Raw genomic sequence first — 72089 nt, forward strand, 5'->3', positions numbered from 1 at the left:
GGTTGTCCGCTAGTTTACTGCAGCAATATTTCCTTGTACAATACTACGACACTTATACTAAATGACATCAAATTAAGTCTTCAAACTGAAATACATAACATAGTCCAAATCTAGGTGCAAAAACATAAAGAAACAGTCAGATTAAAAAAAATAGTCCAAAACCGAAATAATGTTGTCGAAAACACTAATAATGCAGTTTTTTAAAGCTCCATTGGAGCTTTTCCCATTTTAATTTCTTGCTGTTTTGTTGCAGAGGATTTGTCCGACGTTTCAGCCGCTGCCACAACACCTTTCTGTGGTGTTAACTCTTCAACTTCCCTTGCAGGTTCATCTTCATTCATCTCCCTCAACTTTTCCTAACACATGAAGAAATTTTAAGTAAAAAGATTAAGTAGTAGAATTAAACGTACTAAACAAAAAGGAATTTAAAAGATCAACCATCATCGAGTCGGATTTGTTGCTATCCTTGCTAGACGATGAAATTGGTGACATTGATATTATTATGATGGTCTAGGGTATCCTAGGGTTTTGTCTAAAAAACTTCGTCTTTCTTCCTCTAACTCGAGGCTTCATCTCACGATTTTCTCTCGTGAGATCTGGCTTGCGTTTGTTTTCTTTCTTTGTTTGTTTTGTTTTGTTTTGTGTAGGTGCTAAGGATGAGCGACACAATTGGACAACACCGGGATGGAAAAGAGCCTATGGGGGATGAGGATGATTCTTTCGAATGGGAAGAGGGTGTTGACGCAGCGGAGAGTAAGACTTCCTTGCTCTTGGTTGGGAAATTATGGGCATCACGCTCAATTAATGTCAAAGCCGCTATCGAAACTATGATTAATTTGTGGAATCCGTCGCAGTCGATCATGGGGAATGTAGTTGATGCGAAGGAGAAGACTTTCATATTTCGATTCGACTCAGAACGTGACAAAGCTAGGGTTTTCGAAGGACAGCCGTGGCATTTTGATAAATTCTTGTGGTGCTTTGTGGAACCGAATCGTACTAGTAAGCTTACTGACGTCCCGCTTTTTAACTTTCTGATTTGGGCGAGGATCTATGACTTGCCAATTATGAGGAGAGCCTGTGAAGCAAATGCTAGGCGACTGGGAGATTCTTTAGGATCTTTCATCAGTGTTGAATACGGACCCAATGTTGAGCTTGATAGGGCTATAAGGGTTAGGGTTCTTTATGATGTTAGAATGCCCCTGAAAGCGACAATCCCAATTCGCATGAAGGGAGGTCGAACAGTCATCTTTAATGTCAAATACGAGCGCCTCCCAACGTACTATTATGGGTGCGGATTTATAAGGTATGGGGAAAAAGATTGCGAAGACGGTCCATATGAGGAGGATGATCTCAAGTTTGGGGATTGGTTGCGAGCATCACCTTGGAAAGTAGTCAAAACTGCAGAGGGACCGGGTAAGGCAGCAAGGAACCTTAAAGTTAGCTTTGAACGGAGTTAAATCACAATAATCTGAGGAGGTCATCTAGAACATGATTGAAAAATTGCAAGCTATAGCCATTAACCTCCGTACCAAGAAAAGTGTTTGTGCTGAGGAGGGACGATCGTGTGATAGGGATAGGCGGACTGATGGGGAAGGTGGGGATGCAACACCGTCATTTCAAGGGAGTGGATGCCAGGTGCAGCTTTCGCACTCTGTTGTTGATCATGATCAGGCGAACGAAGTGGGGTTGGGGGTGACAAAGAAGCAGGTGGGGGGAGTGAAGCAGGGTTTTAACAGCATGGGGGAATCTTTTTTAAAGGCTTAGAATATGGAGGTGGAGCGAATTGAGGAGAGGGTGGTGGAGGATGAGGTGCAGCTAACTGTGTTGGGAAGGGAGCACGGAGTTCATACAGGGGGTCAGGGAGGTAAGTGGACAAGAATGACACGGCAAATTATTGAGAATGCAGGGCCACGACAGCCTTTTAACCCGAAAATGAATGTAAATTATTCGGGTAAAAGGGGGAGAGATGAGAACACTTATGTGGGCGGGCAGAAGAAGTTGAAACGAGTTTCAGATGGGGGCGTCTTAATACCTGAGGTGGAGGTTGACGGAGTTCAACCCTGCCGGGCCCAATGAATATCCTAAGTATTAACTGTCGGGGCTTGGGCAACCTCGACACGGTTAGTGCCCTTCATGCCCTGGTACGGAGGGAAGCCCCGGCCATAGTGTTTTTATGCGAAACCAAACTCTGTGATCGTGATATGAGGAGGGTGAAGGAGAGGTTGGAGGGATACTTTGGGATGGAGGTGGATAGTATGGGGAGGTCTGGTGGTCTTGCTATGTTATGGAATAAAGACATTGATTGTGTTTTTATGTCCGCTCTGTTCACAATATAGACTTTACGGTCCGTCATGATGGGAGGGAGTGGAGGCTTACTGGGTTTTATGGGCGGCCGGAGGTCTCTGACCGTCATCTATCTTGGTGTTGGAGCTTGTGTCCTCCACAAATTAGTGTGATAACATTTGTAAATCTCTTACAGGTTCACAAGGGTATACTTCGTATATTTAATCAGTTGATTAACGTTTACCTAATAACGGTTGGCTTGCTAGAAAGTTTGACGTTATTATCATACAGATGGCTGTGATCAACTGGTCCCTAAAGGTCACACCTATAGGATGTGTTTGAGAAATGTGGTTATAGAAATATAATCACATTGATGCCCAAAATGACTAAAAAGTTAGTCAATGTGTTGATGAGATAATTATTTAATAAAATTAAATAATATTAAGTTGAGACGAATTAACTGTCAATTCGTAAATTAAATATAATAAGTTATATTTAGTTAAATATATTTAATGTTAGCTTGGACGAATTAATCTGTTAATTCGTAATTAAATATAATCAGTTATGTTTAATATCAACAAGATGAATGTGTCATAGTGGTAATAGTGAGGGTACATAAACCAAGAGGTCATGGGTTCGATCCTCACTAGATGACAATTCAACATATTTTATATATTTTTGGAGAGATTTATTCTTTCCTAATTTCTGTCAGTTAGGCCGAAAATTAGGAGAGATTTATTCTTTCCTAATTGACTCCTAATTTCGGCTACTATAAGAAAGAAAGGGTAAGAATTATTCTACCCTAATTCTTTCAGAAAAACACAAAAACAACTAAGGTGGTGTTTGGCCAAGCTTTAAAAGTGTTTTTGTAAATGAAAAAGCTAAAGTTTGGCCAAACACTATAAATTAGGGATATCAAAAACTACTTTTAAGAAGTCAAAAACTGTTTATTGACCCCAAAAAGTAGAAGTAGATATTTTCTACTTCTCATTCTACTTTTCACAAAAGTGCCAAATAATCCAATTGTTTTCACCTTGCGCCAAAAAATCCAATTATTTGCGCCTTTTTTATTTTTCCTCCAGAAACCCCTACCCCTTATATACTGAATAATGGTATGTTCCATCTTCTCTCTACTACTCAATTAATTGCCTCCCTGACATACACCGACATATACCATCGAAGTACCAGGTAATGGTGTGTAAAATTATAATTTTGAACGATAATTATATAGTTTTATGTAGTTGTCCAGTGATTACATCAATTTTTTAAATATTACTTTGTATTCAATTTTACAAATAACATGGTTAATAAGAAAAAAACAAAAAAGTTGGATGTAAGTAGTTAGGTCAAACAACCAAAATTTATAAAAAGTAGTTTTTACAAAAGTTATGGCCAAACAATCAAATTTTTTCCAAAAAGTAGTTTATGAATAAACTCTTTTTTAAAAGGAAAAGCTATTTTATAAAAGCAAGGCATATCTCATATCGTCTTGGGTGCAACTAATAGGCGAATATCAATTTTGATATTGTTCTTAGGCTAATTTTGCTAGGACCGAAGGTTAATTCTAAATCCTTTATACTTTGTTTATGTATTTTGTTTATGACCATTGATCATCATTGTTAAACTCGTTATAATCCTTCTAGTTTAAGGGAAGTATACAGATTATTTCCCACAAGTGGAATCAGAGCATTAGGCCACAATTTTATTTTTGATGATTTTCATAACATATGTATGTAAACAATGGGGATTTTGAAAAAAAAAATTTAGGGTTTTCGGCTGAAATTTTTTTTGTGCCGAGAGAATTTTTTTTTTTTGGCCTGTTTTTCCTTTGTTGATGATTTATTTCCATTTGATTCATATGAATTATTGTTTTAATATGTTAGGATGATAATAAAATGAATTTGTAGATACCTTGATTTAATTCGGATTAAATTAAATTGTTAATGGAATAATCATGTCGATGAGACAAGAACTTGTTTTTGCTATATAGTTTTAGCATATAAGATTAATCATGTTCATTAATTCACTTGCTAAATCACGTTCTATATGGCAACTGTAAACATTTTCTTCATCGGTTTTGTTTTACGGCAATTCTTGCCGCAAGTTTTTTTTGTGACGGCTGTTTTATTTTTTTTGCCGTTGTTGTTGTTTTTTTTTTCCTGTTCGGTACTGTGCACCGTGAACAGTGTTCATTAAAAAAAAAAAACTGTTTTTTTGGGTCCTTTTTCTTTTTTGCCGAATCTAAAAGAAAAAGAAAAGGAAAGTTTTTTCTTTCCTTGTTTTTGCCTTATTTCCGAAAAAAAAAAATTTATTGGCTGTGTTTTTTTTTGTCAGCCGTGAGCTAAGTTTACAAATAAAAAAAAAAAAATTGTTTTCCTTTTTGCCGAGACCCAAAAGGAAGAAAAATTAGATTTTGTTTTTTTATTTTATTTTATTTTGGCCAATTAGTTATTGTGAATCGGTTCACAATTTAAAGATACCGAGTTATTTTAAAGCAGTTTAAAATTTTGACGGATAGAATTCATATTACAAGTTTAATATGGATTAAGAATGAAATTAATGTGATTAAATTGCGGAAATGTCACTTAATTTAATTTAAATAGGTGGTTTGGATAAATTAATCAACATAATTAAAGAATTGTGTAATGTATGTTTAATTTATTTTAGTTGATGCTTTTAATTTTGTTGAATGAATCGAATGAATGAATTTTATTTACGTATTTAATTTTGCAATCGGTTGTAATTTGTAATACTTAGTGTGGCCTTAGTCAAATTATGTTTTCGTAATGAAGGAAACATGATTTTTATGTAATTATGAGATCTCGAATCTCCTTTATTTTAGTTTTGGGTTTTGAAATTAAAATGTAATAAATAGGTCAATTATGTAATATTATTTATTGTAATTTCAAAGAAGACTAAAGATGAAGATTCAAGCTCACTCCCTGACACGGCTATCGCAACCCTATCAAAGATAAAACCTAACGGTCTCAACTAAAATGTAGTAGAGGCAGTCGAGTATCGAATCCACAGGGAGGTAATGTAATTATCAGCTATCTAGTTCTAGTCCTAAGGTAACAATTGGGGGGGTTTTGTTTGAATTGGTTTCTAAACTACGATATTTAAGGGAAAGAGAAATAAAGTAGAGAGCAGTAAACGCAAGGAAATAAGATTAAACTATCAAGAGAGAAGGGACATGTCGGGATTTCGGTTCACTACGGTAGTCTAGTGACTCAGCTGTAAATGATTCAGACGAACTAATGTGAGACGGATGTTGAAAGGTCCTTTCGGTCCACTTCCTATCCTAAATTATCACTAACTTAACTTTCATCCTCATTAGGGTAGTCTACTGTTCATAGCAGGCCTATTTAGTCCAATCTTTCGATATATGATTAATTTTAGCCAGATTAAAGGGTGATAAAGAAGCGTGCACTCAACTAAGTCGAATAAATACAATTAAATTGCTATGGTGACAGGGTCTCACAACTACTTCATCTAATTCATTTACTACATCGTCACATTTCTACCGCAGATCCCCTAATCCCAACATGAAAGGGGTTTAGCTACTCATATTGCTAATTAAACTAACAACAATTAAGTTCCCAGCAGTAAACATTATGAAATAAACGAAAAATTGCATAAAAGAAAATTAGGGCAGAAAGATAATCGAAGTAAACAAACAAATAAAAGCAAACAATTAATTAATTATTATTAAGAAAGAGAAAGGAATTACAATCCAAGCGAATCCGGCGTAAAGAACACAAAATCCGAGTGAAAATAATCCCAAAGCAAGGTTACAGTGAATGATGAAAAGTAACGTAACAAAGTTCTCAGTAGCAAAGTTTATCAGATCAAAGATGATCCTAATTAACCTAGTAAAGCGTGCTTAAATAGCAAAATAAATAAGTTTAGCAAAATAAACACTCACGCGGGCTGATTAAAGCCCATAACCATCAAAACCACTCGATCGACCAGATCCTCAGCCAAATCTACTCGATCGACCAGAAAGTCACTCGATCGAGTAGATGGCCTTTCTGCAAGCTAAGGGTCGAGTACAAAAGTGCTCGATCGACCATCTTGGGGTGTAGAAACCACTCGATCGAGTGGAAAAACTGCTCGATCGAGTGCTTCATCTTCATTTCAGCTCAAGTCTGCCACCGAATGCCTCGTAATGCGTGCCACGACGCTTCCAAATGCAGTATCTCACTCTGGAACAATCTCGTCTCCTCTAAATGCATGCAAAAAGGACGAAAAAGGGTACGATTCCACTACTTTCGCATTCATTTCTACAAAATGGACAAAACGAACCAAAGTAGCCAATTCGGGGCAAAATAACATAAAAACAGTATGAAAATGCATAGAAATACGTCTTTGAAATAGGCTAAAAAGACTATATATTATGCACGTATCAAATCTCCCAAACCGAACCTTTACTCGTCCTCGAGTAAACTCAAAACTAAACTAATGGAACGGAAATGATAACTCAGAGCTAGCTTAACTTGTCTACTTGAACCGGTTTAATGCAACAAAAACTAACGATTAAAGCTAAGCAGTCAATATACAAACGAGTTATAAGCTGTTCAGAAATATAGCTGACCTATCGACCTTGCAAGACCAACAAAATCGGACTCTCTCGTGGTCACTCTTCTCTCATGAAGCAAAGGGTGAATGTTATATGTAAAAGAGAAGAGAAGAGACAGTCACTCACCTAACTGCGACCTACATAGCATACATGCAACAAAAATGAAAGACAATTCAAGTACTAATGCACACACTTCAACCAATAATGTCCATCACAGCCGAGGGCTTACAAATAGTTTGGGAATAGTGAGGTTCAGGTGAGAAAAGGCAAAACGTGTTATGGAAATGTGGAGATAAAAGCGTCAAGCTAGTTCCTAACAGGACCATAATGAAACCATCCAAATCTCAACTGACTGAAAAATCAACCACAAGTGCCCTTCATTTGGCACACAACTCACTAAACTCAAACACACTCTCCTCAAAAATATGGAATAAAGCGGAGGAGTCAGACGGTCACAAACTTCCCTTTTTTAAACACCGTCTGAAATAGCTAACTGAAACAAACAACCTTTTTTTCAAACTTCTTTCTTTTTTTTTTCATTTCATAAGGAAAGGGAAAATTGCAAGGCCCTCCCTGCATGTGACACCAACCACAAACCCGAATATGTGCATTTGACGAGAAATTGAATGTCATAAATGTGCAAAAAAGACGAACATGCTATGCAAGGAGTACTACTCAAAATTCCTAATGAACTGGTCATGAATGTCACCAGTTATGGGCTCTAATATCTCAGAATTTTTAAGTAGGTTGCCAATTTATCAGGTCAAGTCTAAACAGTCAGCTATATTTGAACAGAAACTCGTAGACTATGCATATGACAAAGCTAATAACTATCAACAAAAGTGCAAGGCTCAAGCAAAATGACAAGTTATAGTGCAATTTCATCACGGAAATCGACCGTTCCGACTCAACCTATATGCAAAAATAAACGTGAAATTTTTGAATTTTTGAATTTTTGAAATTTTCTAATTTTTTTGGATTTTTGATGGAAAATAAAGAACAATGCAAGCTGAAAAGTAAACGTGAATGCAAAAACAGATGCAGATGCAGACTCAAAAGGATGCAATACCCTCCCCAAACCAAAACGGACAACGCCCTCGTTGTCCTCCAGCATACACCAACAGATATATACAGGGGAACGGGAATATACAGCCAACAAAATAAAAACAATAAAATAAAGGAGACAAAATAAAAGAGTAAGAGATACATACAAAATACGAACCTCCCCAAACCAGCCAGAAAACTTGGGAAGTGAGTAGACCAGTAGCTACTCGTCGTCGTCGTCACTGCTCTCACGACCAACCTCTGCCCTGTACTCCGGGTCTCTCTCCTCCTCCGCTTCTGAGCGCGAGCTCTCTCCACTGCCACCTCTGGGTCCTCCTCCTCCTCCTCGTCAGAAACCGGGTACCCCTCAGGTGGGTACCGGAAGAAGGAAGGGTGTGGCCAACCCTCCGGGATCGGTCGGTGTCACCGCAAGTGGTACTCGTACAGAGGGTTTAAGGCAAGAGCCATGTCCCTCTGCATACGAGTCTGACGCTCTGCGGATAATCTGGGTGACGGTCGAGGGAGGTGTCCCCTCGAACCATAACAATGCCAGAAGTAGAAGCAGAAGCAGAAGCAGCAGCTGTAGAAGTGCTAGGAACGGAAGTAGAGGTAACAGGAGCTGGCGTAGCTCGAGACTGTCTACGACCCCGGCCTTTGGAACTCAAGGCAGAAGCTCGTGAAGCGATGGTGTGAGGAACCAGGGCTGCTCTGAAGGTAGCTGCGACTGCTGGCGTATCCGCCACAGGTGTAAAAACAGGGGGTGGTGCAGAGGTAGTGACTACTGTGGTCACCGCTGAAGAGGAACTAGCAGCAGTGCTAGCTGTGGTGGTGACCATAGAGGAAGAGGTAGCCTGAACTGTGCTAGCAGCTGAGCTAGCTGGAGTAAAAACCGTCCCTCCAGTTGAAACTAGGAACACATGGGCTGCAGTGGTCACTAAAGTGGAGACAGTGGCAACAACAGGGGCCACTGTCTCACTCGAGGACGGGCTAGAAGTGGTACTAGTAGAAGGTAAAGTACTAGACTCCATCCTGTAATCAAGGCAAGGGGTATGATAAGAAAAACGATCATTAACCGAGGCTAAAACAAAGATGTAAAACCAAAGCATGTGGCAAAGATATAAATCCCCTAAAAGTCGAAAAATTCGACTCTACAGCATAGAATTCCCAACAATCCTCAAACAAATTCGAATTACAGCATGTAATGGCGATAGGGGACGGGAGTGGCAGTTAACAACAGCATCAAGTGAGAACAACTGAGGTTAATTAAAGCAATGCAGCATATAAACCGTCTGACAGTCGAAAATTTTGACTTAAAAAACCCTAATCGCAGTTTCTGTGCAAAGGTTCAGTGAAAACATATCTAAGCATCGACGGGAGTGCGATTTTAGTTAACAATCAGCAGCAAAATCGCAACAAAGATGCTAACTAGGCAAGTTACAGCAGCAAAACCGAAGTGACAGTCGAAAAATTCGACTGTCCTGAATTCAATCACAGAAATTTTGGAGAATTCGAATTAACATGTAACAAATAGCGAGGAATTGGGATTATGATCATCAAGCAAGCTAAACAAGGGCATAAACACAAATTAAGTCAAAAAAAAAAATCGACTAGCCATGGATATTCAAACCCTAAATTCGATTTTTACCTCATAAAATTCAAAGTAATCGAAATCAAAATACAAAGAAGGTAAAAGAATTGCTTACTTGATGAGAATGATCCTACAATTGCAATTAATCTTCAAATAAACAAGCAACAATAGCGATTTTTCAGTCGAAAAACCGCAAACCCGAAAACCCTTTTAAAACCGAGATAATCAACACAAATTAAAGGAAAAATAAGGGGCTTTTGAAGATTAATATGTAAACAATGAAATGTAGGAAACGGACTTGGTGATTTGGGCAAGAAAATGGGGATTTGGGGGAATTTGAATCGCAATTAGGGTTTGTTAGACGAAAATTTAGGGGAAAATGAAAATTAGAACAAAACCATAGAGTATAAGGCGAAAAACTCCCTGTATACTGTTCATTTCATTCGATCGAGTGGTTTTAAACCACTCGATCGAGCACTTTTATGCTCCAGTTGCTCGATCGAGTAGAATTCTACGCGATCGAGAAGTTCCCCTTTTTGTTCCACTCGATCGACTTAAAAAGAGTGCTCGATCGACCAATTTTCACTCGATCGAGTACAAAAAAGTACTCGATCGAGGACTTTTCTCGCGTAAGCTCTTGAATTTTCTTCTTTTCTTCCTTGCAATGCGTAAAAACTTCCCCAAACCTGCATAAAAACACACGCAAAAATTTCCCAATATACCAAATACGCATAAGAACAGTCTATAGTCTTACGTCTATGCTAAAAACTGTCTAAACTAATCGTCCTAATTAAAACGTAATAAAACAAAATCAAAAGAAATTCAAAAATTATTTATTACAAAGTGTTACACGGGGCATTTTCCCGCTTAATTCCCAACAAATTTCAGCAGCCCCTCGGAGGGCTACTGACTGGAGGACGTCATCTCAGCAACATTGACTGTCCTCCTCAACTTCCATGAGCATGAATTATCACTTGAAACGGTAGGAGGGGAGTAGTTCACATCCACGTAAGCGCGAACTTTCCTCGTCCTTGCTCCTTTATCACCAGCTTTAGCGTCATCATCTTCAATTTGATTGATAATAATTACACCATGTCCTTTGACAGCTCCTTCATTGCTCTTATCTGTACCTGCAGCAAGGAAAACAGACGAACTTTCCTCCTTTTTGCTCTCAGTCTGAGGCGGAGGGTTAACAATAGCAGCACAATTCTCCAAATTTTCATCTCGAGTGTCAATAATAGGATCAATAGAAGAGAGAGCATTGCAAGGCTGGGCTTGTATGGGAGATCTCCGGAACTTAGATTGATGAAAAATCAGCTCCTCATCCCCTACCTGGAAAGTAAAAGTCTTCCCCCCAATGTCTATAATTGCACGGGCAGTAGACAAAAATGGTCTCCCTAAAATGATAGGGGTGTGTGCATCTTCGGGGATGTCTAAGACAACAAAATCAACGGGAATAAAGAACTTCCCGATCTGAACAGGTACGTCTTCTACTACACCTAGTGGCCGTGATAAACTACGGTCGGCCATCTGGACAGTCATGTTGGTGCAACTCAGCTTTGTTAAACCAAATCTCTTAGCTAGAGACAACGGTAAGACACTCACGCTAGCGCCTAAATCGCATAGCGCGTTATCAATCAAATGCATACCGATATGACACGGAATTGAAAAACTACCCGGGTCTGATTGCTTAGGGGGTAACTTGTTTTGAAATAGGGCTGACCCCACTTCACTCAAAGCTACTGTCTCACTATCATTAATAGTCCTCTTACGCGCTAAAATTTCTTTCATAAACTTTAAATAAGAGGGTACCTTTGTCAAAGCAATTCATGAAGAAGGGCACAAAGTGACTTCCAAGCTCTTCAGAAGTTCGACAAATTTGCCGAATTGTTGATTAGCTTTAGTATTCTGCAGCCGCCTCGGGAAGGGAACCGTGATAGGTATCTCAAGTCCCTTGTTTCTCGCTTCCAATGTATCTTCCGGTGCAAGTTCTGTATCTTTTGGACGCTTCTTACCTCTCGAACGAGGTCTTTCCGGTGATATCTCGCTTAAACGAGCACTAGCAGGCTCTCGAATAAGCTTCCCATCTTCAATACTACTCGATCGACCAATTTCTTCATTCGATCGAGCAGTTTCTCCTTCAGAATCAGTCGATCGAGTAAAATTCCCACTCGATCGACCAACTCCACTTTCTGCTTCACTCGATCGAGTAGAATAACTACTCGATCGAGCAGTCTGCTCTTCCTGTTCACTCGATCGAGTGGAAAAACCACTCGATCGAACACTTTCGGTCCCTCATAAGAAAGACCGCTTCTCAATTCTATCAGATTTACTGTCTCATGTGGATTCTTCTCGTTTTGAGTCGGTAAATGACCCTGCTTTCTCGAGGATTGATTCGCGGCTAGTTGGGCAACTTGAGTCTCAAGTGTCTTTATGGACGCGTCTTTTTGTTGATCACTTGAGTTTCTTTGTTGATCACTCAGCTGAAACTGCTTTGTAAGGGCTTGCATCATGGACTTAAGCTCACCAATTTCACTCACCGCGCCGGAAGATGATGCACCATGGTTAGGAGGATTGAAAGACGGAGGCTTCTGATAGCCTTGTTGATTCTTATGTGGAGGAATATACGGTTGCTGCTGGTTCGGAGGAGCAGTAGGATTGAGCACATTTTGACTACTCCACCTCAAATTGGGATGGACGTTCGGCTCGTAATAAGTGTTGTTCTGCCTGTAATGTTGAAAGGCAGCACAAGACTCAAAAGGACTAGGACAATTCTCTGAAACATGTCCCTCAGCTCCACATCTTCTACAAACGAAAGGACCGTCTGAAACAACATTTACCTGATACATCCCTCCTTTTGAAGCTCCTCCCAACTCATATTTATCAAATCTTGCAAAGAGAGCTTCAAGTGCAGCTACAGAAGGAGATTCAGCACTCCTCCTTTGATTCCCTCTGGAATTCCCATACTCAGCTTTATGGGTGGCTAAGTCATCAATGATCTTCCACCCCTTAGTCTCTCCCATATTCTCAGCAAATCGGCCACTAGCTGCAGCATCCAAAATAGCCCTCTGATCGTCACACAGCCCGTTATAGAACTGATTGCATAGACTCCACTTTTCGAAACCATGGTGCGGAATGTTTCGCACCAACTTTTTGAAATGGACCCATGCCTCATGAAAGTTCTCGTCAGGCCCCTGTTTAAAGCTCGTGATCTGAGCTCTAATGGCATTATTCTTCGAGGCAGAAAAGTACTTTTTGTAAAATGCCAAAGCCAGTGAATTCCAGTCAGTTATCCCATGAGCAGCTCGGTCCAGATCCCTATACCACTCCCTTGCAGCATCGCGGAGTGAGAAAATGAACATGGTTTCTTTTTTCTGGTCTGGGGTCACGCCAGTTGGTGGGGGTATGGAGCAGCAATAATCGATAATGGTCTCCATGTGCTTAGCTGCATCTTCATTTGCAGCTCCCCCGAAATGGTTCCTCTCAACCAAGTTGATATGAGAAGGCTTCGGTTCGAATTTTCTTGCCTCCCCTGGTAGTACAAATCCCTTATAGAGATTCGCAGCTGTCGGCTCAGAGTGACTGGCAATGGTTGCTTTTTCGGCCATTTATGAAAAGTCCGGAGAAGTGACGGTTTCAACTGATGAAGTAGAAACTGGAGAGGAAGGTGGATCCTCCTCTAAAAGCTCGTTCTCATAAAAGCTAGAATGAGAACTAGGCTCTTCCTCTGACTGTTGGTCTTGAAATAAGCTCCTCTTTGCGCGCAAGGTTCTCTCAATCTCAGGATTGAATGGTAGTAGTTCACCACCTTGTGACCTGTGCATAAGAAGAAACTACAAATAGAATATAAGAATAGTTTAAGGAACGGACGCCCCTTAAACTAAAAGAAAGACTAAAAATAAACAACTAATAATTTAAAAAATTGCCTCCCCGGCAACGGCGCCAAAATTTGACACGGCTATCGCAACCCTATCAAAGATAAAACCTAACGGTCTCAACTAAAATGTAGTAGAGGCAGTCGAGTATCGAATCCACAGGGAGGTAATGTAATTATCAGTTATCTAGTTCTAGTCCTAAGGTAACAATTGGGGGGGTTTTGTTTGAATTGGTTTCTAAACTACGATATTTAAGGGAAAGAGAAATAAAGTAGAGAGCAGTAAAAGCAAGGAAATAAGATTAAACTATCAAGAGAGAAGGGACATGTCGGGATTTCGGTTCACTACGGTAGTCTAGTGACTCAGCTGTAAATGATTCAGACGAACTAATGTGAGACGGATGTTGAAAGGTCCTTTCGGTCCACTTCCTATCCTAAATTACCACTAACTTAACTTTCATCCTCATTAGGGTAGTCTACTGTTCATAGCAGGCCTATTTAGGCCAATCTTTCGATCTAGGATTAATTTTAGCCAGATTAAAGGGTGACAAAGAAGCGTGCACTCAACTAAGTCGAATAAATACAATTAAATTGCTATGGTGACAGGGTCTCACAACTAATTCATCTAATTCATTTACTACATCGTCACATTTCTACCGCAGATCCCCTAATCCCAACATGAAAGGGGTTTAGCTACTCATATTGCTAATTAAACTAACAACAATTAAGTTCTCAGCAGTAAACATTATGAAATAAACGTTAAATTGCATAAAAGAAAATTAGGGCAGAAAGATAATCGAAGTAAACAAACAATTAAAAGCAAACAATTAATTAATTATTATTAAGAAAGAGAAAGGAATTACAATCCAAGCAAATCCGGCGTAAAGAACACAAAATCCGAGTATAAACAATCCCAAAGCAAGGTTACAGTGAATGATGAAAAGTAACGTAACAAAGTTCTCAGTAGCAAAGTTTATCAGATCAAAGATGATCCTAATTAACCTAGTAAAGCGTGCTTAAATAGCAAAATAAATAAGTTTAGCGAAATAAACACTCACGCGGGCTGATTAAAGCCCATAACCATCAAAACCACTCGATCGAGTGGATTAAAACCACTCGATCGACCAAATCCTCAGCCAAATCTACTCGATCGACCAGAAAGTCACTCGATCGAGTAGATGGCCTTTCTGCAAGCTAAGGGTCGAGTACAAAAGTCCTCGATCGACCATCTTGGGGTGTAGAAACCACTCGATCGAGTGGAAAAACTGCTCGATCGAGTGCTTCATCTTCATTTCAGCTCAAGTCCGCCACCGAATGCTTCGTAATGCATGCCACGACGCTTCCAAATGCAGTATCTCACTCTGGAACAATCCCGTCTCCTCTAAATGCATGCAAAAAGGACGAAAAAGGGTACGATTCCACTACTTTCGCGTTCATTTCTACAAAATGGACAAAACAAACCAAAGTAGCCAATTTGGGGCAAAGTACCATAAAAACAGTATGAAAATGCATAGAAATACGTGCTGAAATAGGCTAAAAAGACTATACATTAGGCACGTATCACTCCCGCTACATGGATCAAGATGGAACATCAAGACAAGCTTCTCGGGTCCAAGGATGGATTCCAAACTTGTATTTATTGTTCATTTTGATAGGATAGGCCACACTAGGACTTTTACTGTTTTTTTACGTTTTTCATTATTATTGCGTTTCATTCACATGTTAGTAATTGCATCATTTTCCGCCTAAAACTAAACCACCTACTACTAAAACGCATGAAAATTGACTCATATAGGTTGTATGTTAGTTTTCATGGACATGCAGATGTCACATACTTTAAGCCATCACTTTAGTTTAATCATTCTCGCATACTAGATTATAGTTCACTTAAAATGAATTTAAATAAAGTTGATGGGATCTTCCTCTAAAATGGAAATTGAGATTAGTCTTTATAAGGGCAAACATCTATGAATCCCTTCTTCGTCGGTAGGCCTAATATGACCCCTTCTACGTTGGGTAAGTAGTTGTGTTGACTTAGTTTACCTCAACATCATAGTCCGAAGAGTTTCTCGTGATTATGATGGACTAAAGATAGTATTTACAGAAATTTATCGACCAAGAATTCTAACGGTAGAATTAGCTAAAAGGTTAGCTTATCAATTTACAAAGAATTGAGTCTTGGGGTCATTTATATAATTCTTGAGGGAGGTCAATTGTATAATCGTTTTTGAGTCTTCGCGTTATGACATTAGTTCATTAGACTTAAAATAAAAACGATGCATATGCTTATTATTTTATTCTTCTTTCGCAGTGTAGAACACGTTTATTATCAATAATACTGTTACAACAAATGGCTGGAAATAACGCAATCCCAATGCCTAGTGCCACACTAGATCGTTCGTCCTGGCTTAAAATGTTCATGGACCAAATGAATCACTCCACTCGACTAAAGAATGATGGGTCCAATTTTGCGACGGGAGGCGGCACTACGGAATGCTGCCACTGCTGACGGTAAGCTCAGGTACTTAACTGAGCCAATACCAGTCAACCTAGGTCCCAATGCAGGAGCCAACGAGTCACTCGCTTATAGTGATTTCGTTATCGAAGCGGGTGCGATAAAGAACGTACTCATCTTTGCAATGGAAACCAATTTGCAGAGACGCTTCATTGCCCAAGGTGCAAACAAGATTTTCACCACGCTCACTAACGAGTTCTCAAAGGCACCGAGAATCGTTACATATGAGCATACCTGTCGCTTCTTTGTTGCGAAACTCCAGAAGGGCCAACCGGTTAGCCCACACATTCTTCACATGATTGAGAATGTCGAGAAACTGGAGGCACTGAATTGTAAAATCAGTGAGAGCATTGTCATTGACGGAATGCTTCATTCTCTTCACGATGGTTTTACCCTTTTCAGGGCGAACTACTATATGAAAGGGGTATGGTTGGGCCGGAAGTGGTGCGAGCTGTCCTTGCTATTCTACGGGGGGAGCGGTCTCCGAGGGATATTAACAAAACAAACATTGTTCTTATCCCAAAGAAAAAGGCCCCAGATAAAATCCGGGACTTTAGACCGATTAGTCTTTGTAATGTGGTGTATAAATTGGTCTCGAAAGTTCTTTCGAACCGCCTGAAGCAGTTCCTGGGGGACATTGTCTTGGAAAATCAAGGGGCGTTTACTCCGGGAGAGCCATCTCGGATAACGTTATTATCGCTTTTGAATTTTTTCATTCCATGAAGGGTTCGAGACAAACAGAGAGGCACATGGCTATTAAATTGGACATGGCAAAGGCGTATGACAGAGTTGAGTGGCGTTTCCTTAATAGGGTTCTTCGTGTTATGGGGTTCGATAGAAGATGGATAAACCGTGTAATGGCCTGCGTGACCACGGTTTCATTTTCTGTTCTGATCAACGGGAATCCTTCCCGTGCTTTCTGACTGACTAGGGGTTTGCGTCAAGGTGATCCTCTTTGCCCTTTTTTGTTTATTCTATGTGCGGAAGTATTATCTGACCTGATGCATTGGGCTGTTGAGGATGGAGTTCTTCATGGGGTCCGTGTCTCGGCTGGGGCACCTGAAATTTCTCATTTACTATTCGCGGATGATAGCATTTTCTTTACTAGAGCCACGGAGGAGGAAGCTGATGTTGTGAGCAATATTTTGCGACGATACGAATATGCTTCTGGGCAGCTGGTAAATTTGGATAAGCCTACCATCTCTTTTAGTAAGGGTGTGCCAAGAACGAAGAGGAGTAACCTGGCGACACGATTGGGCATTATTGAGGTCGAGGAGCAGGAGAGATACTTGGGGTTGCCTACGGTGGTGGGGCGGTCTAAGAAAGTGCTCACTAATATTCTGCGTGACAAACTAAGCAAAAGGTTGGAAGGTTGGCGTGGAAAAATCTTGTCTAGGGCTGGTAAGGAGGTTCTTTTAAAGGCAGTGGCAAATTCACTCCCTACCTATGTTATGAGTATTTTTAAAATTCCCGTCAATTTTTTTGAGGAACTTTGTTCTATGATGTCACGTTTCTGGTGGTGGCACGAGGAGGGGAAGAGGGGTATCAATTGGGTGTCGTGGAGAAAGTTGTGCCAGCCTAAGGGTATGAGTGGGATAGGTTTCCGCGACTTCAAGCTGTTTAACCTTGCGTTACTAAGTAAACAATCTTGGAGGCTTACAACGGAGACGGAGAGCTTATGGGCTCGAGTTATACAGGCTCGATATTACCCGAATGGTGACTTTTTGTCGTCCAATATTGGTAACCATCCTAGCTATACTTGGAGGGGTATCCATGAGGCTAGAGGAGTGCTCGACCTTGGTCTTAGACGGTGAATAGGCGATGGACTCTCAACCCGTGTGTGGGGTGATGCCTGGGTCGTGACGAATCAGATGGGGAGGGTCATTACGCCACAACTCCCGGGGCAAGAAGGCTTGTTGGTTGCGGATTTGATGAGTGACGGGGTAGGGCATGGAATGAGCAGCTGATCGACAACATTTTCCTGGATTTTGATGGGAAAAGGATTAAGAATATTAGGCTAGGTGAGAATGCAGTCCATGATGATTGGTTTTGGAGTGCGGCGAAGGATGGGGTGTTTATTGTCCGTTCGGCCTATCGACTCATGGCGAGTGGGTGCGAGTTTCTGAAAGTGGGGGTGCTTCAAATTGGGAGAGGGAGAAATGTTTATGGAGTAGGCTCTAGAAGATCCCGGTTTGTCCTCGAGTGAAACTCTTCTTTTGGCAACTGTGCAGCGAAGCCTTAGCGACAAGAGTGAACATAGCTACTCGAGTTCGAGGTGAGTCTTCTTTTTGTTCTTTTTGTAACTCTTCTTTTGAGTCGAGTCTTCATCTTTTTCGGGTTTGTGGGGTTGCTCAACGGGTTTGGGAAGGGCTTAATTTGGCAGGGGACAAGGAGGAAGCTGTTGGAGGGAGTGTGAGAGATTGGATTGAGACACGATGGAAGGAATTTGGGGGGCTGGAATGTGGGTGGTTCATGGTGGGTTGTTGGGCTTTATGGGAACATCGCAACAAGGTTATTTTTGAGGCACGAGAGGTGGACCCAAGTTGTGTGGTGAAGCGGGTACGAGACGTTATAGAGGAGATAGAGGGAGGGGGATATGTGCGACATCACATGAGGGAGAAGGGTGAAATGGGGAGTAAGGTGAGTGCACTTGAGTGAAACCTTGTGGGAAATAATCTGTATACTTCCCTTTATATTGAAGGATTATAACGAATTTAACAGTGATGATCAATAGTCATAAACAAAATACATAAACAAAGTATAAAGGATTCAGAATTAACCTTCGGTCCTAGCAAAATTGGCCTAAGAACAATATCAAAATTGATATTCGCCTATCAGTTGCACCCAAGACGATATGAGATATGCCCTATTGATTGTGCTAGAATCGATCTAAAATTTTCTGTAAATTTTAGTTGTTTTGTGTTTTTTTTGATGAGAGAGGAGGCTAGGTCAAGAAAAAGAATTAGGGTAGAATGATTCTCTCCCTTTCTTTCTTATACTGACCGGAATTTGGAGTCAATTAGGAAAGAATAAATCTTTCCTAATTTCGGCCCAACTGATCGAAATAAGGAGTATATTCTCCTTATTTTTGGTCTTTCCAAAAATATATAAAATGTGTTAAATTGTCATCTAGTGAGGATCGAACCCATGACCTCTTGGTATGTGTACCCTCACTATTACCACTATGACACATTCATCTTGTTGATATTAAATATAACTGATTATATTTAATTACGAATTAACAGATTAATTCGTCCAAGCTAACATTACATATATTTAATTAAATATAACTTATTATATTTAATTTACGAATTGACAGTTAATTCGTCTAAACTAATATTATTTAATTTTCATTAAATAATTATCTCATCAACACATTGACTAACTATTTTGTCTTATTGGGCATCAATGCGATTATATTTCTATAACCACATTTCTCAAACACATCCTATAGGTGTGACCTTTAGGGACCAGTTGATCACCGCCATCTGTATGATAATAACGTCAAACTTTCTAGCAAGCCAACCGTTATTAGGTAAACGTTAATCAACTGATTAAATATACGAAGTATACCCTTGTGAACCTGTAAGAGATTTACAGATGTTATCAGACTAATTTGTGGAGGACACAAGCTCCAACAAACTCCCACTTGTCCTCACAAGTGTATGTGCGATAACCGATTCTCATATCCTATAAAATTTCTCCCACTCAATGTAAAACAATTTGCAAATCCGAATTCACAAAGGTCGTATTTTACAAGCGATCAATATCAAGAGTGGTTTCCCCGACTAGAGAGTAACTTAACTGATAAACGAATCAACATTCGAGCATGGCCATGCATTTCAGTTACAACTCCTCGAGTGGCCCTGAGAAATAACTATACCTGATAAGGATTGGATATTTTCCTCAACTCGAATCCTGCAGATGTAAGCACAGTATGAAATGACCCAGAAAAAATCTACTTAGCCTCCAGTTACGGCAGACCGTGAGAAAGAAACCAAAGTCACCCAAAAACTGCCTTAATCTCAAGAGACAGTCGATAGTCAAAAGAATCGACTCTAGGAACACAATGGATGTCCTATCCACGACCTGGCACTGAATGTTATTAAACATTTAGGACTCCATTACGTTGTCACAAAAAGTTGTCCTACGAGGTATCGTCATAACCTCGTATCTTTGATCGATCAGTCAACCGTTTGACTTATGGCTCGTTGAACCCACCATCAATCGACTGTACAATATAATATCCGGAGTTATCAGCTCACATTAACGATTACGGACCAAAACAAAATATAATGGAATTCAGTCCACTTTGTGGCGTTCAATGTTGTCAGTACAATCCACATGAAAAACAAAATATTATATATAAAACGATGAAGTTATAAATACTATATGAAAAAGATAATGTATCAAATCCATAATCAAGTACTACAACTCAGGAACATGTTTAATTCCCATGGAATTGACATGCCCTACATGCTTATCATAATTCAACGGTTTGGTGAGAGGATCCGCGATGTTATCATCCGTCGCAATCTTGTCAATCACTATCTCTTCTTGCTCCACGTAATCACGGATCAGGTGAGCTTTCCGAAGTACATGTCTAGATTTGTTGCTAGACTTTGGCTCCTTAGCCTGGAAGATGGCACCTCTATTGTCACAATAGATGGTGATCGGGTCATTCGAACTAGGAACTACCGAAAGCCCTTGTAAGAATTGACGCATCCATATCGCTTCCTTTGCTGCCTCCGAAGCGGATAGTACTCGGATTCAGTAGTAGAATCTTCTACAACACTCTGTTTGGAACTCTTCCAGCTGACCGCAACACCATTAAGAGTGAAGACGAACCCGGACTGAGATTTTGAATCATCTCGATCCGTTTGGAAGCTAGCATCTGCGTAACCGATTGCGCATAGCTTAGTATCGCCTCCATAAGTCAATACCCAATCCTTAGTCCTCCGTAGGTACTTGAGGATATTTTTTACTGCTATCCAGTGTGTTTCACCTGGAGTATTTTGGTACCGACTCGTCATACTCAATGCATATGCCACGTCTGGACGTGTGCATATCATGGCATACATGATCGATCCTATTGCAGATGCATAAGGAACACGACTCATGCGCTCAATCCCTTCAGGCGTCGTGGGTGACTAAGACTTGCTCAACTGCATCCCAGTCGTCATAGGAAGGTTCCCCTTCTTGGAGTTGGTCATGCTGAACGTCTCAAGAACCTTATCCAAATAAGACTCATGACTAAGTGATAACGTCCGTCGTGATCTATCTCGGTAGATACGGATTCCCAAAATGCGCTGTGCCTCACCCAGATCTTTCAGCTGGAAATGGTTCTTCAACCATTCTTTTAACCGAAGATAGGAGAGGAATGTCATTCCCAATCAAGAGTATGTCATCGACATACAATATCAAGAATAGAATCTTGCTCCCACTCGACTTGATATATAAGCATGGTTCCTCGACCAATCGAGTGAAGCCATACTCTTTTATCACTTGGTCGAAACGATGATTCCAACTCCGAGAAGCTTACTTAAGTCCATAAATGGAACGTTTCAGCTTGCATACTTTATTAGGATGCTCAGGATCTATGAAACCTTCGGGTTGCACCATGTACAACTCTTCCTCCAAATAACCATTTAAGAAGGCGGTTTTCACATTCATTTGCCAAATTTCATAATCATGAAATGCGGCAATCGCTAAGATTATCCGAATGGAACGTAGCATGACTACAAGTGCAAAAATCTCATCATAATACAATCCGTGCACTTGAGTGAAACCTTTTGCCACAAGTCGTGCCTTATAGATATCTGGTTGCGCGTCTACAGAACGCTTTATTTTGTAAAGCTATTTGCACTGTAGAGGTTTTACCTTATTAGGTAAATCAACTAGATCCCATACGTTATTCTTATACATGGAGGCCATCTCGGATTGCATGGCTTCAAGCCATAGCTTTGAGTCGGAACAGGCCATAGCACCTTTATATGTTGTGGGTTCATTACTTTCCAGAAGTAAAACGTCATTCTCCTCGACCATACCAATGTATTTGTCCGGAGGATGAGAGTCTCTACCTGACCTCCTAGGTTCCTCAGGAATATTAACCGTATCATCAGTTGAAGGTACAGCTTCCTCCATCTGGTCCTCGGTTGTTGGTTCTGGAATCTCCGACAGCTCGAAGGTTCTATTACTCGACTTGTTCTCGAGAAATTCTTTCTCTAAGAACGTCGCACTAGCCGCAACAAAAACTCGATGTTCGGTAGGCGAATAGAAGTAATGACCAAATGTTCCTTTTGGATAACCTATAAAGTATGTCTTGACCGATCGCGGGCCGAGCTTATCCTCGTGTCTCCACTTGACATAAGCCTCGCAGCCCCAAACCCGAATAAAGGACAAGTTAGGTACCGTTCCCTTCCACATTTCATATGGAGTCTTGTCGACTGACTTTAGACGGACTTCGGTTAAGTATAAGAGCAAAATGACAAAAGAGCATAACTCCATAATGAATCAGGCACTACGGTGTGACTCATCATGGATCGAACCATATCAAGTAAGGTTCGATTTCTCCGTTCGGACACACCATTCAATTGAGGTGTTCCAGGTGGAGTTAACTGAAAAATGATTCCACAGTTTTTCAGGTGTTGATCAAACTCATTTGAAAGATATTCGCCACCCCGATCTGAACGGAGTGCTTTAATCTTTCTACCCAGTTGGTTCTGTACCCTATTCTGGTATTCCTTGAATTTCTCAAAGGACTCACTTTTATGCTTCATTAAGTAGATATATCCGTATCTACTCAAATCGTCCGTGAAAGTGATAAAATATCTATAGCCATCTCTAGCGGTAATTGACATAGGTCCACATACGTCCGTATGTATGAGTCCTAATAGGTCATTAGTGCGCATTCCAACACTTTTGAAGGAAATTCGAGTCATCTTGCCAATGAGACATGATTCACACGTGCCATATGTAGAAAAATCGAATGCGGGAATAGTCCCATTATCGACGAGTTTCTTCACGCGTTTCTCATTTATGTGTCCCATTCGACAATGCCATAGATAGGTTTGATCTTTGTCACCAACCTTTAATTTTTTATTATTCATGTGTAATACTTCCGTGGTTTGATCTAAGATATAAATTCCATTCATGGAAACTGCTTTGCCATAAATCATTTCATTAAAAGAGAAAATACAACTATTATCCTTTATTGAAAATGTAAAACCGTCTTTAGCAAGTACGGAAACAGATATAATGTTCTTAGATAAACTGGGTACATAGTAACAGTTATTTAAAAATAACTCAAAACCACTAGGGAGTTGGATTACATATGTTCCCTTCGAGGCAGCAGCAACTCGTGCTCCATTCCCGACTCGCAGGTCCACATTACCTTTTTCGAGAGGTATTATGTTCTTTAGGCCCTGCAAATGATTACACAGATGAGAACCACACCCAGTATCTAGTACCCGAGTTCCGAAACTTGCATGGTTAATCTCAATCATATGAATATAAGATGACATACCAACAGGAACGACGCGGCCTGCCTTGATGTCCTCACGGTAGACGGGACAGTTCCTCCTCCAATGTCCAGTCTTGTGACAATGGTGGCACTCTATGTCACCACCCTTGCTCTTTGTCTTGCCCTGTGAGCCACTAGTCTCACCAGGTGCACTCTTACCGTTTCCTGGCTTCTTAAACTTTGGCTTACCTACAGCTAGGTCGCCATGAGCCTTGCCCTTACCTTTACCCTTGTTATAAATCGTGAGAACATCCTGCTTCATGCTCCCACTCAATTTCATATCCTACTCGGTCTGTACGAGAAGGGAGTGTAGCTCATGAGGAATCTTTTTCAAGTCATTCATGTAGTAGTTCGCCCTGAAAAGGGCAAAATCATCGTGAAGAGAATGAAGCATTCGGTCAATGACAATGCTCTCACTGATTTTACAATTCAGTGCCTCCAGCTTCTCGACATTCTCAATCATGTGTAGAATGTGTGGGCTAACCGGTTGGCCCTTCTGGAGTTTCGCATCAAAGAAGCGACAGGTATGCTCATATGTAATGATTCTCGGTGCCTTTGAGAACTCATTAGTGAGCGTGGTGAAAATCTTGTTTGCACCTTGGGCAATGAAGCGTCTCTGCAAATTGGTTTTCATTGCAAAGATGAGTACGTTCTTTATTGCACCCGCTTCCATAACGAAATCACTATAAGCGAGTGACTCGTTGGCTCCTGCATTGGGGCCTGGGTTGACCGGTATTGGCTCAGTTAAGTACCTGAGCTTACCGTCAGCAATGGCAGAATTCCGTAGTGCCGCCTCCCAGTCCTCAAAGTTGGACCCATCATTCTTCAGCCGCGTGGACTGATTCATTTGGTCCATGAACACTTTTAGCCAGAAAGAACGATCTAGTATGGCACTAGGCATTGAGATTGCGTTATTTCCAGCCATTTGTTGTAACAGTATTATCGAAAATAATCGTGTTCTACACTGCGAAAGAAGAATAAAATAATAAGCATGTGCATCGTTTTGATTTTAAGTCTAATGAACTAATGTCATAACGCGAAGACTCAAAACATTTATACAATTGACCTCCCTCAAGAATTATATAAATGATCCCAAGACTCAATTCTCTGTAAATTGATAAGCTAACCTTTTAGCTAATTCTACCGTTAGAATTCTTGGTCGATAAATTTCTGTAAATATTATCTTTAGTCCACCATAATCACGAGAAACTCTTCGGATTATGATGTTGAGGTAAACTAAGTCAACACAACTACTTACCCAACGTAGAAGGGGTCATATTAGGCCTACCGACGAAGAAGGGATTCATAGATGTTTGCCCTTATAAAGACTAATCTCAATTTCCGTTTTAGAGGAAGATCCCATCAGCTTTATTTTAATTCATTTTAAGTGAACTATAATCTAGCATGCGAGAATGAATAAACTAAGGTGATGACTTAAAGACCGTGACATCTGCATGTCCATGAAAACTAACATACAACCTATATGAGTCAATTTTCATGCATTTTAGTAGTAGGTGGTTTGGTTTTAGGCGGAATATGATGCATAAAACTAACATGTGAATGAAAAGCAATAAGAATGAAAACGTAAAAACAAAGAAAAGTCCTAGTGTGGCCTATCCTATCAAAATGAACAATAAATACAAGTTTGGAATCCATCCTTGGACCCGAGAAGCTTGTCTTGATGTTCCATCTTGATCCGTGTAGCGGGAGTGAGCTCCAATCTCCATCTTTAGTCTTCTTTGAAATTACAATAAATAAAATTACATAATTGACCTATTTATTACATTCTAATTTCAAAACCCAAAACTAAAATAAAGGAGATTCGAGATCTCATAATTACATAAAAAATCATGTTTCCTTCATTACGAAAACATAATTTGACTAAGGCCACACTAAGTATTACAATTTACAACCGATTGCAAAATTAAATACGTAAATAAAATTCATTCATTCGATTCATTCAACAAAATTAAAAAGCATCAACTAAAATAAATTAAATATACATGACACAATTCCTTAATTATGTTGATTAATTTATCCAAACCACCTATTTAAATTAAATTAAGTGATAATTCCGCAATTAATCACATTAATTTCATTCTTAATCCATATTAAACTGGTCATATGAATTCTATCCGTCAAAATTTTAAACTGCTTTAAAATAACTCGGTATCTTTAAATTGTGAACCGTTTCACAATAACTAATTGGCCAAAAACAAAAAATAAAACTTTTATTTTCTTTGTTTGGTCTCGGCAAAACCAAGCGAACAAGGTAATTTTTTTTTTTTTATTGAAACCCAGCTCACGGCTGGAAAAATAAAAACTGCCCAAAAAAAAAATTATACGACATTTGGGCAAAAAACAAAAAAAAATTTCCCTTTTTTTTTGATTCGGCAATTTTAAAAAAATAACCCAAAACCAGTTTTTTTTTTTTCACGGCAACCCTAAAAAAATTTGAGCCGTCAAAATTATTTTCCTTTTGCGGCATAAAGCCCTAATACAAAGATTGACGAAGAACAAAGTTTACAGTTGCTAATGAAGATGGTTTAGCAAATGAATTAACAAAGATGATTAATCTTATATGCTAAAACTATATAGCAAAAACAAGTTCTTGTATCATCAACATGACGATTATATTTGTATTTTAACTTAAATCTGCATTAAATCAAAATCTACCAATTCTTCATATGATGATTTTAACTGATTAAAACAATGATATGATATAAGGAAATTGGAAATAAATCATCAAGCAAAAGAAAAACGAAAGAAAAAAAACAGGCCGAATTAAGAAAACTCACGGCCAAAAAAAAATTTCAGCCGAAAAAAAAAAACTTTTCTCGGAAATATGTCAATGTTTACATACAAAATTTATGAAAATCATCAAAATCAAAATTTGTGGCCTAGTGCTCTGATACCACTTGTGGGAAATAATCTGTATACTTCCCCCACGGTGTGTATGGGTGATTATAATGAGATTTTGTTTTCCACAGAGATGAAAGGGGGCAGTCGGCCCCAATGGTAGATGAATAATTTTAGAGCAGCGGTCGATGATTGCCAGCTTTGCGACGTTCCTTGGGTAGGGTATAATTTTTCCTTTGATAACGGACTAGCGGGTGAGGCGAATAGACAGAGTATGTTAGATAGAGCTCTTTGCATGGCTACTTGGCTTGATTTGTTCCCTTATGCTCGAATTCATTACCTTGATCATGAATGGTCGGACCATGCCCAGATCAAACTTATTCTGAACACGAAGGAGATGGGGGAGGCTCAAGCGCGTCCTTTTCGATTTGAACAAATTTGGGTTGGTGAGGAGGGGAGTGAGGAAGTCGTGGAGAGGGGTATGGCGAGAGGAAGAGGGGACCTGGTGGCAATTTTAGACAAGTGTGCGCGTGAGCTAAGGGGATGGTAGAAGCTAAACATTAATAAGATAGGTAGGGAGCTGGATAAAAAAAAGGAAGCAGTTGGCACAGCTCAATGAAGGGGATCGATCCGAGGCTAATGTGCAGCGGAGAAGACAGCTTGTTGCGAAAATTTCTACTCTACGTCATCAGGAGGAGTAATATTTGAGACAAAGGTCGAGGGCTCTGTGGCTTAAGGATGGGGATCGTAATACCAAATTCTTTCATACTCGTGCTGGGGAGCGAAAAAGGAAAAATTTCATTACGAGGCTTGTTGATGATAGTGGAGTCTAACGGGTGAGGCTGTGACAGCCGTAGCTCAAGAGTACTTTCAAAGCTTATTCACCTCATCGAATCCTACCAACTTTGACGAGGTCTTGCAGGGGATTAGTGGCCATGTGTCGTAAGTGATGAATGAAGGCTTACGGCGGGAATACAGTGAGGATGAAGTGCTTGATGCTTTGAACCAGATGCAACCATTAAAGGCGCCGGGTCCAGATGGTATGAATGGCTTGTTTTACCAACTTATTGGGGTATGGTTGGGCCGGAAGTGGTGCGAGCTATTCTTGCTATTCTACGGGGGGAGCGGTCACCGAGAGATATTAACAAAACAAACATTGTTCTTATCCCAAAGAAAAAGGCCCCGGATAAAATCCGGGACTTTTGACCGATTAGTCTTTGTAATGTGGTGTATAAATTGGTCTCGAAAGTTCTTTCGAACCGCCTGAAGCAGTTCCTGGGGGACATTGTCTTGGAAAATCAAGGGGCGTTTACTCCGGGGAGAGCCATCTCGGATAACGTTCATCTCGCTTTTGAATTTTTTCATTCCATGAAGGGTTCGAGACAAACAGAGTGGCATATGGCTATTAAATTGGACATGGCAAAGGCGTATGACAGAGTTGAGTGGCGTTTCCTTAATAGGGTTCTTCGTGTTATGGGGTTCGATAGAAGATGGATAAACCGTGTAATGGCCTGCGTGACCACGGTTTCATTTTCTGTTCTGATCAACGGGAATCCTTCCCGTGCTTTCTGACCGACTAGGGGTTTGCGTCAAGGTGATCCTCTTTGCCCTTATTTGTTTATTCTATGTACGGAAGTATTATCTGACCTGATGCGTTAGGCTGTTGAGGATGGAGTTCTTCATGGGGTCCGTGTCTCGGCTGGGGCACCTGAAATTTCTCATTTACTATTCGCGGATGATAGCATTTTCTTTACTAGAGCCACGGAGGAGGAAGTTGATGTTGTGAGCAATATTTTGCGACGATACGAATATGCTTCTGGGCAGCTGGTAAATTTGGATAAGACTACCATGTCTTTTAGTAAGGGTGTGCCAAGAACGAAGAGGAGTAACCTGGCGACACGATTGGGCATTATTGAGGTCGAGGAGCAGGAGAGATACTTGGGGTTGCCTACGGTGGTGGGGCGGTCTAAGAAAGTGCTCACTAATATTCCGCGTGACAAACTAAGCAAAAGGTTGGAAGGTTGGCGTGGAAAAATCTTGTCTAGGGCTGGTAAGGAGGTTCTTTTAAAGGCAGTGGCAAATTCACTCCCTACCTATGTTATGAGTATTTTTAAAATTCCCGTCAATTTTTGTGAGGAACTTTGTTCTATGATGTCACGTTTCTGGTGGTGGCACGAGGAGGGGAAGAGGGGTATCAATTGGGTGTCGTGGAGAAAGTTGTGCCAGCCTAAGTGTATGAGTGGGATGGGTTTCCGCAACTTCAAGCTGTTTAACCTTGAGTTACTAAGTAAACAATCTTGGAGGCTTACAACGGAGACGGAGAGCTTATGGGCCCGAGTTATAAAGGCTCGATATTAACCGAATGGTGACTTTTTGTCGTCCAATATTGGTAACCATCCTAGCTATACTTAGAGGGGTATCCATGAGGCTAGGGGACTGCTCGACCTTGGTCTTAGACGGCGAATAGGTGATGGACTCTCAACCCGTGTGTGGGGTGATGCCTGGGTCGTGACGAATCAGATGGGGAGGGTCATTACGCCAAAACTCCCGGGGCAAGAAGGCTTGTTGGTTGCGGATTTGATGAGTGACGGGGGTAGGGCATGGAATGGGCAGCTGATCGACAACATTTTCCTTGATTTTGATGGGAAAAGGATTAAGAATATTAGGCTAGGTGAGAATGCAGTCCATGATGATTGGTTTTGGAGTGCGGAGAAGGATGAGGTGTTTATTGTCCGTTCAGCCTATCGACTCATGGCGAGTGGGTGCGAGTTTCTGGAAGTGGGGGTGCTTCAAATTGGGAGAGGGAGAAATGTTTATCGAGTAGGCTCTGGAAGATCCCGGTTTGTCCTCGAGTGAAACTCTTCTTTTGGCAACTGTGCAGCGAAGCCTTAGCGACAAGAGCGAACATAGCTACTCGAGTACGAGGTGAGTCTTCTTTTTGTTCTTTTTGTAACTCTTCTTTTGAGTCGAGTCTTCATCTTTTTCGGGTTTGTGGGGTTGCTCAACAGGCTTGGGAAGGGCTTAATTTGGCAGGGGACGAGGAGGAAGCTGTTGGAGGGAGTGTGAGAGATTGGATTGAGACACGATGGAAGGAATTTGGGGGGCGGGAATGTGGGTGGTTCATGGTGGGTTGTTGGGCTTTGTGGGAACATCGCAACAAGGTTATTTTTGAGGCACGAGAGGTGGACCCAAGTTGTGTGGTGAAGCGGGTACGAGACGTTATAGAGGAGATAGAGGGAGGGAGATATGTGCGACATCACATGAGGGAGGAGGGTGAAGTCGGGAGTAAGGTGAGTGCTCGAAAGGGCTGGGTTGCTCCTTCGGGGGGCTACGTGAAGATCAATGTTGACGCGGGTGTGAATGAAGGGGTGGGTGTGGCTCTTGGTGTGGTGTGCAGGGACGAGATGGGACAGGTGTTGTAGGGTGCGACTTTTGTGCTCCAGCAGCTGTGGGAGAGTCATATTGCGGAGGCAGTGGCGGTCTTGGAAGGAGTCAAAGAAGCACGGCGGAGGGGCCATGAGAAAATCATCGTCGAAAGCGATTATCTACAAGTGGTTGAAGCGTTGCGGAAATCCTGTACTGGCAGAAGTATTTTTGCATTAGTTTTGGATGCCATTCTTTCTTTGCGTATTTCTTTTAGTTCTATTGTTTGGTCGCATACTAGTCGCATAAACAATGGTGTGGCTCATGCGTTAGCTCTTCCTTTTCCTAGAGTAGTTGGTAAATTTCTGTGGTCAGAGGCGTTGCCTTTGATTGCGAATGATGCCGTTATTTCTGATTTATCGTTAATGCAGTAGAACTTTCGGGTTTTCCTTTCAAAAAAAAATTGTTGACATTGATTTTTCCTATTTGCATTAAGACATGAATTTTTTTTATGTAAAATATACAACATTATACTGTATAAATAAGAGTATGTAAATGGAAATACTTTTGATGCAGCATGTATGTTTTTCCACTTAGATATTGTTGTAGGATCATCAGATAAGCATATGACACCGTAAGAGGTGGATTTCTGCTCAATGTTAAACTCTTTAGTAACCCTAATTTTGACAATAAATTCCTTCTCAATAAGAGGTCTAAAGTCAGGTGGTGGCACAAGGGTGAAAATCTGAAATGGAAAACGAAAATTATTAGACGAAAATGCCAAAATGTTGTTATTGATGTTCTGAAATTAATACTTCAATTAATTTGAGGAATATCTCATCTTAATCAAGTATTTGTTGTGCTGTTTTTCCAAGCAACTCAGTTATAGCGTCATCCCAAATGATAAATTCACATAAGTTGATGTTTTCATATGTCACGAAGAATTTAACTTGCAACCTGTTTTGAAACGTAATTTGATGTTATTTATTTTAATGTAAATTGCTGTAATTGGTTCTTATTTATTGTAAATTTATGTAATTTATTCGTTGTAATTGTAATATTTGGGGTATCAAATTTAATTACATATTTTCGTGTAAATCAGTAAATAGCATCTTAGAATGATTAATAATATCTTAGGATGATACGTTTCAAAAAAAAAAAAAAATCTTAGGATGATAAATTTTGTACCTTGGAATTGTTGATTTCGTCCCAATTCCCTTCAAAGAGCAAGGTGGTTTGTTTGGTCGTTCTTTATCACAATACCATAAACCATCATCCTTCATTTGAACTTTTAATCTGCATTCAGTGCATGAATTGTAGAACCAACTCACACCAGATGTAGCCAATTCAACAAATGTAGCCATAGTCACATATGAACCTGCTTGAGTCAAAGTCTGAATTTCGTCTAATGACTTAATGTTTGCACTTGCGAGAATGGGAGGATGATGAGCTGCATTTTCTGAAACACCAAAGAGACTTTGCTCCACTTCAGCAGGTAGGAAACTGGTAATGATACAATGAAACTTGATCAATTATTGGACTGTTTATGTTGTTTTCTTTGGCATGTTTTGTTTCTTTTTTTTGGCCTGTTTTGTTTCTTTTTTTTTTGCCTGTTTTTGCACTTCAATGTTGAGTTCATGGACTTATAATTGGACTGTTTGTGTTGTTTTTCTGAATCTTTATGCACTTCAAATTTGAGTTGTAGGATTCGTAACTAAATTTTGACGTGCAAAAAGAACCACTTTGGTGTGAAATAACATAAAATTTAAATAGTGGTTTAATAATTACCTTTGGTTGAATTGAAGAACTTCAAACATATCGGGGTTGACTAAAATTTGACTTGCTCCCCATGTTGTGGAAATGCTCACTTCCCCTAAATCATATTATTCATCATATGCCATTTGATTTAAGTGAAATCTTACATAAAATGTATATTGCATTGTATAAAGTGTAAGAGTTATTGCACAAAATATGGAGTATATATTCTTACCATTATAGACAGATCTCTTGATGTACATCAAAACCAAAGTTGGTTTGTTTTTATTCTTGAATGCTTCTTCAATTTTTGTCATTTGTTCGACGTATTCACCAAAAACTGTACAACACAGTTGCTCATTCCTGAAACAAAATGGTGTTTATAAGATACTTATGCTAGTTGTTATAAAGAAGAAATTTGTTTACACAAACTACTAAATAAATAGGTAGTGTATTACTTATTGTTTACTAAAACGATTGTCATCCTCTTTGTTCTATCACCGTTGAGTTTGAATGGGTGCACATGATCAAGTTTTCCAATAACATCTGTAAGTTAAGACATGAGTTACTTGAAATGAATTTTCTAAGAAATTTAGGTGGAGATTAGGTAAAAGATGCATACCAACATAGAGTTTATCCGGCATTGCGCCCATAGCAAAGTCCTTGAATGTGTAAAAAGTTAGAACAAAATTAGGAATGTCTGGAATTAGTACTGGTATGACCCTGGTACTATACTCGAACCAGATCTTGCATAGATGAAAGGTTGCCATGTCGTAGCCGAGTCTGTTGGATGAAGTATTAAATTTCCTTATCTTGTATGTGTCACCTTCATTGAGCACTTCCAGGAAAATTTTCACCAAACTCTTTTTGATTGTTGCTTGTATGGTATCTCCCTGATGACAACAATGTTATTTTAGTTGATACTTAAATTAAACATAAATGGTGGATTAAAAAGTTGTGAAAATGAAAAAGAGGTGAGCATACATTCTGGTCAGCAAGGATGAGTTCCACCCCTTGAACGACTGTTGGATTCTTGTCCGACTTTCTCAGCCACATACGAATGACACGCTTCTTGATTAACTCAGTCTTTGGCGTAGTCTCCGTGATGCTTGAGATTGGAATACCTTTAGGATTTGCCATGTTTATGAATATTTTTTGATGGTGTAAATGGTATAATAATTTGTTTGGTTGTGTTAATTTTATATATGCTACAGAATTATTGCCCTAATTAGTGGGCATAACTGCTGGTAACTCCTCTTAGGCACTACTCCACTCCTCCACTATGTTTATAACTGATGTATAACCATTATTCTTCTGTAAAGGTCTGTTCATTCTGAAAATCTGAAAGCCCAGCAGAATGTGGAGTGAACAGACGTTGGCCCATGAGTGCAAATTTGAGTTGTTATCGTAAAGCGTAAATTATGATGAAAATTAGGCCATACAAATAAACTTGTTGATGCAAAAATTCCTTGGTAGCCTAACAATGCCACCTTCCGTAAGCGGAATGGAGGCTGTTAGATAGTTGCTGGATATTTTTGCTCCAAGTAAATTCTCGATGATGATGGGCGATCTGACCAGATCTGAGAGAATATTTTAAACTATATTTAAATATCGATTTGAAATTATTTTAATAGTTTCATAGTTTTGATCTTTAATAAAACGTATATTTTCAAATGCTACTGTAAAATTAATTTATTCTTTAAATATTTGGAAAAAGTATTTAATTATTGATATTTTTGATTATGATATTTTGTATTTTATTTACAATGCTATTTTTATGTAGTATTTAACTTTTTTAAAAATTGTAATCATTAAGTATTGACATTTTGTAATCATTTTGGCTATTTTTATCGTTTTGCAAATTATTTTAATCGTTACATATTTTTATTTGAGTATTTATAAAACGTATATGGTAAATGCGCGCGAAAATTAACTTAATTCTTTAAATATTTAAAAAAAGTATTTGATTAGTGATATTTTTGTTAATGATATTATGTATTTTATTTACATTTGCCTTTTTTCTGTAGTAGTTAATTTTCTTGTTGTATATATTTGTAAATTGTATTTGTAATTTGTTATTTATTGTAATGTAAAATGCTGTAGTTGATTTTTTTTTTTGTAAATTTATTTTTGTACTTGTAATTTACATGGTATTCTGCATAAATACATATTTAACCTCGAATAATTAAATCAGTACACTAGAATAATTAAATTAGTACGTTCCGAACAGTTTTGCAAATAACATCAGAACATACTCTATTTTGCAAGTAATTCAGTAGTTTTTTATGTGGGACCCGCAATTTCGAAATTGAAAAAAAAATAATAAAAAAAAGCTTGCTGTGATGACGTGGACGCACAATAATGCGTTAAATGTTATTGTATTTATTAAGATAAGATTCCTGAAAGAATCCTATTACTAACCAACATCATACTAATACTAATACAGAGTACTAATTAGTTGTCATTTGCCAACTAAGTGTACGTACTAAAATCCTATGTCTACCCAAATTCAGGTTAGCCATATTTATTTCTCAAGAGACTAATAAATTCTGTCATCAAATAAAACTTGATCCATAACCATCTACCTCTTTATTGTATGAATTTGTATACAATTCGATGATATACATTCGACAAATGAGAAGAAAGCTAAAACAAATAATAGGGACGGGGGGAGTAACTATAGAAGGAATAATAGGTGTTTGTAAATTACTTTGATCTCATAAAAGGGAACAAATTTAAAAGTACAATTGTTTACCTTCATTTATTATAATTACAAATGCTTTCTAAATTCACATCCCGTTAGATTCGCACCTTGACAACATAGACATGATGATCATGTTCCACTCCTTTGAAAATTCTGATATTCTCTCCTCCCATCTTGATACTCATGTATCCACTGCCTTTCTTTTTTATTAAATGAAATCCTCATTCTTATTATGGTGGTAGAAGTGGATCTTCATATACTCTAATTCAAATTGATTGTTCGACACTTCTATTGCCTCCATTTAAATTTGTTCAGGAGGCGATTCAATTATGTAGTCCTATATTTCATAAAGTAATTATTATGTGAGACGACCTCGCACAATAAGACTATTCATTATTTACATAAAAAATACTCTTTTATTATTAGTAATAAATAAATGAATTTATATAGAAAATGATTGTGTCACACCGAAACAGTTTTATTCTAGATTTTGTATATTTCATATCTTATTTAAAATTAGAATTACCTTTATATATATGTAATCTCAAAACTTACCAACAAACGGTTATCGTTGTTGACGACTTCATCAATTGAGCAATCTTGTGTACTATTCCTGAAAATATTATAAGAAAAATCAATCAATTTGTAGAATGTATAAAGCAAAAGAAAATTAGCGTGACAAATTACATAATTAAGTATAAAGCAAAAGAAAAATAGAGTGACAAATTACATAATTAAGTTGACTATAGAAAAAAAACGTGTATGTATCTATTAACAATATCAATAAGCAAATAAGCATGATTATCAAGATTGGAGGAGAGAAGTAACATGGTAATTAATTAGTTGACGATGAGAGTTTAATGAAGAATAAGAATTAAACACATACTTTTATACATAAGCAATGTGATCTATCTTAATCGAATGCAAACTCTATAATAAAGATCAAAATAGGTTTTCATCATTATCTTTTATCAATAATTTATAGTTGGAAGGACCTATATAACTCTTTATATCCTACGTCGGATGAAATTATGATGGACATTAGAGTGTTAGACTACCTATTATAATTCTTATCATATAAGTCTCAAATATATATATTTTTAATAGTTATAGATATTTAGCATTATTTATTTTACTGAGGTGTTTTACGAAAGTTGAACTCTCTATAAATGCTCGAAAAAAGTTTCCTTTAACAATATCGATAGATAATGATTGATTATGTTGATTTTGGTAATCTTAACGGAGAGAATATAGTTACTATTATTATTATTATTATTATTATTATTATTATTATTATTATTATTATTATTATTATTATTATTATTATTATTATTATTATTATTATTATTATTATTATTATTATTATTATTATTATTATTAATATTATTATTATTATTATTATTATTATTATTATTATTATTATTTTATAGGGATGTGCGCAGCTCTCATAAATAGAAGAATAAAAGTTTACATGAAATTAGTGGGGAGCCGAGAGACAATCTGGGCTCCCACACCCTAAGCAACAACAAAGTTAAGTCTAGTAAAAATATAAGCAGCCACCTGAGCCCCCGCATCCTGAGATACCGAGTATTTTCGGATCCGCTTGAGCAAGGCAACAACATCCGAACCCAGCTCCCAATTGAAGAGAAAGATAAGGGAAGGAAACCATAACCAGCTGTCGCGCATAAATCCCCATACTTAGCACACTTACGCTGAGAAGTATCAGCGACAACCCGGCCGGGCACAAAATCCATCATCCAAGTCTGAGTCAAAGGAGAAGACCTTGTTAAATCGACGCACACATCACGCCCTCTGTCCCAGGAATAAAGCAGCAAATCCGCAGGACGAAGAGAGCCACCATGTCCGTCAACCAAACCGATATCAACCTCCTTACCCGTAGAAATACCAAACCTACAGCAGATGTCGAATAAGGTGTCACAAACGAGGTTGTGCCGATGCTTAACACCCACAGTACCAGTACAAGAAACAGCGTGGTCCCCGTAAATATCATCAGCAAAAACCTGAGAGCAAGCAGGACAAGGCCTAAATACCGTGAATAACGAAACACCCAGTCGATACCCAAGCACACTACGGTAAGTCCTCCCATTCATAGTCTGACCCAACCCAGAGATAGGAACCGCACGCAACCAATCAGATGAGTAGGCACCCTGCTGAGACTTTCACAAAGCAAGCTGACGCGGTGTCAAAGAGAAAACAGACTCTGAAGCAGCTGCAACCGTCGCGAAATATATGTCTGCCAATTTCTTCATAAGTTTGGGGGCGGCAATTTCACTAGGGTTACATAAGATAACAGAACCTGTAGTCTCAGAAAACACCCGTACGGCATCGTCGAAAATAGCGGAATCTATTGCTAGACTTGAGGCACGAGATGAGCATGTTTATAGTTTTGGGGGGTTTGAGGTTAGGTATGACAGTGAGTTTGATGAGCCCTCTCCCCTTAAACCTGTTGCGAGTCATTCCTATAGAGAGTGTGGTGTTGATGATGATGAAAATGGTTTTTGGGATAAAGATGAGAACTATTGTTAGAAATCTATATCTCATTATTTAACATATTCACATATGTTTCAAATTAATTTAGTCATAAAATTAATTACTAATCTTATGCATGCAAACTAAAACAAAAGAGATAAGAAAATCAATTTCTCACCAAATAAATTTCGGTCAAATGGGCACCAACAAGATCTCCTTCTTGTTAGTTCTTGAGCTTTCCAAAATGGATGAACATATATGACTTCAAAATAGAAGTCCTCCAATTAGTAGCACCCAAGACTATCCCTTAATCCCACAAACTAACATGTACTAGATGTTTGTAATGTAGTTTACCTTAAAATCTATTACTAATACTCATATACGATTTCTAGTATTATTAGTGTTTGATTTAAACAAATTTGATTCACAAAAATGAATGTTCATGAAGAACAAGAGAGAGAAGTAGTTGCTTTTCATAAAACATGAGAGAATGATAAAAAATAAGAAAAATCCTCTTACAATGCCCACCAAAACCGGTTGGTGTGGAGTATATGGACCAATTTTTCTTTTTCTTTTTGTCTTCACAAGACAAATTGGTGTAAGGCTTTTGCATGGTCAAGTCACTATCAAGTGTCATAGACAAATGAATAAGACAAATGAACAAGACAAACTTTCTCATAAGCTCACCCATATTTCGGTTTACATAGTGTAATATGGAGTCCATTTTATTTTTGTCAATTGTACAATTGTATGTCATGTGACATGTGACATGTCTTATGTCATGTTTTAATTTAAAATGCATATTTAACAAATTAAATATCATTTACAAATTAAATAAATCATATTTAACAAATTGACTAGTAATATAAAATTACTTTCTCATAAAATGGTCATTTAATTACTAGTTAGTATAATTCACAATATCTTGTAATTATAACTAACTTATCATTCTCATCTCGCGTGTTTCATAAACACCGATTAATATTAGTAATATAACTTCTTAAATTACTAAATAAAATCTCATTTAATCACATTATAATGAGATGTCATTCTCTCTCTTGTGATAATAATTTGTTCAATTTTAAGGAATTAATTAATCTGTATCGGTATACAATTAATTAACCTTTTCAATTAAGGGAATCGTCCTTTAGGTGTGACCTCAAGGGATCAACTGATCACCACCGTCGCACGACATTAATGTCAAACTCTAGCCAGCCAATCATTACTGATATGTGTGGACCAGTTGACTATATATATTATGTATCATCCCTTTCGTATTCTTGGTATGAGATTTAATAATGATATTTAAATCATGTGATCGCACTATTGTTGAGGACACATTTCCCAACAATCTCCCACTTGTCCTCGACAAGTGTGCGTCACCAATTCTCTTGTCCTATTACTATCTTCCACTCAATGCAAGGTGTCTTTCGGGTCGTACTTGCAAGTGATCGTATCGAGAGTGGTTTCCTCGATCTGGAGAATAACTGATTGACCAGAATTTATCCACCATGGATACCTTCCGAGCGTGGCCACGCATTTCCAGTTCATTACTCCTCGAGTGGCCCTGAGATATTGTTTTAACCCTGACAAGGGTGTGGACAATTCCTATCGCACTTATTCCCTTCGACTAGCCACAGCCATCATAACCCAAAATATGCCCATTTGACCCCATTTACGAAGGTCGTAGTAACACAAATCAAAGTTAATCTGAAACTGTGCCATCTTAGGTGAACAGTCTTTAGTCAAAAGAATCGACTCATTAGAATACTATAGTAGCTCTCGCCACGACCAGGCTTTATAAATTTGCCAGAACTCTATAAGTGGTCACTGCCCGACAAAGTGTTCCTAAAAGTCTGCCTATGTGATCGACTAGTCATCTCACATGACTCTATGGCACTTGAACTTGCCATCAATCGCATCACACTTTAGTCACTTCGAGACGTCACCTTATGTAAGTGACTATGGGCGAATACAATGCTAATCCGTTTTCACTTTAACGGGGTTCAATTGTCTCTACAACCCGTTTGGATGTAACAAAGTATAATAAAAGAGTTTTAAAGAAAAACTCGAACGACAATGCGATTATCACATATGAATAGTCAATGCCTGATTACTATTTCATATTCTATAATCTAATTTGATCTTGAATGTAGTTGTTCATCTCAATTTAATTGAAATGACATGACTCATCATGTTAAGTCTATGAGAAGGCTTTGGTTAGTAGGTTTTATCCACTTCTTGTACCTTACTCAACCTTACTACATACTCGTTTTCCTTTGTAATGTATACATTTGCATCACAAAACTTTCTGAGTACGTGTCGAGATCCAATCAAGACATAGGCCCTCTAGCCTAAGAATAGCTCCCACTGTTTTCACAAAGGTGCAGACTCATTCTTCTTGCACATCTCATGATTGCAAGTGTACTCAATTTCCGTTATAAATATCTCTCATTGTTCTTTATTGTCTAGAACGATTCTAGAAAATCTACTTCTTAATTAACATAGCCACAATGGTATCTTAACCATCCTAATGTGTTTTGATTATGGTTTTGTCGAAAACCATGCGCAATCTCAATTGTCAATTGTCACTTGTGTAACACCCTTACACAAAATTGCATCATAAACACTTTGTTTTACTTCCTTAATGCTTCTGCAAGCACTTAAGGGTAATCTTTATGGCTTACTTGGTAAAGATTACTTAAATTCGATTTTGATAACAACTCATCATACTCAAAGTATATGAAGTGTTATACATCATTACTTATTTAATTGATCCGGCAGCGGAAGCAAATGGAAACAATCAAATATGTTCAATTTAATTGAACTAGTCATGAATCTTATAACCATAAGACTTCTTATTGACGCCAATATCATGTGGATTTATCTACATAAATCTAGATATTAAAGATGTATTTTAATACTCCATAAGTCTTAAATCATTCGTAATGATCAATATGTCTTCCACATATAAGACTAATTAAAATTTCCGTAACTCCCACTAAACTCCATGTATAAACACAACTTCTCGACTTATCGAGAAAAGTTTTATAACATGATCAAAACATTGATTCCAACTCACTGATGTCCTACTTAAGACCCTCTCTTAAGTTTCACACTATCTTAGGATTGCAAGAATCTACAAAACTCAAGACATGTATTGAATACATTCCTTCTAATTGAAGCCGTCGGTTTTTAGATTCACTTGCTATGTATTTCATAATAATGAAACACAGTCCCTAAGAAGATCCAAATAGACTTAAGCATTTCAACTGGTGTAAAACCCTTTGCAACCAATCAAACTTTGAAATCTGTCTTTATTAGTGCAAAACCCTTTGTCACTAATCAAGCCTTTTATTTCGGATTTTCATGGCTCTAAGCCTTGTATTGAGTTGTGACTTAAACACTCTTATGTAAGTCATTTGTTGATTACTTTCCAGAAGTAATCAACTTGAATCAAACAATTTCTTTTGCAAGTTATAAGCTCTTTACTTTCTTAAAAGTAGCATGAATTCATCATCTTTAACAAGTGACGAATTTAACCTCCTAGGTTTTAAAGAAACAATGTCTTACACAAAACGTCTCATGTAGCCAAGAAAGACCAGTTTCTTGCGACATAACATTCTTTGTGGCTCTTGAATAAACATTCTTTGTGGCTCTTGAATAATTTTTCCCACTCTGTCTTCTAGAAATAAACTTGTATTTTAGAAAGACAGCTTCACGAGCCGCAAACCCGTCGTACTCGTGAGAATTGAAAGGGAAAAATGAGCATTTGTTTCTTGTGAAAACTTACAAACATGGTACCCTATCATTTCATATCTCATATGATTTGTTTTAGATTTAGTGGAAAAATAACTTAGACAAAATGATAAAATCCCCAAAAGGATCAAGTAACTCAAAGTAACTTGATTGAAGTCCAAACCATATCGAATAGTGTTTGATTTCTTATCCAACCACACATTATTCCATAATGCGTCCTAAGAGAGATTAACTTGTGATACTATATCACATTTCCTTTGGCTTATATCAAAGTCTTCACTTTGATAATCCCATCAGACCTAAATCGTGATTCCTTGAACTCTTTAAACTTCTTCAAAGATTTTTCTACTTACCTTATTAAGTGAACACATTAGCGTCAACTTAAATCGTTGGTAAAAGAAAATGATCAACCTATTTTGGATCTATGATTTACAACCTCGATCTCCTTTTCAACCAAAAAGCACGAGACATCTTGCTTTGAATACAAGATACGCATATACCATAAACAATCTAATGGTTTCAAGAGTACTCGATAACTCTTTGCGTTCATCATTCCAAAATTTAAGGTTTAATCATGGGTTACCAATTTGAGTCTTGCATCATCTTCATGATATATCATTCTAGTTTGGTTTAGAATATTATCACCTTGATAATGGGCTAGCCATACATCAAATTGTGGTGTATAGGGTCACAAAAGTGAAACCTCTTTTGTATCTTAACAAGTAAGGTTTAATCTTGGGTTACCAATTTGAGTCTTGCATCATCTTCATGATATATCATTCTAGTTTGGTTTAGAATATTATCACCTTGATAATGGGCTAGCCATACATCAAATTGTGGTGTATAGGGTCACAAAAGTGAAACCTCTTTTGTATCTTAACAAGTTTGTATTCTTATTTAGAGTTTATGTAATTAATAGTCACAATTAAGTACAACTCCAAACCCAAAAACTAGATTGATTACACAATGACTCTATCTCTTGATATCATTGTTGCTAGTCGTCATATTCTAATCATTCTATGTATCGCATACAATGATGAAAACCTCCACTGGTTTCTAATATTGACGAAGTAGTTCTAGCAAGATTTATGTCATCAAATAAACTTTTAAAGAAGAAGGTCCCATTAGATGTCCCACAACTAACTTGCTGATTCTTCAATAATTTGGGGTAGTTTCCTTTCTAGTGTCAAACATTTAAGACAGTGGAATATTTATCGGTCGGGATTGATAGGTTTAGTATCGCTATTCTCAACAACTTTACTTTTAACATTACCTTGTATCAATTCCATTATAATCTTTACTTCTTGAACCTCGTCCTCATCTTAACGGTTTAAGAGAATGCTCCCACTCATTTCAATGAGTCTTTGCTTTGAGAAGCAAAATTGAATTCATGAAGATTACTCTTCATTTGTTCGTTTTAGTCTTAAAACTTTCATTGAAGTGGTTGCATTATTTTGGTCAATTACGAATTCTGACAAATCTAATTACCAAAACAATTTATCGCTTCAAGGTACTTAATTCTATTAAGTATATGAATAACAATGCATTGTAAGTAGATGTGTTAGTCAAGAATCAAAAACCTGTTTGATAATGAATAACTTTTATCTATACTCTTTACAAGAGATCCTTAGCAATGGTTCATTTGAGGTTTTAGAAGCAAATTCATATTTGTCTTTAGTTACGATGTTTTAATGGAGATTTGAATCAAAAACGAAATGATATTGTATATGAATTGTGGTAAAGAAATAGAACAATATGATAATGGAATAGTGAAAACAAAACATTCATCGTTATAATAATACTTGTAGATAACAAGTAAAGCATTTACATAGTGACCTCTACCCAACTATGATAAATGATTCCGAGATCCAAATTCATATTAACTTGGGCACGGGATAGCCGATGGAACCCTTATCAATATAACTCGATTGACTAACTCTTTAATCGATTCTACTTTTAGAATTCTCGGTCGATAAAATTACTCTAATTTTTATCTATAGCCCAGAACACATGCGACTACGGTCACGAATACTTTCGTTGAGCTCAATCCAAATTTCGAATAAATGTGTCCATGATCCAAATCCACATCAACTTGGGCACGGGATAGCCGATGAAACCCTCATCAACATGAATTTGGTGGATAGACATTTATCACCCACTTCACCAACGTAACAAGGTTTGTCTTACGGTAAAGCCGGCTCAACTCCCTTGCGAAACTGGTACTTCATGGTTTCTACTATTTGGTAAGGCTATGTCTCAATTGTTTATTTTAGCGAGAGGTCATGTCAATTTATTATCTATCACGTTTTAAGTGAATTAAAGCGGTGAACTACGATAATTATAATTGACACGGTCGATCTACTCGATTAAAAAGATAATGCATGTTTTAGTTATGGCGATTTAGCGATGCATGCGACATATAAATAAAATGCAAAGCATAAAAAAAATAAAATCCTAGTATGGCCTTCCTAAAATAGAAAATCTAATTAACTATTACATATTCGGAAACCAACTCCATTGGTCCCTTGAACTTCGGTTATGGCACGCATCTCGAGGTAACACCGTCTTTATGTATCGCCTTCTTGAGTGACACCGTCTTCAAGGAACTCCGGAATAATTAAATTACATAACAAATTACATAATTTCCTATTATACATTTGTAATTAAAATAAAATAAATCTATTAAATTACAAACCGGTGATATGAGATCACAAAAATTACAACCGAATCGATATTCCCATACATTTCGGGTAATATCAATTAAAAATTGTATGGGCTTTTAGAAACCAAGGTTAAGAGTTGGAATTGGAATAAAGTTAGAAATAAAGTGTGTGATGATTGCTCTATATGTACTAACAGCAGTAAACATAAAGGGGGGAGAATATGGCTCATCTGGCAGCCTTCTCAATTTGTGGTGACTGTTAAGTATATCACTGATCAGCTTATACATTCTAGTGTTTATGATAAACTAAGGAATATTAATTTTCATTTCACTATAGTATATGGTCTCAATAAATATAAGGAAAAAGAAAGCTTATGGGAAGATTTAAGCCTCATTATAAATGGTGTGACCTCTGCCTGGATGGTGTGTGGAGACTTCAACAGTCTTATGCACTTGGATGAAAGAGTTGGTGGCACAACTGTCAGTTGGAATGAAGTTATGCCTATGAGGGACATGGTAGCTAAATGTGATTTGGTGGAGCTAAAAACTATGGGGGCCTTCTTCACATGGAATAATAAACATGAACACTCCTCCAAGGTTTATAGCAAAATTGATAGGGTCTTGATTGATGATACCTGGTTGAAGCAATTCCTGGACTGTTTTGCTCATTTCTTACCTGAAGGGCTCTATGACCACTGCCCTTGCCTCATCCAATTTCATAATGAAGGAGGTAGGAAGGGGGTACCATTTAAATACTTCAACATGTGGTCTATGTTCGACAACTTTAAGCAGATGGTGAGTGATCACTGGGATATGGCCATTCAGGGAACTCCTATGTTCCAAATGATCAGAAAATTGAAACTGTTAAAGCCTAAGTTAAAAATGTTGAATAAGGAGAATTTCAGTGACATTGAGAATATTACTCAGGTCACGAAATTGTCTTTACAAGAGTTCTAAAAGAAGCTTAGGACAGACCCTCTGAATGAGGGACTCTGTGCCTCTGAGGCTGCCTGTGCAAAGGAGTTAGTTTTTCTCAAGAAAGCTAGAGCTCAATTGATGTGACCATAATTGGCGCATATTTAGCCCCCGAATTAGCCTTGTTCCCATGCTTTTTAGTGCTTATTTGGGTCATTTCTTATCTTTAGTTCTTTGTTTTGCATATTCTTTGAGATTTTGATCCCTTGGTAGGAAAGGAGTAAGAATCTTGCATTTTCATGGCAAAACGAGACTAAATTGATCGAATTCAATGACCAAGCATCAAGGAGAGACAAGATTAGAAGGCCTTTGTACATATTATGGTAGAAGAGCAAAGTTGAGAAAGGATCCTTGAGTCCCCAAGGAAATCCCCTAGGAATTTATGAAGAAAAGGGAAGAAAAGAAGAAGATTTGTTGCTGACTGACAATCCGAGCGGATTGTCACCAATCCGTACATCCCGCAGCAGCACAATCCGAGCGGCTTTGCCCTATTCCGCTCGGATTCCACCTCCACAATCCGACCGGATTCCCTTAAATCCGCTCGGATTCCAACGCCAGAATCCGCCCGTCCCGACCCTATTCCGCCCGGATTCCAGCACAGCATGGATTGTCTTCCCCAAGCCACGAAGAAAGAAGCCCTTCTCTTGAAAAATACCGGCTCCTCCTTGCTCAATCTAAAAAGTGTAATTACTAGTTTAGCCCTTAGTTAACCCTAATGCATCCTCCCTAATTTCCACTATAAATACCCCATTAGTCTAATTAGAGGGCATGTTCTTCTTATCAATAATTAGTGTAGTTAATATCAATCAAATCTCTCTTTAATATTGTAATCAAGTATTAATCAAGTTTTAATCCAAGTTTTAGTTCTTTAATCTCTCTTTTGTTCATCCTTTATTTTGGGTAATTGAAGATTATTTGGGTTATTGTTGGGAGATTGACAACCTCTCAATCAAGCATTCAAGTACTTCTTTTATCTTTGCTTTATTATTGGAATCATTAGTAGGTATAATCTCTTAATCCCTTTTTAATTATTGTTAATTACTTTCATTTATTTATCATGTCTCATATTGTTGATATGATTGACAACCTTGCTAGCATGATCAACATGATAATGAGTGAGTAGTCTCCTAGCTAGGGTTAATGGGTGATTAGGGGAAACCAACATGGGGAATGATTCATGCTTAATCTAATATGCTTTCATGTTTTATTTGCTTGCTTGTTTTGATCTCAACTCATGCACATGTTATATTTGATGAAATGCTAAGCCTATGAATCCTTGAATTTACTATCATCTTCTATCCTTTCAATGAGACTTGTAAGACATAACCCAACTCGAGTCTCATTAGACCATGCATGTTGTTGAGTAGGGAAGATTAAGTCGACTTGTAGGTGTTGTACAATCTAATCGATTCGGCTCCGGGACCCAAACTTTCCTAGGATTGTAAGATATAACCCAACTCAATCCATCACAATAATAATTGCTTGCTTATAATTTGAGAACATGTTTGTATGATCATATCCCATGATTCCCCTATGATCTCATGACACCCTAGTGCCTTTAATCAATTGTTTACACCCCTTTAATTCATCTTACTTGTTTATTTTCATTGCTATTTTAGTTTAGTGACCTTCTACATCAACTCAATTTGTGACACCCCTTAGACACCACTAGTTGCAATAGAAATCTCATTTCAATACCTGTCCCTTGGGATCCGACCTTTACTGGCCTCTTTACTAATTATAGAGTTGTTTGTGAAGCTATAAATTGTGTTTTGATTCGACCGTGACCCAACGACCACATCTTAATTTGCGAACACTTAGCGGACTTGCATCAAAAATGGCGCCGTTGCCGGGGACGGTGTTTGTTTGATTTAGATTTCTTTTTATTGTTATTAGTTGTGTCTTTCTTCGCCTTGAGGAAGTAAAACTCCTCAAGGTTTGTTCTAATTGTTTTCGAGTTGTTTGATATTTTGCATGTCTAGAAGGTTACAAAGTGATTTGTTACCTTTTGACCGTGAAATCGAAAGAACCTTGACAAACAATAGGAGACTTGTTAGGAGGAATTTAAGAGGTTTTAGTGAAGTTGTTCAACCCACTAGTGAGTTTGTCAATCCTTTCGCAATAGAAGGAGAAGAGAACCCATTACACAATACCCCACAAAATCCACCTACAATGCCTAAATTCTCGTCACACTCCATACCCACCGAGGATAATCTACCAAATGGTACTCCTACACCGCAACATCTAACCGGAAATTTTATTGCCAAGTCCGCCTTCATCCAATTAGTTAAGAGGAGACAATTTGGGGGAATGCCTAGTGAGGACCCTCATTCTCATATGGAAACCTTTTGCGACTATTGTGATGCTATCTCTCAAACGGGCGTGACTCAAGACCAAATTAGATGGGTCTTATTTCCTTTTTCCTTAATCGGCACCGCGAAGCAATGGTTGAAGGGCCTTGATAAGGCCACCCTTGGAATAGATTCTTGGAAGAAGTTGGCTCTAACTTTCTACAAAAAGTTCTACCCACCGGAAAAGACTAACATGCTAAGAGCTCAAATTACGGGTTTTAAGCAAAGGGATGACGAGTCTTTGTATGAAGATTGGGAGCGGTTTAAGGGAATTTGTCGCTCATGTCCTCACCATGGACTTAGCGAATGGTTTTTGGTACAACAATTTTGGAATGGTTTATATGAAGATTCTAGGAACATTCTCAATATGGGATCAAATGGAATGTTCACCGAAGTTGATGACAATCAAACATGGAACAAGGTTGAGGAAATGGCGGTCCATAACTCACAATATAGTAGACCTCGCAAGGCTACTAGAGGAGGAAAGCATGAAGTGGACTCCGTTACTCAATTGGGTGCTCAACTTAGTGCTCACATTGACACAATCAACTTGAAGTTTGAACAAGCTATGGCTAGACTTGAGGAAAACTCAAAATCATCAAAGCATCATGTTAATGCTATGACGGCATCCTCATCAATCCCAAGTGGGATATGTGAGAATTGTGGAACTTTGGGACATGACCAAGGTGAATGTAGGGGAACAAATGAACAAGTGAATGCTTTCCAAGCATACAAGAGTCGTACCCCTTATTCCAACTTTTACAATGAAAACACCAAATTCCATCCAAATCTCTCATACAAAAGCCAAAATGTTCAAAACCCTCAAACAACATACACTCCACCACCCATGAGAAACCAAAATCAAAGACTCTTTTACAATCAAAACCAAGGTTACCAAAATCAAAATCCATACAATCACCAAAATGACCAAGGCTTTGATGTCCAAAAAGCGGTCCTCCAAATGCAAAAGAATCAACAAGAATTTTTCACTCAAATGCAAAAAGATAGCCAAGCAAAGGAAACCACCATCAACAACATTCTAGCTCACACCAAGATGTTGGAAACACAATTGACTCAACTAGCATCTTCAAGCTCACAAAGACAAAAGGGGCAATTACCACCTCAAAGTAATCCCCCTAGACATGAAACGGTTAGTGCCATTCACTTGAGAAGTGGTACAAGGTATGAAGCACCGAAGAAGCAAGTTGAGGATGAAGTTGTGGAAGCTAGTGAAAAGGAAGAAATTGTGCAAAACTCCAAAGATGGAGAATCATCAAAAGGAGAAAGTTCAAAAAAAAATGAAGACAAGGCCAAGGAGAAGGAGCCCATTGTGATTAGACTCCCTTTTCCAAGTCGTCAAGCCAAGCCCAAATTTGATGATCAACTTGGAAAGTTCATGGAAATTGTGAAGAATTTGGAAGTCTCAATTCTTTTCACGGAATTAATCAATCACGTGCCGGCCTATGCGAAATACATGAAAGGTATCCTCACAAAGAAGAAGTCGATCCGAAAGCTTGAGACTATCGCCTTCACTAAGGTGAGTAGTGCAATACTTCAAGGGAGTTCACCTCCAAAGTTAAAGGATCCAGGAAGCTTCTCAATACCGTGTACCATTGGCGACACGACGATCAACAAAGCCTTATGTGATCTAGGGGCTAGTGTGAGTGTCATGCCGTACTCGGTGAGTAAAAGGTTGGGGATGGGAGAGCTTAAATGCACCAACATCACACTCCAAATGGCCGATAGATCGACGAAGACACCGTTAGGGATATGGGAAGATGTCCCCGCATTTAATTGGGAAGTTTTTCATCCCGGTGGACTTTGTCATTGTTGATATGGAGGAAGATTCCAATATTCCAATCATCCTAGGAAGACCTTTCCTACACACCGCGGGTGCGGTAATTGATGTGAAACATGGTGAGCTCACTCTAGAAGTGGGAGATGAAAGCATAACTTTTAATCTTGACAAGACTATGAGAGCTCCTCGTTTGCATGAACCATGTTTCATGATTGATCATTATAGCCAAAAGGATGAAAGGAAGAAATCGGAACTCCAATAGAAGAAGAAAATTGAAGATGCTCCATTTAAAGAGCAAGTGAATTGTGACAAGGAGAGCTTGCAAGGCTCATCAAAATCAACCAAGGAAGAAGAGGATGGCCTCATTGGCCAAGAGAAGAAATTGGGAGAGTTGTCTCCATCTAAGCAAGAGATTTTCAATGATCAACTCAATGAAGTTTGTGGTCTTTGGGACGACGAATTTGAAGGGATTTTTAATCCTTACATTGGTAATGCCATCGATCAAGACCAACAACAAGGGCCAAGGTCTATTAAAAACCTCTACCATGATAATGAACAAGCTTTTGATTACTTCTTCAAGGTGTTGAGCAACATCAACAACACCTTGGATATGCCCCCTTGACATCTCATCAAGAATGAGAGTTTGGTGGAGTCCTCCCTAAACCATCACTTGTAAATATTTCTAACTCCCTAACTTACATTTCAATTCTTGTATTGCATAATTTCCATCATTTTGGCCATTGAGGACAATGCCCATATTAGTGTGGGGATGGGAATTCTAACATTTAACTCTTATTCAAAAAACCCAAAAAAATTGAAAAATCTCAAAAATCTCAAAAATCATAAAAAATTGAAAATTGAAAACCCAAAAACATGTTTATTTCTTTTTGTAGTCTTGTATATTGTCTTGTATATATTGTGTTCGTTCTATCTTTGTTCACATTGATTGACTACGCCACATCCGAGACATGAGGATATTGAAGACCGCATGGTATGATCTTTCCAATCTCCTTTTTCCTCTTTATGTTAATGACTATGTGGCTTTATTTTGATTGATGCGGTATAACAGTGAACTTAGGACTTGCATTTTGTTTATATGTCATATTAGTTGATAGAATCACTTGCATTACGATGTTTATATTAGTTGCATCATGGCATGTAGTTGCATGTTAGAAATGTTTTGAAAAATGCCTATTTAGGAACTTTGACAAGAGCAACTAAGCCATTACAAATACTTGTTCAACTTAAGACTTTGCCTACTAGAATGGGTGTAAAACACCCTAGATAGTGTCATACTAGTGTCTTTTGACCCATGACCCAAGGCCTAGTCAAGGGTTTGCATGTGAGTCACCTATCCAACCCCGTGATGCGATGTGGACTTGGTTAACTTGTCTAGGTGACCTTGTTTGACCTTGTGGTAAGGCAACCCAAAAATATTTTCTATCAATAAGCTTGAAGTGCTCATTTCAAAGAAATTTTGTCATGTGGAAGTAATGTAATGCCAAGGAAACCTCAAATGTTATGAATTGTTGAAAGTTGAGAAATTTAAGTTGTTTTGATGGAGGCGTACCACTTCGATGTGCTTTGGTGCGGGATCCATTGAATTGGGCCCCCATACGGTTGTGAATTCGGCCGCCCAGAGACAGAGTGACTATCACCCCGAAAAGCTATTGTCTAGAGGTTAACCGGTTGCCTAATAAGCGATTGGCGAAAGCAAAGGACACTATCCCGGAAGGGACAAACACCATCTTAAATTTTTGAAATGTGAAAGTGAAATGAGGACAATTTTAAATACTAGTCATATCCACCCGTTGTGAATAAAGATTTGAGCATTTCATTCCCAAAAAGCCTTTTGTCAAGCCACTTGGTCGAGTTTGGGACGATCCATGACCTTTAATTTTGTAGAGAATTCGAGACTTGTCATGTCATATGCTACTAGCATCATAGGGATCATCATTCCACCACCATCCGATCGCTCTTGACGAAAGCATTTGGAGATTGAGGACGAAAGTAGTCTAGTTTAACACCATTTGGAGGTGATTTAGTGCCATCCTCTTAGACTTAGTAATTTGTTGAACTAGTATTTGTGAAGGATTACATGCTCTTAAATTTGTTCCTCTTTAATAATTAGTGTAGTTAATATCAATCAAATCTCATAAATACCCCATTAGTCTAATTAGAGGGCATGTTCTTCTTATCAATAATTAGTGTAGTTAATATCAATCAAATCTCTCTTTAATATTGTAATCAAGTATTAATCAAGTTTTAATCCAAGTTTTAGTTCTTTAATCTCTCTTTTGTTCATCCTTTATTTTGGGTAATTGAAGATTATTTGGGTTATTGTTGGGAGATTGACAACCTCTCAATCAAGCATTCAAGTACTTCTTTTATCTTTGCTTTATTATTGGAATCATTAGTAGGTATAATCTCTTAATCCCTTTTTAGTTATTGTTAATTACTTTCATTTATTCATCATGTCTCATATTGTTGATATGATTGACAACCTTGCTAGCATGATCAACATGATAATGAGTGAGTAGTCTCCTAGCTAGGGTTAATGGGTGATTAGGGGAAACCAACATGGGGAATGATTCATGCTTAATCTAATATGCTTTCATGTTTTATTTGCTTGCTTGTTTTGATCTCAACTCATGCACATGTTATATTTGATGAAATGCTAAGCCTATGAATCCTTGCATTTACTATCATCTTCTATCCTTTCAATGAGACTTGTAAGACATAACCCAACTCGAGTCTCATTAGACCATGCATGTTGTTGAGTAGGGAAGATTAAGTCGACTTGTAGGTGTTGTACAATCTAATCGATTCGGCTCCGGGACCCAAACTTTCTTAGGATTGTAAGATATAACCCAACTCAATCCATCACAACAATAATTGCTTGCTTATAATTTGAGAACATGTTTGTATGATCATATCCCATGATTCCCCTATGATCCCATGACACCCTAGTGCCTTTAATCAATTGTTTACACCCCTTTAATTCATCTTGCTTGTTTATTTTCATTGCTATTTTAGTTTAGTGACCTTCTACATCAACCCAATTTGTGACACCCCTTAGACACCACTAGTTGCAATAGAAATCTCATTTCAATACCCGTCCCTTGGGATCCGACCTTTACTTGCCTCTTTACTAATTGTAGAGTTGTTTGTGAAGCTATAAATTGTGTTTTGATTCGACCGTGACCCAACGACCACATCTTAATTTGTGAACACTTAGCGGACTCGCATCATCAATACCTACTACAAAAGTCTAAAGAACAATGGATAGAGGAAGGGGATGAGAATACAGCTTTCTATCATAACAGTATCAAATATAGAAGAATGAAAAACAGGGTTTATCTGGTGAACACTCTGAATGGGATTTTGTGTCAGACTCAGCAACACATATAGGATGCATTCCAGGATTTTTATGTCAATCTTTTAGGGTCTTCCAAACCAGTTGCTCCTATTAATCATGGGATTGTGAGGAAAGGAGCTTGCCTTACAACTGAGCATAAGAAACTGCTACTTCAACCTGTGACTGATGAGGAGGTCAGAGCTACCATGTTCTCTATCCCTGGGACCAAAGCTCCTGGCCCAGATGGATACAGCAGTCAGTTCTTCAAAGACACATGGGCAATTGTAGGGAAGGATGTTACCAAGGCTGTTAGGAGTGTTTTCACCTCTGGAAAACTTTTAAAGGAGTGTAATGCTACTATTTTAACCTTGATTCCCAAAGTTGAGGTGCCTGAAGCTGTTCACCAGTTTAGACCAATAGCCTATTGTAACACCATCTATAAATGTGTTGCAAAGGTATTGTGTACTAGGCTGAGTGCTATTTTGCCTGAAATAATTAGTCCTTCTCAAAGTGCATTCACTAAGGGAAGGGACATAGTGGGCAACATTCTCATTTGCCAAGATCTAATTAAACTGTATAATAGGAAGGCTTGCTCTCCTAGAGTCATGATGTAGATAGACTTGAAAACAGCCTATGACTCAGTTGAGTGGGCTTTCTTACATGAAATGTTGGAAGCTCTTAACTTCCCTCCAAGTATTATTGCCATCCTGATGCAATGTGTGTCCACCCCTACCTATTCTATTGCTCTTAATGGGAATATCTTTGGGTATTTCAAGTGGAGAAGAGGTTTGAGGCATGGGGACCCCCTCTCCCCCTTACTCTTTACCATCTGCCTTGAATACTTGAGCAGGATCTTGGCTTGGGTGCAACAGCAAAAGGAGTTCAGATTTCATCCCCTCTGCAAGAGAGTCCAATTGAGTCATCTGTGCTTTGCAGATGATCTCATTATGTTATGTAGAGGAGACCTTCCTTCTGTTGTCTTATTGTTGAGGGCCTCCAAAACCTTCTCTAAGGCTTCAGGTCTGAATAGGAATCAGGGGAAGTCAAATATTTACAGTAATGGAGTTGATAACTCTACTATGGCTAGGTTAATCAGACTCTCTGGGATGCAAATAAATAGGGCTTCCCTTTCCGTTATTTGGGTGTCACTATTACACCAAAAAGATTGGGTGTTAATGATTGCCATCATTTGATTGAGAAAGTAACTGGTAGAATTAAAAGCTTGGGTGCACGCAAACTGTCCTATGCAGGAAGAGTGGTGCTGATTAAGTCAGTACTGCATAATTTACGCAATTATTGGGCTCGTGTCTTTATTTTACCTAAGACTGTCCTTCACAGGATTGATTGTGTGTGTAGGCAGTTCCTATGGCATGGTACTGATATGAAGGAGGGTCCTGCTATGGTGGCATGGGACAACATTTACAAGAGTAAAAGGAAAGGAGGCCTTGGTTTGAGAAGTCTGTACTGGTGGAATATTGCTGTAGTGGCAAAATATGCCTGGTGGATTGCTAAGAAAACTGATCACCTGTGGGTTAGATGGGTCCACGCTGTTTATATGAAAGATAAGACTTGGGAGGACTATATACCTGGCCAGGGGACCAGTTGGTCTTGGAGGAAGATCTGCTGGACTAAAGATTTGGTCAAGCAACAGCTATTTAGTGTTGATGATTACTCCATCAAGCTAGGGTACTCTTGGTTAGTTGAGGAGGGCCCTGATAAGAAGTGGCATCAGTGGTTTCCAAATAGCATAATGGTTCCCAGACATAGCTTCATCCTTTGGTTGGTAGCTCATCAACGAATGCTAACTCAAGACAGGTTGAGGACAATGGGGATTGCACATGATAACGTTTGCTTTTTATGTGGTAACAGTGAAGAGAGCTTGGAACACTTATTCTTTAAGTGTGACTTCAGCAAGAGGTGCATACAAATTCTCAATGCTTGGTTGCAAATTGGAGTGCCTGAGTCCCAATTCATTCTCTGGTGGATAAAGTGGAGGCATAAATCTTTAATGGTTAAGAAGGTACTAGCTGCAATGGTGGCTGTTGTGGTTTATCAGATATGGGCATGCAGAAATCAGAGCAGACTGGAGCAGTGTGTATTATCTCCTGCAGTTGCTATGAGACGGGTAATGTAATAGGGTGTATACAAAAAGCAAGAGTGCATGTAGGTGGATAGAACAAATATGTATAAGCTAATGTCTGTTGTACTAAGGAAATCTTGGACAAAATGATGTATGGGTGATTATCATTTTAATGAAAGCTGACATTTTCCCAAAAAAAAAATATCAATTAAAAACTAAGGCCATACTAAGTAAAAATTACATAAAATAAAATTATGACAATCATAAATAAAATGCAGCATTATAATATGTATGAACATGCCCAATTTTATGCCAAATCGCCTTTAAGGAGCCAATATCGTATATTTCATGGTTTTTACGGATTTGCGTGATTCAACGTTTTATAATCACGATAAATTACATCAAATCATATTTGTGTACAAGTTAATTACCCTAACCAACTTAGGACTCAAAATTAGTCTCCACTAACCATTTGACTATAATTAACTTATATTACTTAAAATTGTTCATTAATGGACTCAAAATTACAATAAATTGCTATAAACTTCAAATAAATCACAAAAATTTCAAATAAATTCAAAATCTGAAATTTAAACTCATGAACATTCTGGAAAAATACCATGACACTCATAATGTTTAAAAACTTAGGTTAAAAATTTTGAAAATTTACCGGGAAAAACATTGTTGCGGTTTATCGGATTTAACAATTATAATCATAAAAATATGAGAAAAATTATATTCATCAACTTTTCAATTTTAGATCTGAAAAAGATAATAAAATGCAACATGTGACGTTTTTCCTTAGTCATGAAGTATGTTTTAGCAATTTTTCACTAATTAAGTCACTATTTATGCTATTTTTCATCAAAAAACCATAAATCATGCGTGAAGACTTCATTATAGCCTATTATTGTACACACATCTTGTAAAATTGCATGTGATAATATACTAAATTTCTATGACCAGATTCGAAATTTATCTTATATTAACCTATTTTTCATTTAAATTCGATTTGTAACATAAAAAATCCATATTTCGAGCATAAAAAATCATAAAATTATGAAAATTTCCAGATCATCTAAAAAAAATATATGTGAAAACATATCCAAAAACCACTGAAAAATTCGAAGTTTAGCTAATTTTCGTCCAAAAATGACATTTTTATCATAAAAATCACATTTTAATGCCATTATTAAATAAAATGAACAATAAAAATCCATAAATTAACCAAAATATCCTAAAAAAATTTTAGGACCAGAAACTTTAACATGCATAAATTTATTTCGTGATATATCATAATAACACAAATTTACAAGTTTTATATGTTAATCGTATAACTCGGAAAAACTATAACCGATTTGCCTGCAAACAACCAAGGCTCTTGATCCCGCTTGTTAGAAATCTATATCTCATTATTTAACATATTCACATATGTTTCAAATTAATTTAGTCATAAAATTAATTACTAATCTTATGCATGCAAACTAAAACAAAAGAGATAAGAAAATCAATTTCTCACCAAATAAATTTCGGTCAAATGGGTACCAACAAGATCTCCTTCTTGTTAGTTCTTAAGCTTTCCAAAATGGATGAACATATATGACTTCAAAATAGAAGTCCTCCAATTAGTAGCACCCAAGACTATCCCTTAATCCCACAAACTAACATGTACTAGATGTTTGTAATGTAGTTTACCTTAAAATCTATTACTAATACTCATATACGATTTCTAGTATTATTAGTGTTTGATTTAAACAAATTTGATTCACAAAAATGAATTTTCATGAAGAACAAGAGAGAGAAGTAGTTGCTTTTCATAAAACATGAGAGAATGATAAAAAATAAGAAAAATCCTCTTACAATGCCCACCAAAACCGGTTGGTGTGGAGTATATGGACCAATTTTTCTTTTTCTTTTTGTCTTCACAAGACAAATTGGTGTAAGGCTTTTGCATGGTCAAGTCACTATCAAGTGTCATATACAAATGAATAAGACAAATGAACAAGACAAAATTTCTCATAAGCTCACCCATATTTCGGTTTACATAGTGTAATATGGAGTCCATTTTATTTTTGTCAATTGTACAATTGTATGTCATGTGACATGTGACATGTGACATGTCTTATGTCATGTTTTAATTTAAAATGCATATTTAACAAACTAAATATCATTTACAAATTAAATAAATCATATTTAACAAATTGACAAGTAATATAAAATTACTTTCTCATAAAATGGTCATTTAATTACTAGTTAGTATAATTCACAATATCTTGTAATTATAACTAACTTATCATTCTCATCTCGCGTGTTTCATAAACACCGATTAATATTAGTAATATAACTTCTTAAATTACTAAATAAAATCTCATTTAATCACATTATAATGAGATGTCATTCTCTCTCTTGTGATAATAATTTGTTCAATTTTAAGGAATTAATTAATCTGTATCGGTATACAATTAATTAACCTTTTCAATTAAGGGAATCGTCTTTTAGGTGTGACCTCAAGGGATCAACTGATCACCACCGTCGCACGACAGTAATATCAAACTCTAGCCAGCCAATCATTACTGATATGTGTGGACCAGTTGACTATATATATTATGTATCATCCCTTTTGTATTCTTGGTATGAGATTTAATAATGATATTTAAATCATGTGATCGCACTATTGTTGAGGACACATTTCCCAACAACTATGGTCCTAACTTTTGTGTCGTCTCTGAGCCTAAGTGTACACTAGAAAATTCTATGGTCGTTCATGTAGAACATAAACTTATGAAAAATAATTTCTCAGTTTATGGTGATTTGAGTGATAACTCACTTCTCGAGGACCCATTGAGTGTGATTGTTGAGAAAGAGCAGGAAGAAGTGTGTATGACTTTTGAGGGAACCAAGATGAGTGACATATAAAATACTGAGAGAATTGTCATTGACGATGTGGAAAACGACCTCCCTAAGGGTAGTGAACATGTTACCATGGAATTTAAGGAGAGTGACAGTGTGGGGGAAATTAGAGGACAATGTGTTTAATGAGTGTTTCATTAACAAGGAGGAACCACCCCCAATACCTTTTGAGGCTCTTCCAGTGCTAGTAACTTGTGAGTCTTATATCTATCTTTTCCTCTATATATTTGACTTTACCTTTGAGAAACCCATCCTATAAAGAAGTGTACATTGACATAGGTTCATTCTTTGAACAAAGGGGGCAGGAATACACTTGTTGCATGCTTGTATTTCAATTATTCATAAGTGGTATGAATTGATTTTTACCTCTTATTGTCATTTTTCTAACCTGTGTGCAAGTGTTTTTGATCGGTTATTAAGGGCATTAAATTGTTCCGCTCATAACAAGACATTCAGTTCAACCTCCACTGTCCAATTGGTAAGTCACGGTAACTTTTCTCTCCAAGCTTAAGTCGGGTGGTTCACCACTCTGCGAGATGTCGAGCCAATGACGTTAAACAAAAGCGCTCCCGGGAGGCAACCGGAAGACTTTTGTTCTTGAAAAAAAAAGAAAAAAAAGTCCAGAAAAAAAAAACAAAAAGGATTGGACAACACCTCGAATTTCATTGCTTATCTTATGGAGTGGATGGCATCATAAGAAGGGCGACATAGAAAGGCGGTTGGGTAGGTTAGTGGTTAAGGTGAAGAGAAATCACGGTGTGATGTTGTGAGCACCTTCTTATTGCCATTTGTTGGTCTGTGGCGAGATGTTGGAGTAGAGGAGACTAGGACTGACCATTTGAGCTTGTATTGTGTTAATTTTATTTGGTTATTTTCTAGAATTGGAGCGATAAGGGGCGCTAGTATTTTTTGGTTTTTTATGGTCCCTTGTTGTTCTTGTTGTTGTGCTTAATTAGAGATGAAAATGGCTAAGTATGGGGAGGAGGTGTGGCAAGTGGTTGACATGTCTATGTGGTGTTGTGGATTGCATGATGGATCTCCTTGTGAAGTCGTCTGATTCTATTGACTTGCCTAAAACATCGCAATTAAAAGCGGCCAAATTAACAATTTATGACTTAATAAATACCTACTAATTAAACTAAAGTAGAATGGTAAGCAACGGTCGAACCCAAGGGAAGGGGGGTTTTGTATTCGATTTTCAATTATGTAATTAGAACAATTGCAATTATTGACAAGCAATTATGTAAATAAGAAAAGAGGGGGTTGGTTGGTTTCAAAAGACAATAAAAGTGAAATCAAAGACAATAAAAGTAAAGCAGGCAAGTAATTGATGGAAATTATCAAATATGGGAAGAGACTTAACCCAATCCTATTAATGGTCCTCTAATGGTTGATCCTTGACACAAATAATTCCCCAATTGATTACCTTATTGTGGAGATTTCTCTCCTAAATCTCCTTAATAGTGGTTAATGACAAAGAATCACACTTAATCAATCACTAACCCAACTCATTACATAATCCAAGTAGAAATCACATACATTGGCTTAAATAACAAGAAGATAAAAGCGTGAGAGATTTAACAAGACTAATTGGACACAATGAACACAATTAATGCCCAATTACAAGTTAACCTCTTTTCTTGTAGATCAAGTTAGGAGGAAATCACACTCACTAATTTAAACACAAGTTGTTGCTTTAATAGAATTGCAAGGAAATCACACTTAACAACTCTAACAACAATGGATTAAGGAAATTGATAAGATAAAGTAACAAGGAAATCACACTTAATCACTTTAATCAAACAATAATTCCAAGATCCAACATTAAACACAAGGGATTAGCAATAATAATAAAAATTAGGGAAAGATTAGAGTGTTTTACAACAAAAGATTACACCTTTATGATTGGATTAAGAAGGGAGATTAGTTCTCCATTCTAGATCTAAAAACACAATAATGATCCCAAGATTATAACCTTGATTCTTAATAAGCCTCCACTAAAATGAGATCTTGAAAACCTAATGTCTTCATCCTTTTATAGCCTGAAACTAAATGGGAGTAATGGGTCTTGGATTGTGTGCATGGTCCGTAACAAAATGGAAGAGGAAGAGGAAAAGGCTCACGGTGAGCTTTTTACAGAGCCAGAGGGCTCACTGTGAGCCTTTTGGGCTGTTTTCCATCTACTCTTCGTTCCTTTCTCTTCCTCATGCCTTGATTAGTCTTCCTTCTTTCTTGCTTGTAGATGCTTTGCACCATAGTGGACTTCAAGACATGTCCTTGCCTCCAATCGTTGACCAGACTCCATTACTAACCCGATATTTGGAAGTTTGGATTTAGAGAAGTAAATCATGGAAAAATCGCTTCCAATGCCCCTTATTATGCGTAAAATAAGCGAAATAGATAGTAATATAATGAGCTGATCAAACACCCCACACTTGAGCCGTTGCTCGTCCCAAGAAAACTACTACAAACCCGATCCATCAATAAAAAGACTCACAAGAAGTATGGGGAAGTGCAAACGATCAAGCCCTCTTCTCTCACGCCTCATCCTACTTATATCTCCCTCGTCATATTATAAACATGGTCACTATTCCATCAACAACCCAATCATCAATAAGATAAGTGACCCAAAGCCTCCATAATGAACTCTCTTCTATCACGCGCCCTCTGATGCGTGTATTTTATATATGATTTTTACCTTATATTTGCACGCATTTCTGTGTTGTTTACATAGTGATTACCTACAAATGCCCTCGAATAGTCTACTTTGGTTTGTCTTGTGTTAATTGCAGGTATAAACCGGAAAAGAGCGAAATTGAGCCTGAACCTGTCCCATCTGCATGCATTTTGGAGAAAGAAGAATCGGAGCTTGGAATCTATCACTTAGAGATGCGTGAAGTGGCTTCGGAAGGTGTTCAAGAGTTCATCCGCGCTAATACAGCATGATCGACCAGGTTGGCTGCTCAAACTGGTCGATCGGATGCTTTATGCTACTGAAGATCCTCGATGTAGTTGTTGCTGAGCTCGATCGAGATGGGTGTTTGTTGTAGTCCTTGATCGAGAACTTTTGTTACTCGATCGAGAGGATTGTTAAGTTTTGTTATCGATCGAGCAGTTTATTTCTACTCGATCGAGAAGTTTAGTCTGATATGTAATCTTTAGTTAATTTTCGGATATTCTTTGGTAAGTAGGAATAAATAGGAGAAGTGACGGCAGTCATGGGGGAACTCTTCCTCTCCTCTCTCTCATTCTTTCTCTTAGAACTCTACTATTGAGACCTAACTCTCGATTGTTTTAGAACTTCTCTGTAATCGGTATTTCTAATCCTTAATTCTTTCACTATTTTATTATTGCATCTTTATTTCTTATTACTTGAATCTTTTCTCTTTACTCTTTTTCTTGTCTTTGTTAGCAATTTATTTATGATGTTCAATTCAATTGTTATGGTATTTGTTATTATTCTCCCAATATCAATTATGCATAGCTAAACTATTTTGCTAGGACATAGGGGAGCCATGCTAATTAAGGAATCATGAATAAGTGATTAGGGTTTAGTGTAAATTAGGTTTGTGTTGTTATCATTGCATTTAATTATAATTAGCAGTTTGAGTCGACGCATTTGGCTAGTTAATATCGTTACACCTTGACCTAGATCGAGAGATTGGAAGGGGTAAGACATGCAGTGAACATTAGGGCATGCTAGTGAGGATGAAAGCTAAGCTAGTATTGTTTTAGGGCGAAGAGCGGACCGAGAGGACCTTTTCATTACCCTGCAGACCGAGTTTATGTTGAACTATGACCTTAGATTGGACACCTAGAAAGCCATGGTGAACCGACTGTCCTAACTATTTCTCTACTTTGTTAATCTCTTTAAAGTTTATCTGTTTTTCTTCTTCTGTTCTCTTCCCTTTATATCTCAGTAGCTTAGAATAAACAATCCAAAAACTCCAAGAACGGTTACTTAGACAGACTTAGTTTATCATACATTTTCCCGTCTCCCTGTGGATTCGATACCCGACTGCCTCTACTGCATTTATTAGGGACCAGTTGGTTTATTTTTGATAGGGTTTCGATAGCCGTGTCAAATATTGGCGTCGTTGCCGGGGAGGTGGCGTAATTCTGTTGCTTTATTATAAGTTTGTCTCTTATCTCAGGGAATTTATTCCTTGAGACTGATCTCATATTTTCTCTAGTGCTGTAATTGTATTGCAGGTAATCTGTCCTAGAAGAGGACACCGTTATATCTGTTATCCTTATAACTTCATTTTGCTAAGATGTCGAACATCGCCAGTCACTCAGAACCTACGATAGATTCTCTGCCCAAAGGTTTCTTGCTACCTACTACAGATTCGGGTACCTTTGGGATTCATCTGGCCTACATTCAGTTGGTTTAGAGGAATATTTTCACGGGAGCAGCTGGCGAAGATCCGTGTAAGCACATGGAGTTGTTTACTGAATATTGCTCCACCATTCCTTTAGCTACTGGGGTGACACAAGATAGGGTCAAGGGAGTTCTTTTTTCTTTTTCTTTGACTGATGAAGACCAGGAATGGCTGAGAGATTTGGATAGAGAAGCTGCCGGTGTTAATGACTGGAATTCCTTAGCCCTGGCCTTCTATAGAAGGTATTTTCCACCACAGCACACTAATAATGAGAGCCCAAATCACTACATTCACACAACTGCCTACCGAAGATCTGAATGGAGCTTGGACTAGGTTCAAGAAACTTGTTCGTTCTGTGCCTCATCATGGTTTCCAACGGTGGTTCTTATGCACCCAATTTTACAATGGGTTATATGCTATTACTTGTATGGTGGATGTAGAACGAGTTCGCACTTACCAACAATATAAGCAAGGAGTGGAAATTCTAGACGAGAAGTATGACAATTCGGAGATTCTACAAATTACAAGTGAACATGAAGAAGTTCATGCTATGATTGAGGAAGAGGTGATTTGTGGCAGATGCGGTACCGAAGGACACGATCCTATTACTTGTATGGTGGATGTAGAACGAGTTCGCACTTACAACCAATATAAGCAAGGAGTTCCGTTCTCTAAACTTAAATATGAAGACTTAACCACGCCAAGTTCTTCAAGTCCTCCTAATCCGAAGCCACAACATGTCGATTCACTTTCTACAAATGTAGAAATTGCGGAGTTAAAATCTTTGGTGCTATCCCTAGCACTTCAACTCGAGAGAAACTCAGACAGAGCTGAAAATTCTATAGAAAAGATGCAAGACCAAGTCGCGCGACTTACATTCGCGCAAATAAATCAAGTGAATCGATCATCTCCTTGTGACTTGCTTAATGCAATCAATATCCGAAGTGGTCTTACTTATGATGGACCAAAAATGCCGGAAAATGATGATATAATTGTTGATGAAATTCCGGAATCTATTTTGGAGGAACTAATTAAAGGCGTAGCTGCTGAACATCGGCCAACTACTCGATCGAGTGAATCTGGCCCTCGATCGAGTGGTTTCTCCTCTGACAGTACTCAATCGAGTGATCTAGGCTCTCTATCAAATTGATACCCGTCGTTGTGAGTACCAAAAATAAGATTTATAATTTCCTATTAAAACTAACCTAGGCTAGTGGTAACAGGGTCGAACCACAAGGAGGCGAATGTAATTTCTAATTGTCTAATTTAGTCTAAGGTAACGAAAGTGGGGGTTGATTTGATTTGGTCTATACTAATAGCAAATAAAGACAATAAACTAAATAAACAGTTAAAACAGATAAAAGAGGGGGTACTAGGATGGCCAGTTCGTTATAGTTTCGGCGGCAGCATACAAAACAGGTCTAAATCAAACATATGAGGCGGGAAATAAAGAGGTCCTCTCGGTCCACTCTTAACAAATAGCATCTTTCGATCTCCCTATAAGTCCTTAATATCACTAATACTAACTTTCGTCCTGAAAAGTGACTAACGGTCTAAACTTTACCTATCTTTCGATCTCAGCATAGTTTAGTCATTTTAATTGGTGATCTAACAACTGTCCCTATCTTTCGATCTAATGGGTCAGTCAAATATTAAGTATTCAACTAGTCGCATGCATTCGATTCGTCAAACACAACATTTAAATAAATTAAAATGAGGGAAAACCTCACGAGGTCAGTCGATCGACCAAGTACGTCAGTCGATCGACTGACACGCGAATCAGGCCGTGTTCCTTATATTGCCGCCTACACTATAATTCCCCTACATCCTAGCACAAACTATTTAGCTACTCATACTAAGGACGATAACAACAATAAAACTAATAAAATAGACAGAAGAATTCATGCTTGAAATAATAGAACAAACAATTAGCATAAACGATGAATCGGTTTTGGGAAACTGACTAGCAATTCTATCCTACAAAGCAATAACAAAGCAAACTGAATTATTAGCAAAAGAATACCGATTGGAATTGCAGCAAGAGATCCAGAAACCGAATGCGAGAGTAATTGTACGAAATAGTATTTAAAACCCTAATTATTGAATGTTGGAAAACTAAAGAAATAGTAAAAACTGAATGAATAATCTGATGTTCTAGGTTACGTTATATAGAAAATATACGGAACACTTATTATCAAAACTTAAACACAATGGGCTTGAGTTTCCTCGATCTTTTAATTTTCGTCTGGGACAGCAGCTTGGTCGATCGACTAAGAGTGGTGGTCGATCGACTTAATAGCAGTGTACAGTAGCTTCTGGAACCCGCAAGTTGGTCGATCGACCGAAGGCAGTGGTCGATCGACCGAAGTAGCTGGCACTTGACTTCCAATTTCTCGTGTATTTCTCTTTTGGGCTTTGAATTGCGCACCAAGCTCGTTCCTTAAGTAAATACTTCACGTCAAAATGCAATGCAGGATACTCGGGGATGGATTTAGCTCAATTTCCGTTGAATTCTTCACATTTCTGCAATAATGTACAAAAACACGAAATTAGACGGAAATAGGGGAAATGGCAGCTTAAACTACGCGAATGAGCTCTGAAATGCATGGAAAATAGGATGTAAACCATCATATAAAAGACACGCATCAAACTTCCCCAAACCAAACCCTTGCTTGTCCCCAAGCAAGAACTAGACTCGATCCTAAAACCTAATGGAACAAGTTCAATCTCAGAGCGAATTACAACATGTAAAGCCTAAACCAATTTAATGCAATAACTAACAATCAATTTGTAATGCGAATCATGCAAATGAGTTATGTAGTCGTTAAAAACCGTGGAACCGTCAACTGTAGAGACTTATCAAATCGGACTCTCACGGGTCGCTCATATCACACATAAGCACAGGTGAATATATAAAAGGATAGAAAGAATTCTTTTTTGTAGAGACTCTCACCTAACTACGACCTATAAGAACATGCCTGCAGTATAATATGAAAACAATGTCTACAACCGTACATACGCATTCCAACCAACAAAAGACCATGACACATGCCGAGGTATATATGTGGATATATGAGGTATGGGTAAGAAGAGGCAAAATATTTATGGAAAAGTGGAGGTACAGGTGATCAAGCTAGTACCAAAACGGAACCATATGGCAACATCCTTCTTCTTGCTCAAAATCAAATGAAACGGTGCTATAGCAAGCACAATCTCACAGTCTCCAGTATGAAAGTAATCAACTAACTCCCCATAAGATATGAATAATACATGGGAGCAAAAATCGCCATAAGATAATAGCTTGAATTATGCGAATTAATTTCTTCTTTTTTTTTCGAACTCCAGTCGATCGACCAGAATTGGCAGTCGATCGACTGCTATGAACAATACATAACTCTTTTTTTTTCATTTTTTCGAATCATTTTTTTTCTTTTTGTTTCTTTTCTTTCCTCCTTCATTTCATCTTCCCAACAAAATCTCAAATAAGAGCAATTGGCTACCAAAAACGAAGTGACAATCCCAACAACATAGACTACTAGCTTGACAAAGGACCGGCTAAATGTAGGATGTAGTAAATAGGACAAAAAGGATATTTTTGGCAGTGTGGAGCTTATGGGTAAAATGAATAAAGGAAAACCTCTACCACATGTGTCAACTAACCACAACCCGAATGCATACAGGTATTAAGCATATTAAGTTCATATTTATGCAAATTGATATGACATGTCTCATAAGGAGTACTACTCACATTCCTAAATAAACCGGTCATAGATGTCACCAGTTATAGGCTCTAAATCTCAGAAATATGATGTAGCTTGCCAAAATTCTAAGTCAAGTCTCAAGTTCAGCAAATAATTAACGAAAACTCGTAGGTATGCACTGATATGATTCTACTAATAACATGTTAATCAAGCAAGGCTTAGGCAAAAACAGGTGCAAATGCAATGTCATCATTGAAATACTACCGTTCCGACTCAACCTACATGCTAAAATAAACGTCCAATTTATTTGAATTTTTTCAAATTTTTTTTAATTTTTTGGATTTTGGTATATAAGTATGAAATAAAATAAAAAACAATGCAAGCAGAAAATGTAAACGTGAATGCAAGCGAATGATATGCGACGCAAAACCCTTCCCCAAACCAAATCGCATAATGTCCCCATTGTGAAAAATCATGTAATGAATAAAAGAGAAACGGGAATTTACGAGAAATTTAAACAAATAAAACATGAAGTAAAGACTTAGAAACTCACAAGACTTTAAGCGCAGCAAAGGAAACCTCCCCAAACCAGCGTGAGCTAGGGGGTTTCAGTAGCCAGCAGTGCTACTAATAAGTACCTGAAAAGACAAGCAAAGTACCATGCATAAAATCGAGAAAGACAAGAATGAAGCGGTATTATGTGCAAAATTGAGAAAAATAGAAGAAATAAATAGTGACGGAAGATAAAGTGGAGTAGAAAACTCCCTCAATTCCGCAAATCGACCAAACATAGCAGGAGAGAGGTCATAAACAGATACAGCAGTGCAGGTCGGTCGATCGACCACATCACTCAGTCGATCGACCAAGGTGAAAGGAACAGTAGCTCCTGGAAATCTGCACACCGATCGATCGACTATATAGCCCACCGATCGATCGAAAATACCGTTGTTGTTCGATTTCTTCGTATTTGCTCAATTACTTGAGCTAATGAGGTCTAAAAACCTGCAAATGCACAATAATACGCGCCCAAAATTGCGCAAAACCCAAAATAAAGCCTAAAGCGTATAAAATCCTAAGCAAGCAAAATAAAATGCGAAGTTTCGCGCACACAAAAGCAATAAAAAGTGTATAACAAAAGCAAATAAAATGTTTGTAAAACATGTGATCAACTAGTAGTTGATCAAGAACGGCCACGGAATGGCCCACTTCGTCGGCTTCTGGCTACTAGAGGTAGCCTCAACGGTGCTTATCTTATCAGCTGCACCCTTCTTAGCTTCCACGTCCGTATGGCTCAACGGATCAACACTTTCATCATCTCTCTAGTCAATGACCTCTTCTTGCTCATCAAAGTCCAAGTCGGACTCCCTTGCCTTGACCGACTCGTCATCAACTTCCTCATCAGTGCCATAGCTGAGGCAACCAAGACCGCCTCGTGAGATGATTGGCTTCTTTGCTGCTGGAGTAACTTGCAATACTTCCTTCCCCAAACCAGCTCCTGCAATATCAGAAATAGACAAATCTTCCTCCAATTTGCTCCCAATCTGGGGCGGAGGGGTTACAACAGGAATAGGACTAGAGATAGGCATATCAAGAAGTATAAAATAAGATTTCTTTTCAGAAACCGTATTGCAAGTCACAGGCCACATGGGGTCTTTCTTCTTAGCAGGTTGGGCAAAAACAATGGAATGCTTCCCTACTTTAAAAGTCAAGGTACCCGAACCAACATCTATGACTGCACCAGCAGTGTGCAGAAATGGCCTACCCAAAATAATGGGTATATGGGCATCCTCAGGCATGTAAAGTACGACGAAGTCAACAGGGAAGAAGAACTTCCCTATTTGCACGGGGATGTCCTCTAAGACTCCTATTGGCTGGACCGCAGACGGTCGACCATCCGATCGTCATGTCCGTCCACATCGCGAACCTAGTCAATTTGAGCTTCCTAGAAAGACTCAGGGGCATTACACTTATACTAGCTCCTAAGTCACATAATGCTTTTTTAATAGAGAAGGTACCTATATTGCAAGGAACAGAAAAACTACCCGAGTCTTCTAGCTTGTGAGGTGCAGTGTGAGACAAATAAGAGCATGACTCTTTGGTTAATGCGACAGTATGCACATTTTCAAGTGACTTTTTCTTAGACAAGAGTTGTTTCATGAATTTAGTATAGGCAGGCACTTGATTAACTAACTCAAGGAAAGGCACTTGTATAACACCCCAAGTTATTGAGAGTAAGGTTGTCCCACATCGGGGAATTGAGGAGGTTGTGATATGTTTATAAGGGATTCCACCCACCACTTAGTAACAAGGCCTTGTGCTTTTGGGCTTAAGTGAGGACAAATATGGGCCCAAAGGTGCACACCCATCTTATTGGGTTGTGTTACGACGGTGGTGGGTCGGGTTGTTATAAATGGTATCAGAGCGACCTTGCGACCGTGTGGTGAGCCCGTGGTCGGGAGTACCCGGGTCACACACCTAGCGGGGGAGGATTCTGGGCTGCGGTCAAGTTGGAGGCACAACGAGGACGTTGTGTTCTTTAAGTGGGGCAGATTGTAACACCCCAAGTTATTGAGAGTAAAGTTGTCCCACATCGGGGAACTGAGGAGGTTGTGATATGTTTATAAAGGATTCCACCCACCACTTAGTAACAAGGCCTTGTGCTTTTGGGCTTAAGTGAGGACAAATATGGGCCCAAAGGTGCACACCCATCTTATTGGGTTGTGTTACGACGGTGGTGGGTCGGGTTGTTATAACTTGTACATTCAAGCTACGAATAACTTTTTCAAATTTATTGAAAGATACCTGTTTCTTCGTCGGCACTAGTCTTTCCGGATATGGGGCTGTAAGAAGTAGCTTAGCCCTCTCCTCTAAATCGCGCATGCCGGTATCCGTGGACTTAAGTTGGAAGTCAACTACTTTCTCCTTGTTGAAGCTTGAACCCTCTTCATACCGTCTCAAATGTGAACCATTGATCGACATCGGGTCGTACTTCGGAGCCGGGACTGACCCATCAGCACTCGGGTCTTTCCCCAATATTTTCGGGACTGTCGTACCCCAAAACAAATGATCCCTCAAGTTGTCGGGCATCAGAGGACGAAAAATCTCACTATCAGCAGTGATCTCAGTCGATCGACCAGTGATGTCGGTCGATCGACTCAGTTGAACAGGACTAGAAGCTTCTGTAACTCGCACTTCAGTCGATCGACCGGGTATGTCAGTCGATCGACTGATATACCTGGTAGACGCCTTTTTCTTTCCTTTGCTCGTTTTAGCTTTGTTTTGACTCGGTTTTGCCTCATCTTTCGCAGTGGCATCCTCGACCATAGCAGGCCTCTCCAGGGTAGACTCACTCCTCAAAGTTATGACATTTAGGGTCTCTTTCTGGTCAGTTTGAGTCGGTAAGTGTCCCGGAGCTCGAGTGGTACTCTTGCTAGACAATTGAGCAATTTGGCTCTCTAGCATCTTCATCCCGGCCTCTCTAGCTTGGGAGTCCTTCAGCAATAAGTTCTTCAACTCGGTGAACTCAGAATTTTGGGATTGTTGCTGCTGCTGAGGAATATACGGAGGCTTTTGATATGGCTGCTTATGTGGAGGCACATAGGCTTGCTGCTGCTGCTGTTGTGGAGGTTGAGTCGGATTCAGTACATTCTGGCTACTCCACCTCAAGTTGGGGTGGACATTCGGCTCATAGTACGTGTTTATCTGCCTATAATGTTGAAAGGCAGCGCAATACTCAAAGGGGACAGAACAATTTTCTGAGACATGCCCCTCAGCTCCACATCTTCTACAGACGAAAGGGCCGTCTGAAACAGCATTAACATGGTACATCCCTCCTTTAGAAGCTCCTCCCAACTCATATTTGTCAAACCTTGCAGTGAGAGCTTCTAGTGCAGCAACAGAGGAAGATTCAGCAGCTCTCCTCTGGTTTCCTCTCGAATTCCCATATTCAGCCTTATGAGTGGCCAAATCATCAATGATCTTCCACCCCTTAGTCTCTCCCATGTTCTCAGCAAATCGGCCATTGGCTGCAGCATCTAAAATAGCCCTGTGATCGTCATACAGCCCATTATAGAACTGATGGCAAAGACTCCATTTTTCGAACCCATGGTGCGGTATGGTTTGCACCAGTTTCTTGAAACGGACCCATGCTTCATGAAAGTTCTCATCAGGCCCTTGTTTAAAGCTCGTGATCTGAGCTCTAATGGCATTAGTCTTCGAGGCAGAGAAGTACTTTTTGTAGAATGTCAGGGCTAAGGAATTCCAGTCGGTGATCCCATGAGCGGCTCGGTCCGATCTCTATACCACTCTCTTGCAAAGATCACGAAGAGAGAAAATGAACATGGTCTCCTTGATCTGGTCTTGGGTCACACCGGTCGGCGGGGGTATAGAGCAAGAATAATCAATAAAAATCTCCATATGCTTGGCGCATCTTCATTTGCGCTCCCCCGAACTGGTTTCTCTCAACCAGGTTAATATAGGAAGGCTTCGGCTCGAATTTCCTCGCCTCCCCAGGTAGTTCGAATCCTTTATAGAGATTCGCAGCTGTCCCCCCTGAGTGACTGGCAATGGTTGCTTCTTCAGCCATGACTGGAATTTCTGGAGAAGTGACTGTCTCAGCTGAAGAAATTGAAGCAGGAGATGTAGGTGGATCTTCCTCGAACAGAGCGTTCTCGTAGTAGCTTGACAGAGTACTCAGCTCTTCCTCTGTCGGTAATACCCTTTGTGATCGTCTCAACTCGCGCAAGGATTCTCGATCTCAGGATTGAATGGTACTAGTTCACCACCCTGTGACCTGCGCATAAGAAGAAACTACAAAAAGAATATAAGAAAAGTTTAAGGAACTGAAGTCCTTTAAACTAAAGAAAGACTAAATAAAAAACAACTAAAAATTAGAACAATTTCCTCCCCGGCAACGGCGCCAAAATTTGATACCCGTCGTTGTGAGTACCAAATATAAGATTTATAATTTCCTATTAAAACTAACCTATGCTAGAGGTAACAGGGTCGAACCACAAGGAGGCGAATGTAATTTCTAATTGTCTAATTTAGTCTAAGGTAACGAAAGTGGGGGTTGATTTGATTTGGTCTATACTAATAGAAAATAAAGACAATAAATTAAATAAACAGTTAAAACAGATAAAAGAGGGGGTACTAGGATGGTCAGTTCGTTATAGTTTCGGCGGCAGCATACTAAACAGGTCTAAATCAAACATATGAGGCGGGAAATAAATAGGTCATCTCGGTCCCCTCTTAACAAATAGCATCTTTCGATCTCGCTATAAGTCCCTAATATCACTAATACTAACTTTCGTCCTGAAAGGTGACTAACGGTCTAAACTTTACCAATCTTTCGATCTCAGCATAGTTTAGTCATTTTAATTGGTGATCTAACAACTGTCCCTATCTTTCGATCTAATGGGTCAGTCAAATGTTAAGTATTCAACTAGTCGCATGCATTCGATTCGTCAAACACAACATTTAAATCAATTAAAACGAGGGAAAACCTCACGAGGTCGGGCCGATCGACCAAAGTACGCGATCGATCGACACGCGAATCGGGCCGTGTTCATTATATTGCCGCCTACACTATAATTCCCCTACATCCTAGCACAAACTATTTAGCTACTCATACTAAGGAGGATAACAACAATAAAACTAATAAAATAGACAGAAGAATTCATGCTTGAAATAATAGAACAAACAATTAGCATAAACGATGAATCGGTTTTGGGAAACTGACTAGCAATTCTATCCTACAAAGCAATAACAAAGCAAACTGAATTATTAGCAAAAGAATACCGATTGGAATTGCAGCAAGGGATCCAGAAACCGAATGCGAGAGTAATTGTACGAAATAGTATTAAAAACCCTAATTATTGAATGTTGGAAAACTAAACAACTAGTAAAAACTGAATGAATAATCTTATGTTCTAGGTTACGTTATATAGAAAATATACGTAACACTTATTATCAAAACCTAAACACAATGGGCTTGAGTTTCCTCGATCTTTTAATTCTCGTCTGGGATAGCGGCTTGGTCGATCGACTAAGAGTGGCGGTCGATCGAATTAATAGCAGTGTACAGTAGCTTCTGGAACCCGCAAGTTGGTCGATCCACTGAAGGTAGTGGTCGATCGATCGAAGTAGCTGGCACTTTACTTCCAATTTCTCGTGTATTTGTCTTTTGGGCTTTGAATTGCGCACCAAGCTCGTTCCTTAAGTAAATACTTCACGTCAAAATGCAATGCAGGATACTCGGGGATGGATTTAGCTCAATTTCCGTTGAATTCTTCACATTTCTGCAATAATGTACAAAAACACGAAAGTCGACGGAAATAGGAGAATTGGCAGCTTAAACTATGCGAATGAGCTCTGAAATGCCTGGAAAATAGGATGTAAAACATCATATAAAAGACACGCATCACAAATGTTGCCCAAAATGAAGTTCTCGAGCGAGAGGATCATGTTCTTCGTTCGAGTGATTCCCATGACAAAATCTCTCGATCGAGTGAAGATTGTACTCGATCGAGTACATATAGCAGCGAAGATGTTGTTTTGATGTCTAAACTTGTTGCTGGGTCATCTTCCTCTGGTGCGGAGATGCCACGTTTAGACAAAGGTAAAGAGAAGGTTGTAGACCCACTTATTGTTACTAGAATTCCTTATCCGGGACGTCTGAAAGATGCTAAGGCCGAGCGACAGTACGGTAAATTTGTGGATGTGGTCAAGAATCTTTAGGTGACCGTTCCTTTTACCGAGCTAATTGCCTAGGTACCTTCTTATGCAAAATTTATAAAAGATATTTTGACGCGTAAGAGAGAGCTGAGTGAGTATGAGGCTGTTGCATTTATGGAAGAGTCTAGTAATTTAATTCTCAATAAAGTTCCACCTAAAATGAAAGACCCGGGTAGTTTCTCTATTACCTGTACCATAGGCAATGAAGTGATAGATAAGGCTCTCTGTGATTTAGGAGCCAGTGTCAGTGTCATGCCTTATTCTGTGTGCAAGAAACTTAATATGGGTCACCTTAAATTGACTAATATCACCCTCCAGATGGCTGATAGATCGGTCAGACGACGTTTAGGTATCCTAGAAGACGTTCATGTTAAAGTAGGCAAGTTCTTTATACCAGTAGACTTCATTATCTTAGACATAGCTGACGATACCCGGGCCCCAATTATACTAGAAAGACCATTCTTATGTAAAGTTGGGGCCATTATTGATGTCAAACAAGGGCGTTTGACTCTTGTAGTGGGGGATGACGCCATCACTTTTAGTTTGTCAGGTACACTTGCTCGCCCAATGATAGAGGATACTTGTTATTCAGTTGATATCATTGACGAGTCTGTTTATGAGTTCTGGTCGGATTCCTTGATTAAGGATCCACTGGAAGCTTTGATATTGCTAGATGAGTGCGCAGATAACCAGGAAAACAATGACGCTGTGTTGGATTTGCTTGAAGCTGCAATAGAGGAGCGTGAACTCACCGACGCTGAAGGAGAGAGGGTAGAACAACTGGTAAATACTCTCTGCGCTA

The 72089-nt window shown here is 38.4% G+C and overlaps 3 protein-coding genes and 2 non-coding genes across 5 annotated transcripts; 3 read left to right on the forward strand and 2 right to left on the reverse strand.

Moving 5' to 3' along the window:
* The first annotated feature begins 27213 nt into the window (after nucleotides 1-27213).
* Nucleotides 27214-28622, forward strand: LOC141628177 (uncharacterized). Its single transcript, XM_074441348.1, has 3 exons — nucleotides 27214-27336; nucleotides 27639-27767; nucleotides 27924-28622. The coding sequence occupies exons 1-3, from the start codon at nucleotides 27214-27216 to the stop codon at nucleotides 28620-28622; spliced, it is 951 nt and encodes a 316-aa protein (XP_074297449.1).
* Nucleotides 28623-30079: 1457 nt separating this feature from the next.
* Nucleotides 30080-32522, reverse strand: LOC141628178 (uncharacterized). The gene is made up of 7 exons (XM_074441350.1): nucleotides 32367-32522; nucleotides 32005-32275; nucleotides 31618-31722; nucleotides 31416-31500; nucleotides 30959-31130; nucleotides 30193-30372; nucleotides 30080-30109 (listed from the first exon to the last, which is right to left on the reverse strand). The coding sequence occupies exons 1-7, from the start codon at nucleotides 32520-32522 to the stop codon at nucleotides 30080-30082; spliced, it is 999 nt and encodes a 332-aa protein (XP_074297451.1).
* A 10895-nt stretch (nucleotides 32523-43417) lies between these two features.
* Nucleotides 43418-53613, forward strand: LOC141628179 (uncharacterized). The gene is made up of 4 exons (XM_074441351.1): nucleotides 43418-43924; nucleotides 51545-51934; nucleotides 52094-52566; nucleotides 52836-53613. Exons 1-4 carry the CDS (start codon nucleotides 43418-43420, stop codon nucleotides 53611-53613), a joined length of 2148 nt encoding a protein of 715 aa, XP_074297452.1.
* Nucleotides 46517-46623, reverse strand: LOC141634966 (small nucleolar RNA R71). The gene has a single exon (XR_012539680.1). It is a non-coding gene; the product is annotated as a small nucleolar RNA R71 (small nucleolar RNA).
* A 15038-nt stretch (nucleotides 53614-68651) lies between the features above and the next one.
* On the forward strand, nucleotides 68652-68758 carry LOC141636254 (small nucleolar RNA R71). Its single transcript, XR_012540877.1, has one exon. It is a non-coding gene; the product is annotated as a small nucleolar RNA R71 (small nucleolar RNA).
* Nucleotides 68759-72089: the final 3331 nt, after the last annotated feature.

Source organism: Silene latifolia, chromosome Y (genome assembly GCF_048544455.1).
Source record: "Silene latifolia isolate original U9 population chromosome Y, ASM4854445v1, whole genome shotgun sequence".
In the NCBI taxonomy this organism is placed as follows: Eukaryota; Viridiplantae; Streptophyta; class Magnoliopsida; order Caryophyllales; family Caryophyllaceae; genus Silene; species Silene latifolia.

Excerpts from the sequence above, each read along its gene's own strand:
- LOC141628179 (XM_074441351.1), top strand. The coding sequence starts at position 43,418 with ATGGTGTGTGGAGACTTCAACAGTCTTATGCACTTGGATGAAAGAGTT. Across the intron at positions 51,935-52,093 it reads TCTATAAATGTGTTGCAAAG|ATAGACTTGAAAACAGCCTA; the intron begins GTATTGTGTACT and ends GTCATGATGTAG. Across the intron at positions 52,567-52,835 it reads GATAACTCTACTATGGCTAG|GCAGTTCCTATGGCATGGTA; the intron begins GTTAATCAGACT and ends TTGTGTGTGTAG.
- LOC141628177 (XM_074441348.1), top strand. The coding sequence starts at position 27,214 with ATGAATGAAGGCTTACGGCGGGAATACAGTGAGGATGAAGTGCTTGAT. Across the intron at positions 27,337-27,638 it reads TGTTTTACCAACTTATTGGG|GGTTCGAGACAAACAGAGTG; the intron begins GTATGGTTGGGC and ends CATTCCATGAAG. Across the intron at positions 27,768-27,923 it reads ATAGAAGATGGATAAACCGT|GCTGTTGAGGATGGAGTTCT; the intron begins GTAATGGCCTGC and ends CTGATGCGTTAG.
- LOC141628178 (XM_074441350.1), bottom strand. The coding sequence starts at position 32,522 with ATGGCAAATCCTAAAGGTATTCCAATCTCAAGCATCACGGAGACTACG. Across the intron at positions 32,276-32,366 it reads TCATCCTTGCTGACCAGAAT|GGAGATACCATACAAGCAAC; the intron begins GTATGCTCACCT and ends TGTTGTCATCAG. Across the intron at positions 30,373-30,958 it reads TTGAATTGGCTACATCTGGT|ATTTTCACCCTTGTGCCACC; the intron begins GTGAGTTGGTTC and ends TTTCCATTTCAG.